At 40.2% G+C, this 64,915-nt stretch overlaps 3 protein-coding genes and 1 pseudogene across 6 annotated transcripts; all 4 read left to right on the top strand.

Moving 5' to 3' along the window:
• The first annotated feature begins 3,040 nt into the window (after positions 1–3,040).
• On the top strand, positions 3,041–9,131 carry LOC311296336 (sialoadhesin-like; annotated as a pseudogene). Its single transcript, XR_014630309.1, has 4 exons — positions 3,041–3,153; positions 4,674–5,054; positions 8,352–8,639; positions 8,737–9,131. The product of XR_014630309.1 is annotated as a sialoadhesin-like (transcript).
• On the top strand, positions 8,916–16,355 carry LOC311297057 (myeloid cell surface antigen CD33-like). Of its 2 annotated transcripts, XM_084419135.1 has the most exons (7): positions 8,916–9,030; positions 13,313–13,649; positions 13,756–14,052; positions 14,231–14,333; positions 15,647–15,715; positions 15,923–15,938; positions 16,065–16,341. In XM_084419135.1, exons 2-7 carry the CDS (start codon positions 13,403–13,405, stop codon positions 16,125–16,127), a joined length of 795 nt encoding a protein of 264 aa, XP_084275261.1. In that variant the 5' UTR covers positions 8,916–9,030; positions 13,313–13,402; the 3' UTR covers positions 16,128–16,341. The 2 variants fall into 2 exon arrangements, with proteins under 2 accessions (XP_084275261.1, XP_084275262.1); XM_084419136.1 differs by lacking the exons at positions 8,916–9,030; positions 15,923–15,938 and having other exon boundaries at positions 13,027–13,649; positions 15,647–15,720; positions 16,065–16,355.
• A 6,430-nt stretch (positions 16,356–22,785) lies between these two features.
• On the top strand, positions 22,786–32,071 carry LOC311296503 (uncharacterized protein). The gene is made up of 7 exons (XM_084418328.1): positions 22,786–22,973; positions 25,030–25,410; positions 27,590–27,877; positions 27,975–28,265; positions 28,972–29,083; positions 31,705–31,773; positions 31,876–32,071. Exons 1-7 carry the CDS (start codon positions 22,937–22,939, stop codon positions 31,964–31,966), a joined length of 1,269 nt encoding a protein of 422 aa, XP_084274454.1. The 5' UTR covers positions 22,786–22,936; the 3' UTR covers positions 31,967–32,071.
• Positions 32,072–36,769: 4,698 nt separating this feature from the next.
• Positions 36,770–59,173, top strand: LOC311297059 (sialic acid-binding Ig-like lectin 12). Of its 2 annotated transcripts, XM_084419139.1 has the most exons (9): positions 36,770–36,789; positions 36,969–37,009; positions 38,529–38,909; positions 42,155–42,442; positions 42,540–42,833; positions 43,175–43,324; positions 58,331–58,399; positions 58,500–58,518; positions 58,645–59,173. In XM_084419139.1, the coding sequence occupies exons 2-6, from the start codon at positions 36,973–36,975 to the stop codon at positions 43,321–43,323; spliced, it is 1,149 nt and encodes a 382-aa protein (XP_084275265.1). In that variant the 5' UTR covers positions 36,770–36,789; positions 36,969–36,972; the 3' UTR covers position 43,324; positions 58,331–58,399; positions 58,500–58,518; positions 58,645–59,173. The 2 variants fall into 2 exon arrangements, with proteins under 2 accessions (XP_084275265.1, XP_084275266.1); XM_084419140.1 differs by lacking the exon at positions 36,770–36,789 and having other exon boundaries at positions 36,791–37,009; positions 59,024–59,173.
• The last annotated feature ends 5,742 nt before the right edge of the window (positions 59,174–64,915 follow it).

Here is a 64,915-nt window from a genome sequence, read left to right on the forward strand (position 1 = left end):
AAACTGTTTTACATCATATTTGTCTCACCTCATCTTCTTCACCTGCCTGGACATGACACTCTGATGTATCATTATAAATTGTATATGTAATGATGCTGATTTAAAAAAAATTATTAAAAAAAATGTTTTTTACCTGACTATTAAATATGATTAAATCATAATTATTGTTACTTTCAGTTGACATACCATTTGTTGCTTTGGTTGTCTCTATTTTATTTGTGTCTTTTTTTCTAACCTTTCACCTCCTTGCTTGTAATGTGCTATTCACTGCAGAGCCAAATGCTGTCCTTGGCTGCATTTCTCAAAAGAATTGTGAGCAATGTTGATCATACTAGAGACCATACGTCTACTTACGATGCTAAATAATATACCAAATAATACCAAAGCAATACCAAAGCAAACAAGCATTCTATAAACTACTAAGCCTATATCATATATACTACATACTATAATTAAATACACAATCTACGCAAGCAGCAATCAAGCATCAATGGCCCCTCTGGATGATTAGCAATCTAATAGAAATTAATCTTTTGATGTTGGTTTTACAGCAAAGTCCTTCTTGAAACTATACTGGAAGTTAGAGTTTGATGAAACGGGTTACATCAACACATGGGTGTCAAAAGAAATCCCTCCCTCTCACTGTTAGATTAAATGAGGTCAAAAATACCCCTCTAAAAAGGTTTACTGTCATAAGGCATGTGATCAGTGGCGTGCACAGGGGGTGCGGGGGGCTCAAGCCCCTGCCCCTTTTGTCTCAAAATGTATTGTGCCCCCTCTCTGATAAATGTAAATAATTATTATTATTAAAATAAATATTATAATAAATAACAATGCACTTATACACCATTGCCACGAACAATAATAATACAAACAAATATTAAATATAATTTTTTTGGCGGAGGTGAAGTGGCAGTAGGCGGAGTTTTTTTTTTTTTTTTTTTTTTTAGCGATATGTACAGTACGCAGCAGCAGGAGTTCGCCGCGAGTCTTCAAACTGCACGGGCAGCAGATAACATTAAGCTAATACGGAAAAGTTACATTTATCCTACCATGCTACTGTAAAAGTTGCGGCAGCATGTGAGTTATGCTTAACAATCATAAAAGTATAACTCAATTTCAGCCGCATTCTGAGTCTGACAATGTCATTCGTTTTTGTCCAGGCCATAGCAAGTGTTATTAGCTTGGGGAAATACATCTAGTGAAAGGAAATTTAATGTCCAAGGAAAAGTCCATGTCCAGCTCTAAATTGTAAGGAATTTATATCTTTGATTTCATAGTACACTTTACAATAAGGTTCATTTGTTTATTATTCATATTAACTAACATTAACTAATCATGAGCAAAACAACTAAAAACATTACAGATCATGTACAAAGTAAAAAATCATCAATTGCCAGAAAGTATCCAAGGGTTGTTCACAGAAAGAGAATGCCAACATGACTTAAGGGGAACTTGTACAATTTAAAAAGAACATAGGACCAATGCAAAATACCATTGTATTTCAGTTAAAGGTGTAAATCTATGGAATAGCTGTCATGAGGAATTAAAAATATGTGGGACACTTAATAAGTTAAAGAAACTATTTAAAAATAATGCACTGAAACTATATGAAACCATTTAAAGAATGATAAATGAACAAGCTGCTTTTGTATTTGGATTGTGCAATGGTATTGCATAGGAAATACTAATGTTTTTGTATTCTGTTTCTGTTTATATTTGTTTGTCAACATAATGATGTAATTATTAAGACAATAATTATTATTATTTTTTTTTTATTAAAATATGAGATGTTTTAAAAAGGTAGGCATTATAAGCAAGAGCTTCAGCCTACACCTGTTTCAGACTGTGCTGTTGTTTGTTAGCTCAACTGTGTCTGAAACTAAACTAAACTAAACATTTGTTAGGCCACTGTATAGGCCTATTTGTCAATCTTAGTTAATAATAATACAACTTTTAATTGTTTGTTCATGTTATGTCACAGTCAGTGCATTAACTAATGTTAACAAATACAACTTTTGATTTTAATAATGTTTTAGTAAATGCTGAAATTAATATTAACTAAGATTAATAAATTGTGTAGAAGTGTAGTTCATTATTAGTTCATGTTAATAAATTTAACTAATGAAACCTTATTGTAAAGTGTTACTGATTTCATGATAGCTAACACTTTATTGAATACATAGGCCTACAATTTATAACATCAACATAACTAAACATGAATTCCTCATAATTACCGACTTGATTCTCTGTTTTGTTTGGTAAAGTAAATAATAATTAGTTATATTATCATCATTTCCGAGAGAGGCTCTCTGACCTACTGCTGCTCTCCATCGAGTGAGATATTCCAAATAATTGTGAGGAAGTCATTAAAATATATAAAACACAACAGACAGACGGATACTGCTTTAAATACAGGTGATTTATTTTAAAAATAAATGTTTTAAAAAAAAAGTGCCCTTTTTGGTCCTTCCACCCCTGCCCCGGGGGAGGTCTGTGCACGCCACTGCATTTGATCATAATATAGGCCTATGTGGGCCTATGGGCCTGAAGGGAGAGACCTTTGTGTACAAGAGGCCATTTAGAGGTCAAAGGTCAACTACAGTAATTCATTCAAATTGTAAGAACATTTTATTAGTAAACCAGTAAGTCTGTAGAATATGCAGTAGGTTCAGAATTAAAAACTAGCCGTGTAACACGTTTTGTACTTTGTATCTTGAAACAGACCCTCTTGTCAGTCACAAATGGTGATGTTTCTTGTCAGAAAATACTATATTTGACTGATGTCACTATATAACTGCATTGGTGTGACATTTGATAAGACCGAGGAAATATTTTTTCATCTTGGTGGGCATGAGCCTCACAGCAACAAATGTTCTGAGCTTTATGGAAACACCCTTTTCCTTTTCCTTTTCCTTTTTCTCTTCTTGCAAGTAGGTTATTTGCCCAATCCTCTACAGATAACTACTAAAAAGTATGTAGCATGTTAAAGTGCTTTAGAATACTATGAAAAACCTAAATATTTCAGTTTTAAACTAGAGTTGAACGATGCTGCACATAATAATGGAAATTCATTTATTTAACTTTGGATTTTGTCTTTATATTGACCAAGGAACATGAAAGCACAGCTGTTACTTCATTTACTTTTCCAAGGTATAGTGTCTGTTTTTCTCTTTTAGGCATGCTTTGGTTATGTTGTGTCACAATAAAAGTTTATATGAAATTAATAATATAATTGAACAGAAATGTGCATAAATTGAGGCTTTTTCCAGGTTAGTCTAATTAGTGGAATCAAGTAGCACATTCCCAAAATCTTACAAATAGAGGGAAAACTTTAACCTACACATAGCAGTCAAAACCGAATTATAAATTTCGTCTGATTCACACTCACAGGCGTATTCATGTTTTATTCAGGAATAAAATAATATAACGCTATAAAACAGACATTAATATCCTCAATTCAATCAACATTTGAAAGAAACAGTCAAACCCACAAACCAATGTGCAGAAACATTAGCTTCATGTAAATTGTAAAGACCATGTAAAGTCCATGTAGTGTTGTAAAATGTAAAATTGTAAAATGTAAAGACCATGTAAATTGTGTCTGTGTGGCATTTCGAGGGCGTTGTCGAGGGTAGGAAATACATGTGCCTTCAAGGTGGCGATATCAAAGAACTACAAACAAGATGAATGCTTCCTAAAAACTACAACACACAGATCACCTACTAGTATACAAATTCAGTATAATTGTCATGAAATAGCTGAAAACAATCTCTGTCTCCTCATAGACCTAAAAGTTTTTAGGCTTAGACTATAAATAGGCTTACACTATAAATGAAAAGAGTTATTTCTAATTGCAAACCTACTGCGGAAGAGTGAATAAATTTTTACTCTGACTAACTGAAGCTGAAGTAGTCAGAAGGAAACTACAACATTATCATCATGCTGTTGGAATGCTCTCCCCACCCTCATCCGGAATGCAGAATCCCTGACAACATTCAGACAACTGAAAACTCATTTCTTCCATGAGCACTTAACCTAAAAAAAAAAAAAAAAAAAAAAACCTTTCTTTACTTTTCCTTTAATCCTCCCTTATCGGGCTTATGCTACTCTGAACAATGCCTGAACTTCGTATTGTGAGCACTTCATGCATTGTTTTTGCCTCTTCACGATGACTTGCTTAATTTGGTCCTAAATTGTAAGTCGCTTTGTACAAAAGCATCTGCTAAATGACTAAATGTAAAATGTAAATTTAAATCATAGACACTCTCGTGACAGAACATGCAGTCAATTTCATTGCTCACCAACTCGAGGAAACAGTACGCCTGCAGGCTTACAGAGGGATTGAAACATGTTGGTATATGTCACAACTGACATCAGTTAAATGGTGATCAATGTGCTTTCTCAGGGAAATTTAGTCGAGATACCAAGAGAAGAACGTTTATGTTGAGATCAAAAGACAATTAACAAAAAAAATCCCAATAGTATGGCTTCTTATATGTTTTCCGTAGTCACAGAGAGATGAATATTCTGTCTCAAACTACTACGTTTCGTGTATAATGTCCGAAAAAGTGTACTAACAGAAAACAATAAGAGTGAAATGAAATTCTAAAAATGAACAGCTTCAATGAACAAACAGCCATTAATGACTCTTCTTGACTTTTGTCCCACAGGTGTTCTGCTGTTTGATACTTTAGCATGGGAAGTGAAAATGCCGAAAGACATTCATGGTCTCCAAGGTTCCTGTCTGGTTATACCATGTTCTTTCTCTTACACATCGTATCCACCCAAAGACCCACGTAGAGTTGTGTGGTATCAGTGGTATCTAGAGGTTTTCCTTTAGTTTATGATCCTTTGCATGCAGATGATGTCATTGAGAAGTTTAGAGGAAAAACTGATTTATATGTGAACTCAAGTAGGAATTGCAGTCTGCTGATCAAAAACCTGGAATATTCCTACCATGGAGAAAAAAATATATGTATGGATTGACCCAGAAAATGTTGGATGGCGCACCTTTGCATTTTATGATGTCACCTCTACAATCCTTGTTGACGGTATGTAAATTCCCAAATTATCGACGGTATGTAAATTCCCAAATGAACTTTCTTCTAATCAGTTTGTTAAAATAACATTTAAAAATAAAGGCCAGACAATTTGCCCCAATAAGTAAAGACATTTGTACATGTCTTTGTATGTTTAAAAAAAATAAAAAATTAATAAACAATATCAATCAAACACTTCATGAAATTAAGGCAACAGATATTTTGTTCAAAATAAAGAAAAAAGGTCTTGAACACTTCCTGGTTGTCTATGGAAGTACAGTTGGTTTTATGACTGTAAGTCATTCTCTTCAAATGCTATTGAAGTTAGAAACGTGTGTACCAATGTCGTATGCAACTTTAGAGACGGTCCCTAAATGTGCGAATATCCAGTGTCAAGCCAACTTTATGCCAGTATTTCAGTGGGAATCGCTTAGCGTGAAACTTTGCGTGTTACGTTCTTATTCTGAGTCCTCTTGCCTCTTCCAATCTAGTATAGCCTACATCCCCAATAAGGTGCGAGTTTGGTCTTTTATATCACTGCATTAGTCCATTAAGCATTAAGTGTCCTGACCGCAGGGGAATCCTGGAGAATGATGTATTGAGGGAATCTCCAGTTCTGCAGCACAGTGCATGATATAAAATTAAAGCTACACTGTGTAACTTTTTTAGTTGATTCTTAGCAAAAAACACTTAATTCTTTCAAAAATATATGTGCTCATTAATGTATATTTACTTCTTTCAAGTAATAAAGTATTCTCTTAAGTTTATAATCTGCCATTGAAAGTACATACGGGTGAGGGGTTCGAATGCCGGTCGCCATGTTGCCCCTCCATCTTGAAACTACATTAGCCAAAGAGGGACATAAATTCAAGCTTCGCCTTTTGCGTTTTTCACTCAGTGACACCGTGACGAATGCGAGGGGGAGATTACTCGCGAGCTCGCGAGTGCCGGCAGATTTGAAAGATAGTGTGGGGTGTGTGTGTGTGTGTGTGTGTGCGTGCGTGCGTACTCACATTTGAAAGAGAGAATTAAAACGTCAACACGACAGACAAATCAGCAAGACCATAGTCAATATTGGAGTAACTTTTCCCAGATGGAAAGAGCTCATGAGGAGAAAAGATTGTAAAACGGACGCCGAGGTTGCCTGCTTTCTTCTCGACAGGTAATTCAGCCTGTTGTAATTCATTTGTGTAAATTCTAAGTTTTATAGTTGCTTGTCTAACCATAGCATGGTTGTGCATAACGCCAGAACGACCTCTAGTATAACTTCATCCTTGCGTCAATGGTGAAAAAGTATTGTTTACCTTGTAACATAAATCTGTGCTGCGACGGATCACAGGTGATGAATAGTTTTAAAGGCGCAATTTTTTAAGCTATATAAAAAAAGGACACTGTAAATTTGAGTTATTTTTAATTGCTTTTACTTTGTACACATTGTAACGTTAGCCTAATCTGAATATGCTGGGATAGCCGATTCCAAGGGTGACGTTTACCTCCTGACATCTGTCCTGTAGTTTTATTCATTTTAGACGTATTGTTTATTATTGTCATGGACGAAGTCGATAACTGGAAGCCATGTTAATCTTGGAATAATACGGCCACCGTAGGAGTTAAAACGCCCTTGGAATTGAGAGGAACAGAAACTAATATTCACTGGGTAGTCATATACAATTTCACCGCTAGATGGGGGTAAAAATCACACAGTGTAGCTTTAAGAAAACGAAACAACAGAGAGAAATATATCTCTACTATGTCATATTTAACGTTTTATCTGTACATCAGCATCAGGGAATAACATTATAATCTCGTTCACGGTAGAGAAAGCTGCTTAGCCTACAAGAAAAGCTGCTTTGAGCAAAACTAACTGTTAAGACTTAAATGTAAACACATCTTTTGTGTCTTTATCAGCTTTTATATACAATAGGCCATATACAATATATATATATATATATTTTTTTTTATATATATATATATATATACTGGCCCTGATCATCAGAAATACTTACCACTTGCTCCATTTCTGTAAATGCGTCTTTATGAATGAATGACTCTCTCACCTGTTGCTCTAGTCTTTGTCAACACTCGCGTGCACCACCCGCTGGTGAGGAAGACTAACAGCTATGGAGATTCTCAATAGGCAATCTACTGATATTCCTGCCATTCCCGGATGTCGATTGTTGAAATTTCTGTCGAATTTGAACCACTGAATTTGTGTAAGCGAATTTGTAAAGCGAAATAAAATGGACCGAAAATTGCCTGTCGAATATTATTGCCACAGAGTCACCAGATCTGCACGCTCCACCCACTCGTTCACTCTCCCCGTAATTCTGATTCACTGCACCTGCACTTCATCATCAACACACTATAAAGAGACACTTCTCCTTCACTTCCTTGTCTGGTCTCGTCCTTATGTGAACCTACAGACTATATATGATGAACTACACTGGTGGTTAAGGGCTGCACAATAAATCATATTTTAGGCATAATTGACTGCATTATTTGCCTGCTGGTTATTTATTCAGAAAACTTTCATTTTCATTTGACAATTGCATTGTCTTGCATTGGTAAAATTACTCCAAGCTTTCATGTTTGCGGTTGCCAGATGTCAAGAGTTTAAATCCCCCAATCTGAGCTTTGGTTTTTAATGGATACATTTTCTGCCCAGTGTTTGACTTAATCCTCCCAACCACGGCGCACATACTCTTTCTGAACTGAGAAAAAAGTGCTATTGATCTGAAAGCACAGGCAAACATGTAAGTAGGAATTGGCAATTTCCACTGCGATATTTTTGCTCAAATGAAACTGTAACACAGCCAGTCTGTTTTCTTTCACACAAATATTTTTGCTGTTTGCCAGATGAGGTCAAATAAACCATGCCTCTCTTGATTTGTGCTGATGTGAAAGTCCAATAATATTCAAAGTTTCTGAAATGACAATAATTGTGATTAATAGTCATTATTATTTTTAGCAAAATAATTGTGCATATTATCATTTTGATCATTAGCTATCGTGCAGCCCTACTGTTGGTTATACTGCTGACATGACATGAGGAAGTGACTTCATACATCCTTAAAAAATGACCCAAGTTTGTTAAAAATAATTAAAAAGTGGCTCAAAAAAAGGTTACAAAGTTAGTAAAAAAAAAAAAAAAACACTCTAGTATCATTTGTTTGCAGAAGCCACTCTAATGCAATAAAATGCAGACATTTTAAGTGTCCAATTACATTTTGGAGCTACTGTATTACATATAGTATATAAATATATATATATAATGTAAAGTACTAAGTATAATGTGTCTGTGAATTATAGCAAGTCCACAGCAGCCGAGCATCAATATTTATGGAGGTGAAAGGACGGGTGACAACATTACAGTATTATGTTCGGCTTTCCACACGTGTCCATACAGCAAACCAGACATCATTCTGAGTGGTACTGAAGGAACTGACCAAATAAAGGAGGAGGAGATTAAAGATGGCCTGTGGAAAATCACTCTGACACGCACAAGTGTCGTAAAAGCAGAAAGCTTGACTATTAATTGTTCTGTAACATATTATGGTGGCAAAACAGTGACAGCTACAAAAGACAAAAGTGCTAAATGTGAGTAAACACACATATAAACTGCTTTGTGTGTTATTGATAAGTTCTATTTAAATGTCACATTTGAACCTATTTCAAGATCTCAATTTAATTTCAGGTGTTCATGATAAAATAACGATTGAGCCTGTAGTGGCAGATGTCACAGAGGGCGTCGCAAAGAACTTCACTTGTTCCGTCTATCACTCCTGCCAGAGAGAGACTCCAACCATCACATGGAACTATGAGAACATGCAGATCTCAACGAGGAGCAACACACTTTCTGGTTTAAATCGGGTTACCTATTCCACCATAACCTTTCTGGGTTCAAAAGACGACCATGGGAAGAAATTGATTTGCACTGCAACATTTTTTGGAGGAAACACTGAAACCTCTGTTGCTTTACGTGTACAACGTGAGTAATTTATCAGCATCATGTATGATGTATGTGATCTCTCCATGTCTCTTTATTATAGTGGTATCTTATCTGTTTTTTATTTAATAAACTTGATAACTAAAGACATTTCAAATTATGCCTTGTTGTAAAGTTTGCACAAACAGTGCTTGATCTGAGTTGAATGGTTCACAGAATTATGTGTATACAGCAATGAGAACACACTGTTTTTTAATCATAAGAAACAATTAGATAGTTCATGTCAGATTGTATTGCAGACTTGAAATATATTATTTAAATGTTAGTTTGTCAGGAAGGTTTTGAGATTTCTGTATTTCCTCATTTAAATAAATAGGGAGTTCTGTGGGAGAGGCTCTCCCCATGGGAGATTCCAACCAGGAGGGACCTTCTGTCCCAGGCTCGGGGGACAGTCTTTCACCCCCAACCAGAGATCCAGTTCATAGATTCTGGTCTGTTATTAATACCATCCTAAAGGCAAGGGCTCCCTCTACTAGAAAGCTGTATGCTCTTGAATGGTATCTTTTCTCATCATGCGTGAGCAATGCCATCTTAGCCTAGCTTGATTTCCCAGTTGGTTCAGAACTGGAGTTTCTTCAAGATTATCTCTCAGCTGACTCCCGCGACCCTTAAAGGAGAACTCCGGTCAATTTTAACATTGAGCTCATTTTTTTGTACATTTGGAGTGCTGTCAGTACAGATAACAACGACAAAAATCGGTGTTGCCTACACCGTGTTCTCCTCGTTTAAAAATTTGCACCCCGGTTTAGTACCTATGATCACGCGCGTGAACTCGACAATCGACTACTGTGGACTTCGACCGAAAACAGGATGTAAATACAGGTATGTGCGCTGGCTGAATAAACATCATTTTTATTCATATCTTTCACTTCTATTGCAGTCAGATTCACCCGCGTTCACTCCGAAGGAATCACTCACATGACCTGTGCACTTGTAATGACACATCAAGGATGTTAAGAGCCTAAAAGCAGGTTTAAAACTTGCCCCATTGAAGTCAACAGGGTGCAAATTTTAAAAAGAGGATAACACGTTGTAGGCAACACCGATTTTTGTCGTTGTTCTCTGTATTGACAGCACTCCAAATGTACAAAAAAATTAGCTCAATGTTAAAATTGACCGGAGTTCTCCTTTAAGGTTTATGTGGCCGTTATTTCATCTGGCCACAACCAAATTAAAGGGGTTTCAGTGGAGAAACATGTCCTGGTGTCCCGTTTCTTGTGTGGTGCTAGATGGCTGAGACCTGTCCGCAGACCATTGTATTGGACCACTGCAGAGCTATTGTATTGAAAGGGTTGTTAGATGCTCACTTTGAGCACTTAGAGTCAGCCTCTGTGAAGCTTCTTACCCTCAAGGTGGCTTTGCTGATTGCCATTACCCCATTAAAATGGCTAGGAGACCATGCAAGCCTTGTCCGTCACATTCTCCTGCCTGGATTTTGCCCCTGGACTGGTCAAGGAGATACTACATCCTAAGCCGGATAACGTCCCGGTGCCTTCTTCATCATTTCATCCAAGTCATGTCCAGTCAGGGCTGTTAGGGTTTACGTCCACTGCTCAGGCCAGTGATATAAATCTGATCAACCTTGTGTCTGCTTTTGGAGGGCGCAACCGGGGTTCCGCTGCTTCCAAACAGACCATATCTCACTGGGTTTCAGATGTGGTCACTTTGGCGTATAAGGCACAAGGGGTCGCTTCGCCTCTTGGAGTTAAGGCCCATACTACCCGAATTATTCCGGCTTCTAAGGCGCTATCAAGAGTTGTGTATTTACGCAACGTTTGTCCTGCGGCAGGATGGTCCCCCCTGCACACTTTCATCAGGTCTTATATTGTGAATGTGGAGTCAACCCCAGATCCTCTCGGGGTGACTCCTTCCTGTACTCTCAGTATGGCGGCTTGGGTATTGACGTTTCCATTGCGTCAACACCATGACGTGTCTCGTTCCCATTCTCAGGGAACCAGGTAATATACATAACCCAGAGACGTATTTTTTTATCCTTTCAGCGTACATCAGTTGTGCACTTGTGATTGTGGTGCATTGTGGGATTGAAAGAGTACACTCGATAATATCCACTATGGTTTCAGACACCACTACAAATGTCTGTCCACTCAAATAGTGCCGTATTTAAGGGTATAGTGGGCGATTTCGGACACACTTCTGGTTTAATAGCACAGTACCTTGAGTAATGAGGCTTGTTACTAAATTTAATACTAATATGTTTTTAGCCTAAGGCCTCATTCACACCGGACGCCGAAGCGGCGCGGAACGGAGGCCGCTTCCTTTCGGCGCCCATGTTGCGGCCGGCCCGCGCTGTGAAGCGCCAGTTTCGGCGTCTGGTCTATTTTTTGCGCGAGCCGCGAGTGATCCGTGTCCATTCCGGCAGGAAGTCACACCAGGAAACACGAGACATCCGGTCAATTGTCAAAATATAAGCAATTTTCAAATTAAAATACCGCAAGTATTAACTAAACACGTGTGTCTCGACAACGGATTAATAAAAGAAGTGTACAAACTTCTTGGTTACAGAAACATGGTGTATTCATTTTATGAGGTTATTTACTTACCCATGAAGTAAAAAATAGCTCTGAATAAACAACAACTGAGCAGAAGCGCTTGTCGACCGCCGCGGAGAATATGCGTCTGGTGTGAACAGGCAGGCGCTGGACCGCGCGTGATTTTCCGTTCCGCGTTGCTTCGGCGTCTGGTGTGAACCAGGCGTAAGGCTCAAATGTGACACTTCACTAACACCAAAACCAACCATAAATAAAGCAGCCTAAAATGTTTTTATTTATTGTTTTCTACTCATTCCTTTACAGAGTATCAGAAGTGTTCTCCACACAAAGCGTTTTTAGCCAAAACACCAGGCGCTCTTCTGAAATCACCTTGCTGCGGGCGCTTGAGAGCACTTCAGTGGTGCAGCGTATTATTCAGTTGAGACACTTTGGTGCTATGACCCAGAATGTTCACAGAAGTATTATCTGATTTAAATTATTTGAATTATTTGTTCCATTGTTTTGCTTGTTGTTGTCGTCTGTTGCCATTGAAAAAGCAAGATGCGATGGTTGGTCGTGTTGTATTTGTCCTGCCCTTCCTCCACTGAGATTGGATGGCTGGGTAAAAAGTGACAGTGATGAGCGCTGTGCTTTACCCAAAGTTGAAAATGTTTCAACTCTTGGCGCCCAGTGCAGAATTCAGTGACCCACAGAATTAAGTGACCCTAGAAGGTGCTGTAGTGATGGTAGGGTTAGGATTGGGATTAGGAGTAGGTGGGATGAGCTCAAATACAGTGCCTACTAAGGTCACTTATTCCAGTGGGTCACAGAATTTGGCACAACGGCAGAAAAAAACGGCAAGCGCTCAGCGTGAAATGGGGGATGTGCGCAACAAACTTTTGTATTCTGTAAAATAGATTGCATCATTGTTTTACTCAAGATACCTTCAAAGGAGTGAGCAAATATGAGCATAATGCAGATTGATAGCTAAAAAAATTTTTTCTTCTTCTCAATACCATTTCACGAGTTCACATCTACATATAATTATTACGGTAAAGGTTATGCGTATTTGGCGTGCTGTCCGGGTGGAGGGCTCCGAGCTCGGAATTTCTGCCCGAACCCAGAGTACTCCCCCTGTTGGTGAGAGTAGATGGAACTAGAAGTGAGGAGATGGAACTAAAGTGAGGAGATGGGGTGGAGGTGGGATGCTGAATAAACTGTCAAGGAACAGAGGTGGGTTCTGCTGTTATTTATATTGTCCTGAGTTGATTACTGATTGCTCTCCACTTGTGCTAATTGGGTTAATTATCTGCACCTGCTCCTCCCGAACCTTGTTAATAAAACATCATTTAAATATTTAAATCACATAAAAATTTTTTTTTAAAAAACAATCATAAAAAGAACTAGCTAGGTTAGCTGATTACCTTAAAAGTCTATTGATATCGCTCTCAGTTAGTATTGCTGTTAACACTTTTTCCAGCAAGGAGATGCTATGAGACCAGTTGTCCTGTTTGTTCATGTGTCATTCGGCATAAAGCCTATAGACGCTCAGCACCATGTCACACTGTTGGTATTTTTAAATATGCGGCGCTCCCATTTAAAACAATTGAAAAAATATGCTGGCTTTGGTGGATTCACGACCTTACACTACTCTCATATTTATACTATTGTTCTGCGCTCATAATTATTAATAAACAATAATACTTTCAGTTCTGTAATATCGATTAATCCCATTAATTAACTCATTAATTATATGGGATCATATGTCATTTTAGACCAAAATCATGCGGAGGTGATGCTCAAGATCACAGCGTTGACTCATTCCTGTGTGGTAATACCGTGCCGTTTCAAGATGGAAGAATAATATGTCACTCGACTTCGTGTTCTTTGGGTCACCAAAAAAGGGGGCTATATGTTCCACACTGACTCCTTACGATGTCTTAGACAACTTCAAAGGCCGCACAAGGCTCCTGGGAAACCCGGATGAACAGAACTGTACTGTGGAGATGGATAATGTGCAAACTCATGACAACGGGCCATTCTGCTTCAGAGCAGAAAAAGAAAACAAGAAATACAGTTTCAACAACAGCTGTGTGTTCATTATAATGCAGGGTGAGGATTTGTACTTATACTTGTGAAAAGTTGCATTTACACCAAGTGTAATTCATTCATCACCTCTCAGAACTAATATAACATCTTTGTGTTTCTTGTTAAAAAGCTTCTCCTGACAAACCTGTGATGTCATCCCTCCCTGAAGACATCGATCCCGGGACACGCGTCACCGTCAAATGCTCAGTCAACCACACATGCTCTTCTCACCCTCCCAAAATCAGCTGGAGCGTCCCAACAGCCCAAGAAACTATCAGCCACAATCACATGGGTGGAGGTGTCTGGGAAACAATGTCCGATGTGACCTTCATTCCAACTGGATATGAAGAGAAAGATGAAATTGTCTGCAGTGCCAACTTTTGGGGTGGTAAAACACAGAACCATACTGCCATCCTGAGTGTTAAGAGTGAGTATCGACTGATACAGTTACATTCAAGATATTTTGGCGGATCTTTACTTGAATTTGTGTTCATGAGATTTTCTTTTTGCATTGGTTTGATTATTATTATGACTGGTCTAAAAGAACCTGAAATGTATGATTTGTGAGAGATGTGACTATTAATTATTCAATAATATTATCATAGGGATTCAAGGGGTTGGATTTGGGCCTTATGTCATTGCTTCTTCACTTGTGTTCATCCTCGTTTGCTTACTTGCTGGAGTTTGCATATATAAAAGGCGACACAGGTTTGGATGTTTTTTTTTGTTTTTTCCTTCAGAATATCTGTATTTTGAGGTCTCTTTCTCAAACCGACTAGTGCCATCTGGAGCTCAAAATATCACTGTTTCTGCTTGCAAGTTAAATTTTCTCTTTTTCTTAAAGGGATAGTTCACCCAAAAATGAAAATTAGCCCTTGACTTACCCTCAAGTCATCCTAGGTGTATACGACATTCTTCTTTCAGACGAATACAATCAGAGTTATATTAAAACATGTCCTGGCTCTTCCAAGCTTTATGATGGCAGTGAATGGCTGTTTCTGTCCATAAAGGTGCATTTATCCATCAAAAACAAAATGCTCCACTCGGCTCTGGGGGGTTAATAAAGGTCTTCTGAAGCGATGCGTTTGTGTAAGAAAAATATCCATTTTTAAAACTTTACAAACTTATAAGCTGGAACACCAGTCTCTCGTGAACATGCGTACGACAGTTAGCGGAAGTTAGAGATTACAGTTTGTAAAGTTTTAAATGTGGATATTTTTTTACACAAACGCATCGATTCATTTCAGAAGGCTTTTATTAACCCCCCCCCCGAGCCGTGTGGAGCACTTTTATGATGGATAGATGGACTTTTATGGACATCAAAACAGAAACAGCCATTCACTGCTATTATAAAGCTTGGAAGAGCCAGGACAATTTTTATATAACTCTGATTTTATTCGTCTGAAAGGAGAAAGTCATATACACCAAGGATAACTTGAGGGAGAGTAAATCATGGGCGAATTTAAATTTTTTGGTGAACTATCCCTTTAACACTTGACTCATCCTAGAGCATTTATCAGATTATCCCCAAATTTGGGTTAGATAGTCCTGAGACAGTGCTGGTCAAATATTAATTTAATATTTCAGACTGTAACAGCAGGCATTGCAAACAGAAAATGAAGCATTATCTCACTTTTACATTATTCTTATTGACTGTAGACAGCCTTGTCAGGATATGCATGGGTCACAAACACAATCTGAACAAAGATGTGTATAAAATATTATGCTTAATTTATAAATTTTCACCTCTTGGTCTTTGTTTCCAGTACAACTAGTGCTAGGTACATTGGAAGTGAACAATGGCAGGTTGAAAGTCTAATTATAACTTTGCAAAAGTAAACTAAGCACAAACTAGTCATGTTTGTAATCCAACTATTTTATCGTCACATCTGTCAACGGACATAGCATTTGGACAATATTTTCTAAACAATTACATAGAAAAAAACATCTTCATAGAAATCACAGCCTCACACATTCTTGCTTCTACACATCACTCACTGATGACACTTCTCTCTTCACAGGCCACACAACACATATAACGTGTCAGAAAACAAGCCTTTCTCCAAACCTCATATGCCATCACCAAAGAGGTACAGTGCACTTGTGTCTTCCAAGGTCTAAACCACTAATATAACATGGTGCACAGCAAAATAATATTATTCTGTCTATGAGCAGACTGTCATAATAAAAGTTCCTGTGCCACTTCAGGATTCCTTTAACTCCAGTTGCCATGATAAATACAGATAGGCTATGAGTGATTTTGTTCTTCTTCTTTTCCTTTTCACCATGCACCTCAGTGAGCCAAAATCCTCAGTGAGTATATTATTTATTTCTACCATTTTTAAACTGTGGAAAATATATTCAAATTCTATGGTTTCTGCCCTGAAACAAGTTATCCACTGATCTCTGTGTCATTTCTTTCTTAATTATTCAATTTAGGGTTATGATTATGAGGCTGATTACGCCAACTTGGAAGATCTTAACGTGTATGGAAATGTCTGATGATAATGTACAAAACAAGGTTCAACACAGTGTTTTTTAAGCTCAAAATAAATTAAGCAGATTGTATACTTTTAGAAATATAATCACTGTCTGTTTTTGAGTCTATAGCATGTATTGACTTAATTGATTTTTTAATGCTGTTGTCTCTGCTCTACTCTGTCATTTATCAATGCTTTCCAGCACGTTTGTCTGAGAACATAACCATAAATAAATATAAAATGGATCAGCAAGTGTCATACAGCACCTATGATTTATTTGCTTAAATGAAAAGGGGGAGAAACATTCTCATTCTAGAGTACATAATTTGTGTAGACAAAAGTAGGCCTATATATAGTTCAGGATGAGTCATATAAGCATCACTTTCTCTATATAAATCATCAGCAATGTCATCTGATGTGTTCTCTAAGTAACTAATTTGCATTTGTTCCAGTATGTATATGCATGTAAAACATCACAAATGAGCTATCGCTCCACTACAGTATATAAGCCTGTTGTTTATGCCTCTTGTGGTGTGTAATGGTCGAAAGCCTGCCCTTTCCCATCATTGCTATCCACCATATTTTTCCCAAATATATTTTTGAAATATAATGTGTTAGATTTCCGGTAAGCCACTTCCGCTAATCGTAGTTATTGTGAACCTGTAGTTTTGCGTCGACTGTGTAGTTTTGACTGGCTAGCTACCTTTTAATATTGATTACAGAAAGACTGGCGTCCTTTGCGCAGTTAGGGTGTGCCATAATAGCTGGTTCAAATGTAAAAATACCTACAAGATATTTGTTTTGACCATAATCCACACACCAGAGCTGAATGTGGATGTGGGGCACCCTATGATCTGTTCATGCTGATGCTGATGCTGGCAATGCGAATTGCTTGTTATTTGTATGTTTTAGTCAAATAGTTAACAGTGTATCTGTTGCATTAACCATTCAATCACTATTTTGCACACACATGCTTAACATGTGATGCGATACAGTACACGATTTTTTACTTGTTTAGTGTGATGTTGGGCCATCAAGGCTGTGCATGTTTGTGGTGTGCTGCTAACGTTCAGGCAAGCTTTAATGCATTGTGTTTGCAATGTTATGGGAAGTTTGGTTGGATTTAACTTGCAATGCGTTTTAGTGTGGCCTGCCTTTAGGGCTTCCAGGTTGGAGCACCAGCTGTTGCTGATTTATCAACTAAAGGATCTACCATATGACTTGTGTGTGTGTTAGACACATAAGACTGTGTGTGTGGTTGTGTGTGTGCTCGTCGTTATCACACTATAAGGTGAGTACATTGCTTTCTCCCTTCCTTTTGCTGTAGAATTTCGTATGTCTTGTGAACTGAGTTCACACTTACAGATAATCAGATCTAAGTAGTATGCGTATTTGGCCTGATGTCCGAGGGGAGGGCTCCGTGCTCGGAATTTGGCCCAGGCAAGTGTGAGGAGACAGGGTGGTGAAGGGATGCTGAAAACTGTTGAGGAACATAGGTGGTCAAATGTGTGTAAATATAGGCCTCAACTCATTTTGCTGATTGGCTGGCTGTTGATTACTGATTGTTGACAGCTGGTTGGAATGACAAGATAATTGGAATGACGTGATGATTGGATAGATAATTTGAACTTGTTCCTCCCGAACTCTGTTAATAAAACATATAATTTGTCTGTAGGAGTCCTCGTTCCCCGTGTTAAGGCGAGGCTGAGTGAGAACAGCCACCCTGACACAGCTTTGTCATTAATGCAGAGTTCACACTTAACTATTTTAGGCCCGATTTTCGATCGCTGACAGGTTTTGTGAGATTGCCAACAATCGGTGCTCGTACACGTGAGTGACAATCACGCAGTGTGAATTATCAAAGATGCGATCTGAGAGAATCGCTGATGAGTCGCTGACGTCCGTGAGATATAAATATCTGGATCTGTCGGCAATTCACAATCCTGCTGTGTGAATGTGTTCTGACTGAAAACTACATCGTCGATGACCTAAAGCCCAATGAGAGAGCAAGATACAGGGCAGCGGGATGTTCAGGGAGGAGTTATTGACCAGAATATTTAAGTATTTGAATAGATATAGGCCTATTTACAATTATATCAAACAGAAAGTAAGCACACACATGCTTGACCAGCTGCAGCACATTGCAAAAGGATTTATTTACCCCAACTCTCTTTGCAGAACACACAATCCTTGCTCTCGTCTCCCCAACCATTTCCTCCTGCATAATCTTTTTTTTTTTTTTTTTTCGCTGCAAATCTGCGCACAGACAATTTGCAATCTTCTTGCAGGCTGTCATTTTTAATAACAATTTCAGCCTTGCGCGAGAACTCCGGTCTCACGCACGCATGATCTTGCGTTATTTCCCTATCACTTCTCGCGTGTGTTTGGTTGTGAAACGTAGTTTGCGAACCAGACAGAATTTATCAGCGACTCTTTCTTTTGTAAAATTATGCAGTGTGAAACCTCCTGTCGCCGATCCATCGTTCAGTGTGCACACAGCACAGCAGATAATCGCGCAATGTGAAAAGAACAGTGACCCGAGTACTTTGAAAATCGTGCAGTGTGAATTCGGCATAACCCCAGTAGCGCGGGAAGGGGGGTGCTGCGGGGGCTGCAGCCCCCTCGTCATAGCATCAGCACCCCCAAGTGGGGGGCTGTGGACAGTGGACTAATATAATATTGTACTTTAAAAACGTGAAATAAAAATAAATAAATGGACAGCTTTAACTCTCGTATGCCTAATTAAGTGAGTGTTCAAGCTATGGAGAAAATAAAATAAAGTTTGAATTTGTCATGCTTTGTTCCGATCAGAGCACGTGAGTGGAGAGCGCATTTCTGAATATTCCGCTCCCTCGCTCATTCCGCTCAGGGTCGCTCGCTCAACCCAGAATAGCCTGCTGGTACCAAAATATGTGGAATAAGGGCTGCCTCCGACTAAAGTTTTTTTAGAAGTTGTTCATTTAAGCCATCAGTGGACAAATCACCCCTTTATATTAATTTTATTACTTAAATAGGCTATATACAGGATAATGAGCGTGTACATAATATAGCCGCGCACGGCCGCACGCATTAAGCTTGCCACAAAGAACCGGCAAAAGTATGAATGTGTCCAAAATAGCAAGGAGACATTTAATTGTTTATTAATAAACTGGTGTTTTCTGTGTCGCTGCAAAGATGGAGTTGGCGATGTGGACTCGCCATGAACGCCAGAGAGAAATGCATGTGAAATACACATTTCATATGATATAATCAGAGAGTAGCCCATTTCTTTTCGTTTTGAATAGTTTCGTTTAAAAGTAGACTTTTCAAGCTTTCTATAATAGATAGCCTATAGCATATTTCTCAAATCTGTGATGCACAAGCTGAGTTTCGGCGCCCTCCAGTTCACGTGCAATGCAAGTGATCATGCCGGTGCCTTATTACATTGTCTGCTATATATTTGCATCTTATTTATTAAATAGGCTACAGGCAATTGGTTAATAAAACATTGATCAAAATTAAGATACAATTTATACAAAACGAAAATCTTCTAAAAATTGTCTTTCTACAAAACAAAACTCAATGAAGTGGTAAAAATCATGTCTTACCCACTCCATGTCTCCAGTCATATTGCATCTCATGTATCTTTATCTTTCTCATGCTACATATGCTCACTTTCATAATCAACATCGATTAAATTAAAAAAATAACATTAGCCTATAATATTTAAACATAAATATAAAACTAAATGTTTTCTTTAATGGCTACAACACATACAGTACAGATAAATTTCATGTCTTGTCGTTGGCCACAACATAATGACGTCACATATTTTCCAACCCAGCCCCCAGCCCCCCCTCCATGAAACAGCTTCCAGCGCGCCTGCATAACCCTCGCTCTTTGAGCCACGCTGTTGCTTTGGGGGTCCGGTGTTGTGCCGAATTTCGAACCCCTGACAAATTATTACCCTCCTCGTTGAAGTCAGTAACTGATTGCCTAATCCTAACCCCTCCCCTACAACTAATCCTACCAATGCTAGGGGGGGGGGGGTAATAATTTGGCACAACACCTGTTACCATCTTGTCTATTGCTCAAGTGGGCATGAAGTTCCTCCTTTTTGTTTGTTTTACTTTCATTATCTGTTTTGTGGATGTTCTTGTTTCTCTTTTTTTTTCTTTTTCTTTTGAGTACTGTGGGTTGTTTTTCTTGGTTTTGTTTGGTATATTTGTTTATTTAGTAAATTTATTTTGAATGTGTTTTTTTATTATTATTACTTTGCCTATACTGTAGCATTGTTTGGTTTATTTCCTTTCTAATGTGTTTCATTTTGTTTTCTTTGTATTTTGCAGGAGCTGAGCATTCCCTTGAAGCAGGCTGGTTTGGTGCTGCACAGGCTTCACTATAACATGGGTTATTATTGCAGTGTCTCTATTTCTGTCTATGTGCTGGGTGCAGCCATACTAGCCTGCTCTTCACAGAGGAAGCCTCAGTCCCTGCAGCGACGTGAAATATATGTATGTTTTTTTTTTTGTTTCTTTACTTTGTTTCTTTTGACCAATACAAGTTTGGTGATAAACTTATTGACTGTCTGTTTAAACGGAAACTCACGCCTGTTGCCTCTTCTGCTTGATTCTTTGGTTATTTCCCCGTTATTTCAGGGTGGCGTAGTCTCTACTGAGCGAGCCATGTTTTGCTACACAGTCATTAATAGACCAAAGATCATGGTTGGTTTTTATGGTGTCAATTCTTTTCAAAGCTGCTAAATGCCGTTGCAGACAGAGACAGTCCTCTACACAAACCAACACTGCTTGCTTGCACAAAAAATTGGGTGAATAAATGTGCAACTTTTTCTTTTTTTTTTAAGTCACATTCATCACATTTCCTAAAAGTATCACCATCTAAATTATGTTTGAAAAAAGATAACCAAAGTGTGTCTGTAAGTATTCAGGATTGCAACACAGGCTCATTAGAAAAAACATACAAGTGGCAACATTTTAGCAAAACGCAAAATACATACCAAGACGAACACTGCAGTTCCCAGTAAAACAGCAAGCACTTTTAATCGTTTTCTCACACAATTATGATTACAGGGGCAGATTATGGATTAATAAAGACTTGTTTTCACGTGGCACCTTGCACAATTATGTTATTACCTTAAAACACTTTTTACCATAGTGATTTATAAACTAATATATTTTGGAGTTTGCATCATTAACCTGCTCCATATGTTCGGTTTTACTGACATATCAAGCTTTCTCGGTAGCTCAGCTGGTACAGTATACTTGTGATGCGGAGAGCTTGGGTACGAATTCCATGAAAGACGAGTCACGATAGAAGAGCTCGAAGACAAGAATTCAAAAACAAGCTAAAATGCCGCGGTTACGATTGCGTTTTATTTCACGTTTGCTTTTGTTAACACTATTGGGTTTAGTCTTTAGTGTAGGTGTACGCTATTTAGAAATTGGGCATTAAGATTTTGCCACCACTCACCGGACATTTCAGTTCAGAACTGCGGTGAACAAACTTAATAAATTAAAAGTGAAAATATTCATGTTCATCTGTTCCGGGAAAACGAAACACGCTTTTAGCTAACTCACTTGACATTTTACTTTGAAACTGTCGTGAAATGTGTATGACTGAACGCCACAGGTATAGGCTACGTTTTTCTAATGAGCCTGAGCTGCAGAATAGAGCAGGATAGGCTACTATAGACTGAAGGGAGAGGATCCAGTCAATGCCTTTGTGTACAAGAGGCCAATCAGAGGTCAAAGGTCATCTACATTAATTCATTCAAACTGTAAGAGCATTTTATTAGGAAACTGGTATGTAGAATATGCAGAATATGACATAAATGGGAATGCTACCTTATAGCTCTTTCCAGGTATTTCCAGATTTTATTGTTTTGGTTATCTTTTTTAGAGCGACAGAGAAAGTATATCTCTTCTCACAAACACAGTTCAGAGAGCTATTTTTAACTGACAGCAAAACACTTGCTCTCTAAACTGGAAGTGGTATGTGACCATTACCATCACACTGACATAAAGCCACACAAGTCAACCACCAAAGTGCATCAGTAAACTCACACACAATGTTCCATCCACTTGACCATTCACAAGGTCCAAGCAAACGTCTGTAAACAGGTGTATTATGAGGAAGACTTGTAGACCTACTGTCTTGGCCCGGCACTGATAGCCTGTGTGTGTAAAGACAGAGATACCCATACGAAAAATAAGTTTATCCAAGTGTGCTATTAGTATACTTCTTTTAAACTAAAAATAAGAAAGCATACCTTTCAGTCTACTTTTTATTTACTTCTCAGAAATATACTTAAAATTGCACTTAAGTATACTTGACTTGTAATTAAACTGTAATTCAACACTGATTGTGATTAAGCCAAATGCTCCCATAATAATTTTTGTAACAATGATTGTGAAAGAAAACATAATCCTTATCTGACACATTATCAGGTTCAGAACGCGGTTTGTACTCTTTTGTCAGTCACAAATGGTGTTTCATATATGGTTCAGGAAATCCTATATTTGACTGATGTCACTATATCAGTGCATTGGTGTGATGAGCTCTGACATGACCAAGGAGATTTTTTTTTTTTCATCTTGGTGGGCGTGAGCCTCACAGCAACAAATGAGCTTCTCTTATTGGAAGTAGGTTCATTTTCCAATCCGCTACAAAGAAGGTAAGAAATGAAAAGAATTGAAAGAATGTTACATGTTAAAATGCTTTAGAAGAAGACTGAAGATAGAGGAAAAATTATAAATATCTTTAAGAGAACTGAAATATAATATAATTATTAACATTTAACTTTGGATTTTGTCTTTGTGTTGACCAAGGAACATGAAAGCACAGCTGTTACTTCATTTCCTTTTCCAAGGTACATATTTTTAATTATTCTGAATTACTATAATTACCGTTTTTCTCTTTTAAAGATGTTTAGGTTATGTTCTGTCACAATAAATGTTTGATTTAAACTAAAAGGTATAGATCCGTGCATATTATAATATTTATATAATTTTTTAAGGACTTGTATCGAAGTTAGAAATTTCAGTATTGTGACAACACTAATTCATATACTTCATCAATAAGGCAAAAAAGTATCTATTTTATACGTGGATCTCTGATTTTATTCAATAGTTATTCATAATTCATTAAAACCCCTCAGGTGCTCTTTGGTCATTTCTGACCGGAAAATTTTCTGTTTTGAATTTAAAAAAACTTCATCTGAATGTTATGAAACTTGGTGACTTTTATGGCATTAGATATGTGAAAACAAAAACAAAACTGAGGTCATGATCGGAGCATGCTAAGTGGTCGTAAAAAAAATAGAATAGTGCCTTTTGTGCTCTTCGGTCAAAAATGACCAACCGAAATGAATGGGAAATTGACAAAACCACAAAAATTCTCTACAAATCGGACACGATGCAGAAAAAAAAGTGCTCAGCAATGAAGGGGTGAAACTCTAAAACATCAATAGTGAAAAACATAACAATTAGCCTAATAATTAAAAAAAAAATTAAATAATAATTTATATAATGTTTTAAAATAATAGTAATAATATAAATAATAATAAGCTGTGATAAAGCATTGTTTATTTTATTTTTATTTTATTTTTTATTGTAATGTATTTATCACATCAAATGTATTTACATTTTTTTTTATAAACCTTGGCAAAAAGTATTATTTGAGAATTTCAAAAAAAATAATTCAAATCCACATCTTAAAAGTAAGTAAGTTGGTCCAAAAACAACTAGAGAATTCACAAGCCTCTCCATAGAGAGCAATACAGGCATCTGGTGGTAAAACCATGCAATAACATGTAATATTAAAAAAATGTATCAACAGATGGCGATAATCTGACTTCAAAAAAATTGATTTAAAAGGCCTAGTCTATATTAATCAGAAATACTGCAATAATTGAAGAAATATTTGTAAAAATTTGAATTTCTTTTTTTATTATTAATTTCAATGGCAAAAATGGACCATAAATATTGCATAAATATTAATAAGTAACATCACATTTTCTCTAAATACAAAATTAAAAAGAAAAAAATATATTATAGAACAAAAATAAATTGTATTGGTTTTACTGGGATGGAGGAAGTTTCATTTTTAGGTGTCCGTCACTTCTGACCGGGAAGATAACCAGTTGTGCACCCAAATGAAGAGCACCTGAGGGTTAAATATCACAGGCTAAAAAGTAACTAGCACTCACTAACACACACTAGTTTTTGAGAAGATTACTTTTTTAACACCAGTACGTTTAGCTGTAATTGAGTATTATCTTAGCAATGTAACAGTACTTGTACTCTTTCCACCACTGTCACTTTAGAATTTTGTATTAATTAATTTATTAATTTTACATTTGTATCATTAGATATTTGAGTAAGCTGAAACCCAATACTTACGTTTAAAAGTGTAATTTGGCAATTTCTGTCGTCACTGGCTCGCAATGAATTCTGGGGTAGGCAAGGCCATGAAGGCACACCGGTGCTAGGGTGGAGCTTATAGTGTCATTAAGTGTAGGTTGATTGGTTGGTTGGGGTCCGAATTCGTTAAGGTTAAGCTTATATAATGAGGCGTAGGGTTAGTCTTTGGGGCGGGTTACGCTGTTGTCGTCAGACTGTTGTGATGTGTGGTTCTGCCTAAGGACTGAACAATGAGGGACGGGGAGGGGTAGCACATATTTTTGGCCATTTTTCTCTTTTGGCCAAAAATCAAAAATGCCATTTTCAGCAAAAAATGTATGGCGGTGCATCCCTACTAAATGTGTAGTTGCAAAGAGCTGAATCGATTGACACTTATTCAAACTACTAAGTTCAGTATACTACAATGTCCTATACTAAAATAAACAATATGAGTGAAATGAAATGCTAAAAACGCCAGCTTAAATAAACACACAGCCATAAATGACTCCATCTTTTGTCCCACAGCTGTTCTTCTCTATGATACTTTAGCATGGGAAGTGAAAATGCCAAAAGACATTCATGGTCTCCAAGGTTCCTGTCTGGTTATACCATGTTCTTTCTCTTACACATCGTATCCACCCAAAGACCCACGTAGAGTTGTGTGGTATCAGTGGGTCTCTCAAGGTTATCCTTTAGTTTATGATCCTTTGCATGCAGATGATGTCATTGAGAAGTTTAGAGGAAAAACTGATTTATATGTGAACTCAAGTAGGGATTGCAGTCTGCTGATCAAAAACCTGGAATATTCCCACCATGGAGAAAAAATATATGTATGGATTGACCCTGAAAATGTTGGATGGCGCACCTTTGCATTTTATGATGTCACCTCTACAATCCTTGTCGACGGTATGTAAATTCCCAAATTAACTTTCTTCTAATCAGTTTGTTAAAATAACATTTAAAAATAAAGGCCAGACAATTTGCCCCAATAAGTAAAGACATTTGTACATGTCTTTGTATGTTAAAAAAAAAAAAAAAAAAAAAAAAAAACCAATATCAATCAAACACTTCATGAAATTAAGGCAACAGAAAAAAGGTCTTGAACACTTCCTGGTTGTCTATGGAAGTACAGTTGGTTTTATGACTGTAAGTCATTCTCTTCAAATGCTATTGAAGTTAGAAACTTGTGTACCAATGTCGTATGCAACTTTAGAGACGGTCCCTAAATGTGCGAATATCCAGTGTCAAGCCAACTTTAAGCCAGTATTTCAGTGGGAATTGCTTAGCATGAAACTTTGCGTGTTACGTTCTTATTCTGAGTCCGCTTGCCTGTTCCTATCTAGTATAGCCTACATCCCCAATAAGGTGCGAGTTTGGTCTTTTATATCACTGCATTAGTCCATTAAGCATTAAGTGTCCTGACCGCAGGGGAATTCTGGAGAATGATGTATTGAGGGAATCTCCAGTTCTGCAGCACAGCGCGTGATATAAAATTAAGAAAACGAAACAACAGAGAGAAATATATCTCTACTATGTCATATTTAACGTTTTATCTGTACATCAGCATCGGGGAATAACATTATAATCTCGTTCACAGTAGAGAAAGCTGCTTAGCCTACAAGAAAAGCTGCTTTGAGCAAAACTAACTGTTAAGACTTAAATGTAAACACATCTTTTGTGTCTTTATCAGCTTTTATATACAATAGGCCATATACAATATATATATATATATATATATATATATATATACTGGCCCTAATCATCAGAAATACTTACCACTTGCTCCATTTCTGTAAATCCGTTTTTATGAATGAATGACTCTCTCACCTGTTGCTCTAGTCTTTGTCAACACTCGCGTGCACCACCTGCTGGTGTGGAAGACTAACAGCTATGGAGATTCTCAATAGGCAATCTACTGATATTCCTGCCATTCCCGGATGTCAATTGTTGAAATTTCTGTCGAATTTGAACCACTGAATTTGTGTAAGCGAATTTGTAAAGCGAAATAAAATGGACCGAAAATTGCCTGTCGAATATTATTGCCACAGAGTCACCAGATCAGCACGCTCCACCCACTCGTTCACTCTCCCCGTAATTCTGATTCACCGCACCTGCACTTCATCATCAACACACTATAAAGAGACACTTCTCCTTCACTTCCTTGTTTGGTCTCGTCCTTATGTGAACCTACAGACTATATATGATGAACTACACTGGTGGTTAAGGGCTGCACAATAAATCATATTTTAGGCATAATTGACTGCATTATTTGCCTGCTGGTTATTTATTCTGAAAACTTTCATTTTCATTTGACACTTGCATTTTCTTGCATTGGTAAAATTACTCCAAGCTTTCATGTTTGCGGTTGCCAGATGTCAAGAGTTTAAATCCCCCAATCTGAGCTTTGGTTTTTAATGGATACATTTTCTGCCCAGTGTTTGACTTAATCCTCCCAACCACGGCGCACATACTCTTTCTGAACTGAGAAAAAAGTGCTATTGATCTGAAAGCACAGGCAAACATGTAAGTAGGAATTGGCAATTTCCACTGCGATATTTTACTCAAATGAAACTGTAACACAGCCAGTCTGTTTTCTTTCACACAAATATTTTTGCTGTTTGCCAGATGAGGTCAAATAAACCATGCCTCTCTTGATTTGTGCTGATGTGAAAGTCCAATAATATTCAAAGTTTCTGAAATGACAATAATTGTGATTAATAGTCATTATTATTTTTAGCAAAATAATTGTGCATATCATTTTGATCATTAGCTATCGTGCAGCCCTACTGTTGGTTATACTGCTGACATGACATGAGGAACTGACTTCATACATCCTTAAAAAATGACCCAAGTTTGTTAAAAATAATTAAAAAGTGGCTCAAAAAAAGGTTACAAAGTTAGTTAAAAAAAAAAAAAAACACTCTAGTATCATTTGTATGCAGAAGCCACTCTGTTGTTATCTAATGCAATGAAATTCAGACATTTTAAGTGTCCAATTACATTTTGGAGCTACTGTATTACATATAGTATATAAAAAAATATATATAATGTAAAGTACTAAGTATAATGTGTCTGTGAATTATAGCAAGTCCACAGCAGCCGAGCGTCAATATTAATGGAGGTGAAAGGACGGGTGACAACATTACAGTATTATGTTCGGCTTTCCACACGTGTCCATACAGCAAACCAGACATCATTCTGAGTGGTACTGAAGGAACTGACCAAATAAAGGAGGAGGAGATTAAAGACGGCCTGTGGAAAATCACCCTGACACGCACAAGTGTCGTAAAAGCAGAAAGCTTGACTATTAATTGTTCTGTAACATATTATGGTGGCAAAACAGTGAAGGCTACAAAAGACAAAAGTGCTAAATGTGAGTAAACACACATATAAACTGCTTTGTGTGTTATTGATAAGTTCTATTTAAATGTCACATTTGAACCTATTTCAAGATCTCAATTTAATTTCAGGTGTTCATGATAAATTAACGATTGACCCTGAACTGGCAGAAGTCACAGAGGGCGTCGCAAAGAACTTCACTTGTTCCGTCTATCACTCCTGCCAGAGAGAGACTCCAACCATCACATGGAACTATGAGAACATGACGGTCTCAAATGACAGCAAAACACTCTCTGGTTTAAATCGGTCGGTCACCTATTCCAACATAACCTTTCTGGGTTCAAAATATGATCACGGGAAGAAATTGATTTGTACTGCAAACATTTCTGGAAAATACATTATGGCATCTGTTGTCTTACAATGTGAGTGATTTTTTAGCAACTCGTATGATGCGAGATCTATTCATGTCTCATCATTCATTTTGTTTTACTTACACCCTGTCTACATCAGACATGAGCAATGTGACGAAAGGCAATAGAAACCATTATAATCAGTGATCCTGTCTGCAATGGATGCGGCATGATGTGACACAACAAATCCCAAAAAGTAAACTGATGCCTGTTCTATTTCGGACGTCATCCAAGCGGTCTCGCTACATGATGTTTTATTAAAGTTAGGGAGGAGCACGTTCAAATGATCTACCCAATCAGTATAATTGGAGGCCTATTCATATAGCTGACTCACCTTTGTTCCTCGACAGTCTTTTCTGCTTCCCTCCACCACCCCTCCTCACTCTCGGCTAATTTTTACTCTCCTCAGACAGCACGCCAAATATGCATTCTCTTTTACTGTATCTAATTATTTGTTAATGTGAACTTGTGAATTCTGACATGGAAGGATAAATGGATCTGGAACATTCGCTTTATTGCATCCAGTTTAGACAGCCCTTAAGCTGTTGCATCGCTGTTGTAGACATGGTGTTACACATTAAAACTTGTACATCCAATCAAGAATGGAAGCAAGTGCTTTGTTCTGTTTTGTTTTGTTTTATTTTGTTTACTTACATCATTGCCTTGTCTTTCAGTTGTGAGCTTATAATAATTATCAATTATTTTATCCCCTATGCAGACCCAATGCTTATTGAACTGAAGACCATTGGTCTGAACATCCTGGCACCTTCACTTGTGTTCCTCCTTTTTTGCATGATTGCTGGAGTCCTCATATACAAGAGGCGACAAAGGTAACTCTTTGTGTACATTACTTTAGGCCAGAGGTTCCCAAACCTTTTTGTCAGCCGAACCCCTTAAGGCGGGCATACACTGTGCGATGTCTGTGCGATTTCAGCAAGGTTACCTACTCACACTGAACTCACTACTCACACTGGAGTAGATCGCATGCAATGTAAAGCCAAAGCTCGCGTTTTATGTGCTCACACTACACGGTCCAATCATCGAGCTGCGACTTAACTGCTCACACTATACATGTGAAATATGTGCGATAAACCCCAGTGCCGGGTTGCGCCAATAGACCATGATATCGTGTATCCAGAGATATAGTCAAAACAAGCATCAGCTATCAATATCAAGATTATTTAGCATTTCCAATGTATGTATTAAATTATTATTAGTATTATTGTATTATTAGTATTATTAGTGAAGGCCTATATTTTATTATTACATTTATAGGCTATTATTATTAATTTGCCACGCAATAAGTTTATAGCGCATCCCCGCATAAACGACATGCTGCGAAGATTAGATATAAGCTTACTCCTCCTCATTGAAAATTGTCTAAAAACATTTAGGTCGATTACAATGAATAATAGGCCTATAATTAAAATTATTAACAGTCTATGTCCGAACACTGCAATAATCAATCATCAATGAAAATTTAAAACAGCTTTATTTAAAAAATAGCTTGAGATCTTTTTAATGGAACACGAACTGGAGGTAAGCAACAGTATATTTCTAGCTATATTGCAACAGAACTTAAAGATCTCCCTCTTTTTGTTTTCTCTCTTGCTGCATTAAAGATGAAATGGTTAAACTTGTTTTCGCGCAGTGACGGAAAAAAGACTGAGATTAGGGCAATCGGTTCACTAGCTCTGCTTCAACTGTGCGATTTCACAAGGAGTGACCAAAATTTCTTCCAGAAATTCATCCGACCATCAGATTGCCGGTCGTGAGAGGTTTAACGCCTCTCTTTTCCCCCTGTACACTGCACGAACACTGCACGACAAAGAGTAAAGAGTCGTAATACTCTTAAATATAATTGCTATTATAATAGCACATTGCACTAAGCTATAGCAATTTCAGTTTTAATTTGATTAATTGTGCAGCCCCATTTATTTATTCTAATTTCACATTAGATTAAATTATTAGCTTTCAAGAGCACCACGGCACATGCGTGTTGTGTTGATGTGAGAGCAGACGTTGTTGCGTGAATTTGCTTTTTTGCACAAACAAAGCATTTGCGTTAGTTTATAAAACTGAGGTTAAACCACTAGAGTCACTAATTAATAGTTAAAACTTTAATGATTTTAAAGGAGCCTTTACTATATTTCTGGGGCTTGAAAATTGTGTAGGCTGTTAATGGAGGGACAGAAAGCTCTCAGATTTCATTAAAATATCTTAATTTGTCTTCTGAAGATGAACTAAAGTCTTACAGGTTTGGAACAACGGGATGATGAGTAATAGATTTTTTGGTGAACAAACCCCTTGGGCCCTATTTTAACCATCTAAGCACATGGTCTGATGCGTACGGGGCAAGTGCACTTAGGGTGTGTCAGAATCTTAATGAGTAATGGGTGTGTTTTGGGTGTAACATGCAAAAAAAACAATCAGAGTGTAATTTACCATTCCCTTTAAAAAGCTTTAAACCCAGTTGCGCTCGCGCCAAGGCGGATTTGCTATTTACATGGTAGAATTTGCAAGCTAAACGGTAAAAAAAAAAAAACACTGAACGCTTCTCCCGAGAGCAAACAGATCTGCTCGTGTGTGAGGAAAGCGCGGGAAACCATCTACCGGGACAAGCCGGATTCCACCATACCTTTATGTACACAATATTAATATTTTACATTGTAATCCTTTTATTTTTAATATTTGGCTAGTTTGTGTGCTGCTGCACGTCCCTGTGTGTGTAATAAGCAGAGTGTACACGCGTTGTGGACCCGCCAGGGTCACATTACTAACGCATTCTTTAAATAACAAAAATAAATAAATAACAATGCGCCAACAATGCGCCTGAACACAACTCGTTTTCAGACCAGCACGCCCATGGGCGCAAACTAGCAAATAACACTCGTGTTGCGCCTCGCGCCGCATTGCACCGGGTGTATGATGGGTTCTAAAAGTCACATATAAAAATGTTAACATTTCATTTCATTAGATCAAGATAAGTAGCATTTTCAAATAAACATAATAGAGCTTTTTTTTTTTTTTTTTTGAGCAAACTTGTGACACCTTTTCAATTATTTTTTACTATCTGTTAATTTTTCACGCCAGAACTAGTGTAGTTCATTATATGAACTATAAATATGTCCCACAATGTTTAACAACCAGAAAGTGTCCAAGGCTTTTTGTCTCCATTTTGAAGAATATATTTAGGTTTCAGTTTTGGACTACATACAGCAAGCAGTGCTTATCTATACAATATAATGTTTATGTATTTACTCTCTTGCTCTTTTGCTACTTGATTAGATGGTCTTTAATCATCTTATTTTCTATACCTTCTTTTAAAATATATATTATGTAATAGTTCTAGATCATTTTGTGGTGTTTATCACTTTTCTTCAACATGCAACAATTAGGGTATAAAAAAGTTCATGAACATTTTTTTTTCATCTGAAACATCTGTCCCCAGGTCAAAAGATGCATGTGCAGTGTCAGGAAACAAGCCTTTCTCCAAACCTCGTATGCCATCACCAAAGAGGTACAGTGCATTTGAACCCGTCTCTAAAGGCCTAACTTAAATACATTGTTGATATGTAGATGTTTCAGCTTTTGCTTTTTGTCCCCCCCCCCCCAACATCAGTGACCCAAAATCCTACAATGTGAGTATATTATTTTCACAGTGTTACACTATGGAGAACATACTCCGATCATATGACAAATGCGTACTGTAATATGATATTGATTGATGTCTGGCTCTCTGTTTTCTCTTGAAATATTCCATTAAGAATTATGATTGTGAAGCTGAGTGTATCAACATGGAGGAACTCAACATGTATGGAAATATCTGATGAAAATTCTATACATCATACAACTAAAATGGGCTCAATACTGTTTTTAAAAAGGCTGACAATATCAGACTCCATTAATAGTAAAACATTTTTCATGCATATTAAAGGGGTCATGAACTGCATTATTTTATTATTTTATAATGTTTTTGTCACTGTTCTGTTAGTTTGGACTTTTTGTGTCTTGCCACCTTCTGTCTGCGTTAGTCCTTTGTTGTCTTGGTCACTAACTATCTGTCACTATCATTATCTCCAATTATCATGTTTACTGAAGTTCTGTTCTGTTTGTGTTTCATTGTCTCGTCTGTGAATAGATGTGGTGTACTCTCCTGCCTTCTTCGTTGTGTATCTAATGAATTATCAAGTAAAGAGACTGAACTGAATTAGCCTTATTCGTGTTTGTACACCGCCAGTTTGTGACAGTTTCCTGGGGTGCACTTCTAATTCTGCTTAAAAATTGTCATAATAAAAGAAAAAAGAAAAAAAAGTCCTTCCCTGATTTTAGCCCTTTGATTTGAACGCTCTTTTTGAAGGGGTGTGTCTGCTGTAAGACTTCAGTGTAAACACCCACTCGTTTGATTGGCTAACAATTTTGCTTATGAAATAGGTAAATATTACATGTGGAACTCTCCAAAACTTTTAGCACTTTTTACTTATTATAGCATTATATTTAGATTGTGGCATGAAAGGATGTAGTGTTGAGCATTGTAGCTGATCACAGACATGTTGGACGCGTGAATGCAGTGATCTCGTCATTGTAACTTGATTTCTGCACTCTCACGAATGCTTTCATCATAACTAACAGTGCAAACACGATGTAAATAAGAGATTTGTTGATTATAACGTGAGTTTTGGCAAGAGTCCATAACTCAGTCACTGATAAACTTGCGCTGTTTGAATGACAGCTCCAGCGACTGTAAAGGGTCTTTGTTCGCTTTCTATGTAATTTAATCAGTTTAAATAACAGATTTTTTTTCATTCTACTTAGAGAAACAGTGTGAACTTGACTGTTTAGTCACTGGTTTGATTTACTGACAATAAACAATTTAGAGACAAAGAACAGAACATCTGACTATACATGAATCTTTACATATCAGAAATCACTAGTCACTGGTGATTTTGGTTAGACACTTACACATCAGTACATATCATACGATCTGTAACAAGTGACAGAGTAAAATCTTTTTTTTTACTCACATAAGTGTGTTGTACTCACATCACCGTTCCTGTCAGATCCAATACAGAAGGCACAGCATAGTTTTTTAATTTGTCTTTCTTCAAATCCAGCATCAGAAATCTATGCTGCGACTGTGTTTTTCCACAACCTGTTGCACTCTTCAAAGGCACATTTATTGTTTAATTGCTCGATCCAGTTTTAGGGTCACGTATGCTATTTACCTACTACTTGTCATGCGCAAATCAGTGGGCGGGGCTAAAGTGGATTCGATGTAGAAGTATGCATTGATCCTCCTCTGCAGAGACGGTCTTTTATCTATCTATGACGTCATAAATAGGTGAATTCCACAACGAGTCGTTCTGGCTTGGTATCAATGAAAGCTGAGTTTTCAGTTCTGAAACTTACAGGATATTCTTATAGTATGATGACCTCTTATATGTCAAAATTTTGTAGAAAATTTGCAAAAATTTGATTTCTCAATTCATGTCCCATTTAAGTAGCATCAAGATAGTATGACCTCAAACAATAATTATTTTACAGACTTAACTTATCTTTATACTAGGGATGTGGGCATCGACTAATTTTACTGTCGTTTAAACAGAAGTTTTGTAAGCGACTACTTGACTAGTCAAAATGTAAGAAACCCTCTAAAGACTTGTGTATATATGATCCATTTGACCACTTAATGTATGAATCAAACCCCATAATAAATGCCGCTAAACTAAACGCTAAAGCTCATTCTTATTCTGATTCTGAAGCTAAGGTTTTTTTTCAGAGTTGAAGTGAATTTGCGATGGGCAAATGCTTGCTTCGGCTACATGCGTTTCCTGAATATGATTATGCATGGCTCTAGTGGAATTATGCCTGTTTGAAATGGCACAGCTTACATAAAACTTTTCCGTTTTATTTCTATTTCAAAATACTCCCGCACCTTTTTTGTCTTTTGAGCGGTCATTTCTGTGCTCTCCATAACTGACACAAAGAAAACACATCTGAGGTAAAAAAAAAAAAAAAGATTACCCGCTACCTCTTAAGGTATTATTTTTCCAAGTGTTTTATTTTAATGTGATATTTGCAATGATTTTAAATATAAATGTATCAAAATTCAAGGCACAGGGAAGAAGGGGGAACAAGTGAATGGTAAACGAAAGTTTTATAATAAATGAATGAAAGTAAACGGCAGGTGTTTCATAGCCAACTGTCGGCCATATATAGACAAAATGGAGCATAAAAGTCCCAGGCCTGGTCTTCTCTCGTCTTCCTCTCTCGTCACTCTTCCTCTTATCCTTTGTGTAATTGACTATTGCTTTCAGTGTTGACTAGTAGCAGCTGTACCGTTTAGACGACTAGTCTTGCACATCCCTACTTTACGATATACATCTCTCTATGGAATTCAAGTTCTGTTGGGCAGGTTAGATAAGAAAATAACTGCTCTGTGTCACATTCTGTTGTCTTAGTTTCATGTTCAAGGACTTTTAGTTTGTCTTCATTATTTCCTGTGTTTCCTTTGTTATTAAGTATGTTTTCTTTTGTTTGTCATTGTGATTCATTGATTCATTGATTATCTCATACCTGTTATATATGCAGGTCATTATTTCAGTTATTCTAGTGTTGAATGTGCATTAGCACTAGCCTGGGAAAACCCAGACAACTTCCGGCAAATTTAGATTTGCTCTGCAAGCAGTCTGGCAAAGAGCTCATTCAAGCCCATTTCTAATCCGTCGAAATCGCGGCACCAATCAGAAACGTTGTGGCGGGCTTTACACAATGACGATCGCTCTGATTGGTTTTAGGTCTATCCAATTGTGAAGCGCACCAACTTTTAAATGCATTATTATATTCAAATTGCAAACACATGAGGACAGTCTCCATGAAAGACCCACTGGCAGATGAACGTGCTACTACATTTCTCTCCGAAAAGGTAGGAAATTAAATTAGATTTAATAGAGGATTTTAACTGTGACAAGATGATTGACAGGGTGACAGGATGCACGCGACAGATCCGTCCGATAAAGATGACGAAGTAGTATGTCCCAAAGCTTGCCTACTTTTTGCTACACATTCAAAAGTAAATACATTTTCTTCACAAAAAGAGTACATACTTTTATGGCGTAGTGTAACTTAGGCGAATTGGGACGCAGCATATGGCTTTACACGATGGCGATCGCTCTGATTGGTTTTAGGTCTATCCAATTGCACCCAGAGGCATTTGAGTGACGTCCGTTGGTGACGCCCCTTTGGAAATGAGTTATTAATGAAGCTTTGCCAGACCATAACTCAGTTACTACTGAGAATGGTCTGGTTTTAACCAGGCTACATTAGCACACTTTTTCCCTTCTTTATCATTATTGGATATCACTCTTTTGTTTTATTTAATAAATGTTTAAACTGTTTTACATCATATTTGTCTCACCTCATCTTCTTCACCTGCCTGGACATGACACTCTGATGTATCATTATAAATTGTATATGTAATGATGCTGATTTAAAAAAAAATATTAAAAAAAAAATGTTTTTTACCTGACTATTAAATATGATTAAATCATAATTATTGTTACTTTCAGTTGACATACCATTTGTTGCTTTGGTTGTCTTTATTTTATTTGTGTCTTTTTTTCTAACTTTTCACCTCCTTGCTTGTAATGTGCCGCTCACTGCAGAGCCAAATGCTGTCCTTGGCTGCATTTCTCAAAAGAATTGTGAGCAATGTTGATCATACTAGAGACCATCGGCTCTACGTCTACTTACGATGCTAAATAATATACTAAATAATACCAAAGCAATACCAAAGCAAACAAGCATTCTATAAACTACAGTATATTACTAAGCCTATATCATATATACTACATACTATAATTAAATACACAATATAGATGCAAGCAGCAATCATTGGGTTACAAGCATCAATGACCCCTCTGGATGATTAGCAATCTAGTAGAAATTAATCTTTTGATGTTGGTTTTACAGCAAAGTCCTTCTTGAAACTATACTGGAAGTTAGAGTTTGATGAAATGGGTTACAGTAACACATGGGTGTCAAAAGAAATCACTCCCTCTTACTGTTAGATTAAATGAGGTCAAAAATACCCCTCTAAAAAGGTTTACTGTTGTAAGGCATGTGATCATAATATAGGCCTATGTGGGCCTATGGGCCTGAAGGGAGAGACCTTTGTGTACAAGAGGCCATTTAGAGGTCAAAGGTCAACTACAGTAATTCATTAAAACTGTAAGAACATTTTATTAGTAAACCAGTAAGTCTGTAGAATATGCAGTAGGTTCAGAATTAAAAACTAGCCGTGTAACACGTTTTGTACTTTGTATCTTGAAACAGACCCTCTTGTCAGTCCCAAATGGTGATGTTTCTTGTCAGAAAATACTATATTTGACTGATGTCACTATATAACTGCATTGGTGTGACATTTGATAAGACCAAGGAAATATTTTTTCATCTTGGTGGGCGTGAGCCTCACAGCAACAAATGTTCTGAGCTTTATGGAAACACCCTTTTCCTTTTCCTTTTTCTCTTCTTGCAAGTAGGTTATTTTCCCAATCCTCTACAGATAACTACTAAAAAGTATGTAGCATGTTAAAGTGCTTTAGAATACTATGAAAAACTGAAATATTTCAGTTTTAAACTAGAGTTGAACGATGCTGCACATAATTATGGAAATTCATTTATTTAACTTTGGATTTTGTCTTTATATTGACCAAGGAACATGAAAGCACAGCTGTTACTTCATTTACTTTTCCAAGGTATAGTGTCTGTTTTTCTCTTTTAGGCATGCTTTGGTTATGTTGTGTCACAATAAAAGTTTATATGAAATTAATAATATAATTGAACAGAAATGTGCATAAATTGAGGCTTTTTCCAGGTTAGTCTAATTAGTGGAATCAAATAGCACATTCCCAAAATCTTACAAATAGAGGGAAAACTTTAACCTACACATAGCAGTCAAAACCGAATTATAAATTTCGTCTGATTCACACTCACAGGCGTATTCATGTTTTATTCAGGAATAAAATAATATAACGCTATAAAACAGACATTAATATCCTCAATTCAATCAACATTTGAAAGAAACAGTCAAACCCACAAACCAATGTGCAGAAGCATTAGCTTCATGTAAATTGTAAAGACCATGTAAAGTCCATGTAGTGTTGTAAAATGTAAAATTGTAAAATGTAAAGACCATGTAAATTGTGTCTGTGTGGCATTTCGAGGGCGTTGTTGAGGGTAGGAAATACATGTGCCTTCAAGGTGGCGATATCAAAGAACTACAAACAAGATGAATGCTTCCTAAAAACTACAACACACAGATCACCTACTAGTATACAAATTCAGTATAATTGTCATGAAATAGCTGAAAACAATCTCTGTCTCCTCATAGACCTAAAAGTTTTTAGGCTTAGACTATAAATAGGCTTAGACTATAAATGAAAAGAGTTATTTCTAATTGCAAACCTACTGCGGAAGAGTGAATACATTTTTACTCTGACTCACTGAAGCTGAAGTAGTCAGAAGGAAACTACAACATTATCATCATGCTGTTGGAATGCTCTCCCCACCCTCATCCGGAATGCAGAATCCCTGACAACATTCAGACAACTGAAAACTCATTTCTTCCATGAGCACTTAACCTAAAAAAAAAAACTAAAAAAAAACATTTCTTTACTTTTCCTTTAATCCTCCCTTATCGGGCTTATTCTACTCTGAACAATGCCTGAACTTCGTATTTTGAGCACTTCTTGCATTGTTTTTGCCTCTTCACGATGACTTGCTTAATTTAGTCCTAAATTGTAAGTCGCTTTGTACAAAAGCATCTGCTAAATGACTAAATGTAAAATGTAAATTTAAATCATAGACACTCTCGTGACAGAACATGCAGTCAATTTCATTGCTCACCAACTCGAGGAAACAGTACGCCTGCAGGCTTATAGAGGGATTGACACATGTTGGTATATGTCACGACTGACATCAGTTAAATGGTGATCATTGTGCTTTCTCAAGGAAATTTAGTCGAGATACCAAGAGAAGAACGTTTATGTTGAGATCAAAAGACAATTAACAAAAAAAATCCCAATAGTATGGCTTCTTATATGTTTTCCGTAGTCACGGAGAGATGAATATTCTGTCTCAAACTACTACGTTTCGTGTATAATGTCCGAAAAAGTGTACTAACAGAAAACAATAAGAGTAAAATGAAATTCTAAAAATGAACAGCTTCAATGAACAAACAGCCATTAATGACTCTTCTTGACTTTTGTCCCACAGGTATTCTGCTGTTTGATACTTTAGCATGGGAAGTGAAAATGCCGAAAGACATTCACGGTCTCCAAGGTTCCTGTCTGGTTATACCATGTTCTTTCTCTTACACATCATATCCACCCAAAGACCCACGTAGAGTAGTGTGGTATCAGTGGGTCTCTCAAGGTTATCCTTTAGTTTATGATCCTTTGCATGCAGATGATGTAATTGAGAAGTTCAGATGGAAAACTTCTTTATATGGAAAATCAAGTTGGGATTGCAGTCTGCTGATCAAAAACCTGGAATATTCCCACCATGGAGAAAAAATATATGTATGGATTGACCCTGAAAATGTTGGATGGCGCACCTTTGCATTTTATGATGTCACCTCTACAATCCTTGTTGACGGTATGTAAATTCCCAAATTATCGACGGTATGTAAATTCCCAAATTAACTTTCTTCTAATCAGTTTGTTAAAATAACATTTAAAAATAAAGGCCAGACAATTTGCCCCAATAAGTAAAGACATTTGTACATGTCTTTGTATGTTAAAAAAAAGAAAGAAAAATTAATAAACAATATCAATCAAACACTTCATGAAATTAAGGCAACAGAAAAAAGGTCTTGAACACTTCCTGGTTGTCTATGGAAGTACAGTTGGTTTTATGACTGTAAGTCATTCTCTTCAAATGCTACTGAAGTTAGAAACGTGTGTACCAATGTCGTATGCAACTTTAGAGACGGTCCCTAAATGTGCGAATATCCAGTGTCAAGCCAACTTTACGCCAGTATTCCAGTGGGAATCGCTTAGCGTGAAACTTTGCGTGTTACGTTCTTATTCTGAGTCCTCTTGCCTCTTCCAATCTAGTATAGCCTACATCCCCAATAAGGTGCGAGTTTGGTCTTTTATATCACTGCATTAGTCCATTAAGCATTAAGTGTCCTGACCGCAGAGGAATCCTGGAGAATGATGTACTGAGGGAATCTCCAGTTCTGCAGCACAGCGCGTGATATAAAATTAAGAAAACGAAACAACAGAGAGAAATATATCTCTACTATGTCATATTTAACGTTTTATCTGTACATCAGCATCGGGGAATAACATTATAATCTCGTTCACGGTAGAGAAAGCTGCTTAGCCTACAAGAAAAGCTGCTTTGAGCAAAACTAACTGTTAAGACTTAAATGTAAACACATCTTTTGTGTCTTTATCAGCTTTTATATACAATAGGCCATATATATATATATATATATATATATATATATATATATATATATATATATATATATATATATATATATATATATATAGGGTAGAGTGGGGGAAAACGCCCCCCTTAAGGAAAATGTGACATTACAGTGAAACAAAACATAAATGTGATTTGTGATTTGCCATCCCGGTTTTGAGTGACTATGGCAGGAGTTATTCACCAAATATTAAAATTGCTCAGCCTTCATAATTAATTAGTATTTTCACTGAAAATATTTTTGTACAAAGGGGGCGTTTTGCCCCAGCGGTGGGGTAAAACGCCCCCCAAGGTGGGGTAAAATGCCCCCTTTCTTACCAACCAGTTTGCTTCATAGATCAACAGCAAAATTAACAGACAATAGTTTTTAATCTCTAAAGGTAAAAGGCAAGTAATGTATCAACATGTATATATATTAATATTTATTTCAGCAATGTTCAAAATAGGCAAAATTAACTACCTTCTATCAGTGAGCTAACTGTGCTAGCAAGCTAGCTAGTTAATGCTCACTTGAGGTAATTTTTTCATGTTTTGTTCAAATATTTTGATTTTACCACCTAGTTATACTGCATTAAGTGTAAAACAAAGGATTTGATAGACAGAAATATTTTATTATTGTAATTATGATAGAGAAACTATGCCCCCAGGGGGGGCGTTTTACCCATCAGCGTAGGGGGCGTTTTACCCCACAAGCTATGAGTTTTTAAAAAAAAATTAAATTTTTAAAATATAATTATATTCCTTATAAATAATATATGATCTCAAACTACAGACTTCACTATTCATCTATCATACATCACTGCGATATCCTGCAGAACAATATTCTCTTAAACACTTATTTACTAATATCTGAAAATTATAGCATTTACCATGTAATCCTCTTCTCTTCAAATGTGTCGCTGGTGTCAGCTTCTCCATAGAGATTTGTATATCCCCGTTATCAACGTAGTGCATAGCAACAGTAAAAATGTATCTTGAATACTTTTAGTGGTTATTTTGGGAAAAACAGGTGGAGGGCGTTTTACCCCAGGGGGGCGTTTTCCCCCACTCTACCCTATATACTGGCCCTAATCATCAGAAATACTATACCACTTGCTCCATTTCTGTAAATGCGTCTTTATGAATGAATGACTCTCTCACCTGTTGCTCTAGTCTTTGTCAACACTCGCGTGCACCACCTGCTGGTGAGGAAGACTAACAGCTATGGAGATTCTCAATAGGCAATCTACTGATATTCCTGCCATTCCCGGATGTCAATTGTTGAAATTTCTGGCGAATTTGAACCACTGAATTTGTGTAAGCGAATTTGTAAAGCGAAATAAAATGGACCGAAAATTGCCTGTCGAATATTATTGTCACAGAGTCACCAGATCTGCACGCTCCGCCCACTCGTTCACTCTCCCCGGAATTCTGATTCACCGCACCTGCACTTCATCATCAACACACTATAAAGAGACACTTCTTCTTCACTTCCTTGTCTGGTCTCATCCTTATGTGAACCTACAGACTATATATGATGAACTACACTGGTGGTTAAGGGCTGTACAATAAATCATATTTTAGGCATAATTGACTGCATTATTTGCCTGCTGGTTATTTATTCTGAAAACTTTCATTTTCATTTGACACTTGCATTTTCTTGCATTGGTAAAATTACTCCAAGCTTTCATGTTTGCGGTTGCCAGATGTCAAGAGTTTAAATCCCCCAATCTGAGCTTTGGTTTTTAATGGATACATTTTCTGCTCAGTGTTTGACTTAATCCTCCCAACCACGGCGCACATACTCTTTCTGAACTGAGAAAAAAGTGCAATTGATCTGAATTAAAGCACAGGCAAACATGTAAGTAGGAATTGGCAATTTCCACTGCGATATTTTTGCTCAAATGAAACTAACACAGCCAGTCTGTTTTCTTTCACACAAATATTTTTGCTGTTTGCCAGATGAGGTCAAATAAACCATGCCTCTCTTGATTTGTGCTGATGTTAAAGTCCAATAATATTCAAAGTTTCTGAAATGACAATAATTGTGATTAATAGTCATTATTATTTTTAGCAAAATAATTGTGCATATTATCATTTTGATCATTAGCTATCGTGCAGCCCTACTGTTGGTTATACTGCTGACATGACATGAGGAACTGACTTCATACATCCTTAAAAAATGACCCAAGTTTGTTAAAAATAATGAAAAAGTGGCTCAAAAAAAGGTTACAAAGTTAGTTAAAAAAAAAAAAACACTCTAGTATAATTTGTTTGCAGAAGCCACTCTGTTTTTATCTAATGCAATGAAATTCAGACATTTTAAGTGTCCAATTACATTTTGGAGCTACTGTATTACATATAGTATATAAAAAATATATATATATAATGTAAAGTACTAAGTATAATGTGTCTGTGAATTATAGCAAGTCCACAGCAGCCGAGCATCAATATTTATGGAGGTGAAAGGACGGGTGACAACATTACAGTATTATGTTCGGCTTTCCACACGTGTCCATACAGCAAACCAGACATCATTCTGAGTGGTACTGAAGGAACTGACCAAATAAAGGAGGAGGAGATTAAAGATGGCCTGTGGAAAATCACTCTGACACGCACAAGTGTCGTAAAAGCAGAAAGCTTGACTATTAATTGTTCTGTAACATATTATGGTGGCAAAACAGTGAAGGCTACAAAAGACAAAAGTGCTAAATGTGAGTAAACACACATATAAACTACTTTGTGTGTTATTGATAAGTTCTATTTAAATGTCACATTTGAACCTATTTCAAGATCTCAATTTAATTGCAGGTGTTCATGATAAAATAACGATTGAGCCTGAACTGGCAGAAGTCACAGAGGGCGTCGCAAAGAACTTCACTTGTTCCGTCTATCACTCCTGCCAGAGAGAGACTCCAACCATCACATGGAACTATGAGAACATGCAGATCTCAACGAGGAGCAACACACTTTCTGGTTTAAATCGGGTCACCTATTCCACCATAACCTTTCTGGGTTCAAAAGACGACCATGGGAAGAAATTGATTTGCACTGCAACATTTTCTGGAGGAAACACTGAAACCTCTGTTGCTTTACGTGTACAACGTGAGTAAATTATCAGCATCATGTATGATGTATGTGATCTCTCCATGTCTCTTTATTATAGTGGTATCTTATCTGTTTTTTATTTAATAAACTTGATAACTAAAGACATTTCAAATTATGCCTTGTTGTAAAGTTTGCACAAACAGTGCTTGATCTGAGTTGAATGGTTCACAGAATTATGTGTATACAGCAATGAGAACACACTGTTTTTTTAATCATAAGAAACAACATTTATTAGATAGTTCATGTCAGATTGTATTGCAGACTTGAAATATATTATTTAAATGTTAGTTTGTCAGGAAGGTTTTGAGATTTCTGTATTTCCTCATTTAAATAAATAGGGAGTTCTGTGGGAGAGGCTCTCCCCATGGGAGATTCCAAGCAGGAGGGACCTTCTGTCCCAGGCTCGGGGGACAGTCTTTCACCCCCAACCAGAGATCCAGTTCATAGATTCTGGATTGTGTGTGTGCTCGTCGTTATCCAACTATAAGGTGAGTACATTGCTTTCTCCCTTCCTTTTGCTGTAAGATTTCATATGTCTTGTGAACCGAGTTCACACTTACAGATAATCAGATCTAAGTAGCATGCGTATTTGGCGTGATGTCCGAGGGGAGGGCTCCGTGCTCGGAATTTGGCCCAGGCAAGTGTGAGGAGACAGGGTGGTGAAGGGATGCTGAAAACTGTTGAGGAACATAGGTGGTCAAATGTGTGTAAATATAGGCCTCAACTCATTTTGCTGATTGGCTAGACATGTTGATTACTGATTGTTGACAGCTGGTTGGAATGACAAGATAATTGGAATGATGTGATGATTGGATAGATAATTTGAAATCTTTACTCCTGAACTCTGTTAATAAAACATATCATTTGTCTGTAGGAGTCCTCGTTCCCCGTGTTAAGGCGAGGCTGAGTGAGAACAGACACCCTGACACAGCTTTGTCATTAATGCAGAGTTCATGCTTAACTATTTTAGGCCCGATTTTCGATCGCTGACAGGTTTTGTGAGATTGCCAACAAATGCCCGAAATTATGGGCAAATCGGTTCTCGTACACGTGAGTGACAATCACGCAGTGTCAATTATCAAATATGCGATCTGAGAGAATCGCTGATGAGTCGCTGACGCCCGTGAGATATAAATATCTGGATCTGTCGGCAATTCACAATCCTGCTGTGTGAATGTGTTCTGACTGAAAACTACATCGTCGATGACCTAAAGGCCAATGAGAGAGCAAGATACAGGGCAGCGGGATGTTCAGGGAGGAGTTATTGACCAGAATATTTAAGTTTTTGAATAGATATAGGCCTATTTACAATTATATCAAACAGAAAGTAAGCACACACATGCTTGACCAGCTGCAGCACATTGCAAAAGGATTTATTTACCCCAACTCTCTTTGCAGAACACACAATCCTTGCTCTCGTCTCCCCAACCATTTCCTCCTTCATAATCGTTTTTTTTTTTTTTTTCGCTGCAAATCTGCGCACAGACAATTTGCAATCTTCTTGCAGGCTATCATTTTTAATAACAATTTCAGCCTTGCGCGAGAACTCCGGTCTCACGCACGCATGATCTTGCGTTATTTCCCTATCACTTCTCGCGTGTGTTTGGTTGTGAAACGTAGTTTGCGAACCAGACAGAATTTATCAGCGACTCTTTCTTTTGTAAAATCATGCAGTGTGAAACCTCCTGTCGCCGATCCATCGTTCAGTGTGCACACAGCACAGCAGATAATCACGCAATGTGAAAAGAACAGTGACCCGAGTACTTTGAAAATCGTGCAGTGTGAATTCGGCATAACCCTCGCTCTTTGAGCCACGCTGTTGCTTTGGGGTCCGGTGTTGTGCCGAATTTCGAACCCCTGACAAATTATTACCCTCCTCGTTGAAGTCAGTAACTGATTGCCTAATCCTAACCCCTCCCCCACAACTAATCCTACCAATGCTAGGGGGGGTAATAATTTGGCACAACACCTGTTACCATCTTGTCTATTGCTCAAGTGGGCATGAAGTTCCTCCTTTTTGTTTGTTTTACTTTCATTATCTGTTTTGTGGATGTTCTTTTTTCTCCTTTTTTTTTCTTTTTCTTTTGAGTACTGTGGGTTATTTTTCTTGGTTTTGTTTGGTATATTTGTTTATTTAGTAAATTTATTTTGAATGTGTTTTTTTATTATTATTACTTTGCCTATACTGTAGCATTGTTTGGTTTATTTCCTTTCTAATGTGTTTCATTTTGTTTTCTTTGTATCTTGCAGGAGCTGAGCATTCCCTTGAAGCAGGCTGGTTTGGTGCTGCACAGGCTTCACTATAACATGGGTTATTATTGCAGTGTCTCTATTTCTGTCTATGTGCTGGGTGCAGCCATACTAGCCTGCTCTTCACAGAGGAAGCCTCAGTCCCTGCAGCGACGTGAAATATATATATATATATATATATATATATATATATTTTTTTTTTTTTTTGTTGTTTGTTTCTTTACTTTGTTTCTTTTGACCAATACAAGTTTGGTGATAAACTTATTGCTGGTCAATCATTTTATCTCTAATAAAAGACTGTCTGTTTAAACGGAAACTCACACCTGTTGCCTCTTCTGCTTGATTCTTTGGTTATTTCCCCGTTATTTCAGGGTGGCGTAGTCTCTACTGAGCGAGCCATGTTTTGCTACACAGTCATTAATAGACCAAAGATCATGGTTGGTTTTTATGGTGTCAATTATTTTCATAGCTGCTAAATGCCGTTGCAGACTGAGACAGTCCTCTACACAAACCAACACTGCTTGCTTGCACAAAAAATTGGGTGAATAAATGTGCAACTTTTTTTTTTTTTTAAGTCACATTCATCACATTTCCTAAAAGTATCACCATCTAAATTATGTTTGAAAAAAGATAACCAAAGTGTGTCAGTAAGTATTCAGGATTGCAACACAGGCTCATTGGAAAACCATACAAGTGGCAACATTTTAGCAAAACGCAAAATACATACCAAGACGTACACTGCAGTTCCCAGTAAAAAAGCAAGCACTTGTAATCGTTTTCTCACACAATTATGATTACAGGGGCAGATTATGGATTAATAAAGACTTGTTTTCACGTGGCACCTTGCACAATTATGTTATTACCTTAAAACACTTTTTACCATAGTGATTTATAAACTAATATATTTTGGAGTTTGCATCATTAACCTGCTCCATATGTTCGGTTTTACTGACATATCAAGCTTTCTCGGTAGCTCGGCTGGTACAGTATACTTGTGATGCGGAGAGCTTGGGTACGAATTCCATGAAAGACGAGTCAAGATAGAAGAGCTCGAAGACAAGAATTCAAAAACAAGCTAAAATTGTGTTTTATTTCACATTTGCTTTTGTTAACACTGTTGGGTTTAGTCTTTAGTGTAGGTGTACGCTATTTAGAAATTGGGCATTAAGATTTTGCCACCACTCACCGGACATTTCAGTTCAGAACTGCGGTGAAAATATTCATGTTCATCTGTTCCGGGAAACCGAAACACGCTTTTAGCTAACTCACTTGACATTTTACTTTGAAACTGTTGTGAAATGTGTATGACTGAACGCCACAGGTATAGGCTACGTTTTTCTAATGAGCCTGAGCTGCAGAATAGGGCAGGATAGGCTACTATAGACTGAAGGGAGAGGGTCCAGTCAATGCCTTTGTGTACAAGAGGCCAATCAGAGGTCAAAGGTCATCTACATTCATTCATTCATTCAAACTGTAAGAGCATTTTATTAGGAAACTGGTATGTAGAATATGCAGAATATGACATAAATGGGAATGCTACCTTATAGCTCTTTCCAGGTATTTCCAGATTTTATTCTTTTGGTTATCTTTTTTAGAGCGACAGAGAAAGTATATCTCTTCTCACAAACACAGTTCAGAGAGCTATTTTTAACTGACAGCAAAACACTTGCTCTCCAAACTGGAAGTGGTATGTGACCATTACCATCACACTGACATAAAGCCACACAAGTCGACCACCAAAGTGCATCAGTAAACTCACACACAATGTTCCATCCACTTGACCATTCACAAGGTCCAAGCAAACGTCTGTAAACAGGTGTATTATGAGGAAGACTTGTAGACCTACTGTCTTGGCCCGGCACTGATAGCCTGTGTGTGTAAAGACAGAGATACCCATACGAAAAATAAGTTTATCCAAGTGTATTAGTATACTTCTTTTAAACTAAAAATAAGAAAGTAGCCTATACCTTTCAGTCTACTTTTTATTTACTTCTCAGAAATATACTTAAAATTGCACTTAAGTATGCTTGACTTGTAATTAAACTGTAATTCAACACTGATTGTGATTAAGCCAAATGCTCCCATAATAATTTTTGTAACAATGATTGTGAAAGAAAACATAATCCTTATCTGACACAATATCAGGTTCAGAACGCGGTTTGTACTCTTTTGTCAGTCACAAATGGTGTTTCATATATGGTTCAGGAAATCCTATATTTGACTGATGTCACTATATCAGTGCATTGGTGTGATGAGCTCCGACATGACCAAGGAGATTTTTTTTTTTTTTCATCTTGGTGGGCGTGAGCCTCACAGCAACAAATGAGCTTCTCTTATTGGAAGTAGGTTCATTTTCCAATCCGCTACAAAGAAGGTAAGAAATGAATTTTTTTTTAAAGAATGTTACATGTTAAAATGCTTTAGAAGAAGACTGAAGATAGAGGAAAAATTATAAATATCTTTAAGAGAACTGAAATATAATACAATTATTAACATTTAACTTTGGATTTTGTCTTTGTGTTGACCAAGGAACATGAAAGCACAGCTGTTACTTCATTTCCTTTTCAAAGGTACATATTTTTAATTATTCTGAATTACTATAATTACCGTTTTTCTCTTTTAAAGAAGTTTAGGTTATGTTCTGTCACAATAAATGTTTGAATTTAATATAATGTACAAATATAATGAAATGTACATAATTTGAAAACAACTTTACAGTCAAAACCAAATTATAGCCTACGTTTGATTTAAACTAAAAGGTATAGATCCGTGCATATTATAATATTTATATAATTTTTCAAGGACTTGTATCGAAGTTAGAAATTTCAGTATTGTGACAACACTAATTCATATACTTCATCAATAAGGCAAAAAAGTATCTATTTTATACGTGGATCTCTGATTTTATTCAATAGTTATTCATAATTCATTAAAAACCCTCAGGTGCTCTTTGGTCATTTCTGACCGGAAAACTTTCTGTTTTGAATTTAAAAAAACTTAATCTGAATGTTTATGAAACTTGGTGACTTTTATGGCATTAGATATGTGAAAACAAAAACAAAATTGAGGTGCTATCAGAGCATGCTAAGTGGTCGTAAAAAAAATAGAATAGTGCCTTTTGTGCTCTTCGGTCAAAAATGACCAACCGAAATAAATGGGAAATTGACAAAACCACAAAAATTCTCTACAAATGCAGAAAAAAAAGTGCTCAGCAATGAAGGGGTGAAACTATAAAACATCAATAGCGAAAAACATAACAATTAGCCTAATAATTAAAAAAAAAAATAATAATAATAATTTATATAATGTTTTAAAATAATAGTAATAATATAAATAATACTAAGCTGTGATAAAGCATTAATGTTTTTTTTATTTTTTTTTATTTTTTTTTAAAATTGTAATGTATTTATCACATCAAATGTATTTCATTTTTTTTTATATAAACCTTGGAAAAAAGTATTATTTGAGAATTTCTAAAAAATAAATTCAAATCCACATCTTAAAAGTAAGTTGGTCCAAAAACAACTAGAGAATTCACAAGCCTCTCCATAGAGAGCAATACAGGCATCTGGTGGTAAAGCCATGCAATAACATGTTATATTTAATTTTTTTATCAACAGATGGCACTAATCTGACATAAAAAAAAATTGATTTAAAAGGCCTAGTCTATATTAATCAGAAATACTGCAATAATTGAAGAAATATTTGTAAAAATTAGAATTTCTTTTTTTATTATTAATTTCAATGGCAAAAATGGACCATAAATATTGCATAAATATTAATAAGTAACATCAAATTTTCTCAAAATACAAAATTAAAAAGAAAAAAAATATTATAGAACAAAAATAAATTGTATTGGTTTTACTGGGATGGAGGAAGTTTCATTTTTAGGTGTCCGTCACTTCTGACCGGGAAGATAACCAGTTGTGCACCCAAATGAAGAGCACCTGAGGGTTAAATATCACAGGCTAAAAAGTAACTAGCACTCACTAACACACACTAGTTTTTGAGAAGATTACTTTTTTAACACCAGTACGTTTAGCTGTAATTGAGTATTATCTTAGCAATGCAGTACTTGTACTCTTTCCACCACTATCGCTTTAGAAATTTTAATTAATTAATTAATTAATTTTACATTTGTATCATTAGATATTTGAGTAAGCTGAAACCCAATACTTACGTTTAAAAGTGTAATTTGGCAATTTCTGTCGTCACTGGCTCGCAATGAATTCTGGGGTAGGCAAGGCCATGAAGGCACACCGGTGCTAGGGTGGAGCTTATAGTGTCATTAAGTGTAGGTTGATTGGTTGGTTGGGGTCCGAATTCGTTAAGGTTAAGCTTATATAATGAGGCGTAGGGTTAGTCTTTGGGGCGGGTTACGCTGTTGTCCTCAGACTGTTGTGATGTGTGGTTCTGCCTAAGGACTGAACAATGAGTGACTGGGAGGGGTAGCACATATTTTTGGCCATTTTTCTCTTTTGGCCAAAAATCAAAAATGCCATTTTCAGCAAAAAATGTATGGCGGTGCATCCCTACTAAATGTGTAGTTGCAAAGAGCTGAATCGATTGACACTTATTCAAACTACTAAGTTCAGTATACTACAATGTCCTATACTAAAATAAACAATATGAGTGAAATGAAATGCTAAAAACGCCAGCTTAAATAAACACACAGCCATAAATGACTCCATCTTTTGTCCCACAGCTGTTCTTCTCTATGATACTTTAGCATGGGAAGTGAAAATGCCAAAAGACATTCATGGTCTCCAAGGTTCCTGTCTGGTTATACCATGTTCTTTCTCTTACACATCAAACCCACCCAAAGACCCACGTAGAGTTGTGTGGTATCAGTGGGTCTCTAGAGGTTATCCTTTAGTTTATGATCAATGGAATCCAAACAAAGTCATTGAAAAGTTCAGAGGAAAAACTGATTTATATGTGAACTCAAGTAGGGATTGCAGTCTGCTGATCAAAATCCTGGAAAAGTCCCACAATGGAGAGAAATTATATGCATGGATTGACCCTGAAACTGTTGGTTCTAGCACCTACAAATTTTATGATGTCACCTCTAAAATTGTAGTTGATGGTATGTAAATACTTTGTTCTTCAAATTTGTCTGACTCTTGATTTGGTGTGTGTTAACTAATTATGACATTTCTACTATTTGAAGCAAGTCCACTGCAGCCCAGCATCAGTATTTATGGAGGTGAAAGGACAGGTGACACCATCACAGTAATATGTTCGACTTTCCACACGTGTCCATACAGCAAACCAGACATCATTCTGAACGGTACTGAAGGAACTGATCAATTAGACAATGAGCATCTTAAAGACGGCCTGTGGAAAATCACTCTGACACGCACAGGTGTCGTAAAAGCAGAACGCTCCACTATTAGGTGTTATGTAACATATCATGGTGGCAAAACAGTGACAGCTACAAAAGACAAAAGTGCTTATTGTGAGTAAACACAAATATGAACTGCTTTGTGTGATATTAGCTATAAGTTCACTTTTAAATTTCACAGTTGGACCTATAAAGTTAGGGAGGAGCACGTTCAAATGATCTACCCAATCAGTATAATTGGAGGCCTATTCATATAGCCGACTCACCTTTGTTCCTCGACAGTCTTTTCTGCTTCCCTCCACCACCCCTCCTCACTCTCGGCTAATTTTTACTCTCCTCAGACAGCACGCCAAATATGCATTCTCTTTTACTGTATCTAATTATTGTATCTAATTATTTGTTAATGTGAACTTGTGAATTCTGACATGGAAGGATAAATGGATCTGGATCATTCACTTTATTGCATCCAGTTTAGACAGCCCTTAAGCTGTTGCATCGCTGTTGTAGACATGGTGTTACACATTAAAACTTGTACATCCAATCAAGAATGGAAGCAAGTGCTTTGTTCTGTTTTGTTTTGTTTTGTTTTGTTTACTTACATCATTGCCTTGTCTTTCAGTTGTGAGCTTATAATAATTATCAATTATTTTATCCCCTATGCAGACCCAATGCTTATTGAACTGAAGACCATTGGTCTGAACATCCTGGCACCTTCACTTGTGTTCCTCCTTTTTTGCATGATTGCTGGAGTCATCATATACAAGAGGCGACAAAGGTAACGTCTCGGAGTAGGGAACGGAGACGTTACGTCGGATGACGACGAATGGGGTTTCGCTTAGAAATCCTATCATCTTCGAGTATATAAAACGAGCCAATGGCAAGGAAATGCCATGGGTCTGCGGAATTTGCATAGCGTAACTCCGCCCCACCCTGGGAGTATATAAGGAAGTACGCTGGCAACATGCAAATATATGTCTTCGCTGAGGAGCCGAGACTGAACTCAGGCGTTTCCAGCGGTACAGCGGAAGTGGCAGGGAGACGTAATGTCTCCGTTCCCTACTCAGGGAACGAGGGTTACATACGTAACCGAGACGTTCCCTTTCGTTGTCACTCCGAGTTACGTCGGATGACGACGAATGGGGTTCCCAGTGTAATCACGCCACCTCTCGACTGTCTTCCAGTGCCCTGCGTAAGTCTGAGCTCCCTGTCGTGAGACTAGCACGGACGAAAGAGTCCTACTTAACACAGGAATACCAAGGTACACTGTGAAGCATATCTCAGTGGAAATATGCAATCATGCCCAACCCGAAGGGGGGGACTTGGAATACACATATGACCCCGAAGGGCTGCATACGGAATAACACTGGGGTGTCCAGCCGCAGGTGGAATATTTCAACCCCAGGGGTGGCAAGGTGGCTTGCCAAGGGAAAGACACATGCTCAAAGAGGCTTACAGTGGAATACACATGTGGGGGTCACCCGGAGGGGGAACCATGCACATGGAGGCACCTGGCCAAGCGCGAAAGCTGCCGGTGGCATAACTCTGGCGTTGACGTCGTCAGTGCTGGAGGAGACTCAGGGCTTATTAGGCTCACCTGAGGAGAATATCGCACGTATCCCGTCCGTGGAGAGGAATGGCGAGCAAGCGAAGACACCTGAGCAGAATCTATTACCGGCTAGTTGAAGCGAGTACATGAGAAGAAACTGGCTCCACTCGGAGATTGTAGAATCTCGCGAATGTGTTAGGTGTCGCCCAGCCTGCAGCTCTGCAGATGTCTGTTAGCGAGGCGCCATGCGCTAGAGCCCAAGAGGATGCCACACTCCGAGTGGAGTGGGCCGTCACACCAAGGGGGCATGGTCGACCTTGCTGCTGGTATGCCAAAGCAATGGCGTCCACTATCCAGTGAGACAACCTTTGCTTGGAGAGAGCCTTTCCCTTCAGCTTCCCACCATGACAGACAAAGAGCTGGTCTGAGGTCCTGAAAAACTGCGTTCTGTCGACGTAGGCACGGAGTGCACGTACTGGACAGAGCAGTGGCAAGGCTGGGTCTGCCTCCTCCGAGGGCAGCGCTTGCAGGTTCACCACCTGGTCTCGAAAGGGAGTGGTGGGAACCTTGGGCACATATCCAGGCGGGGGTCTCAGGATCACGTGAGAGTTAGCCGGCCCGAAGTTAAAACCACTGAACCACTGGTCCCAAGAGGGTACGAGGGGAGGACGAGGAGGATTCAGTCTCCTGGCTCCCCTCAGGAACCTGACGATCAGGTCGTGCTTTCCCAAGGACTTACCATCAACTGCGTCGTGATGTGCGGCAATGGCGGCAACATACACTTTCAGGGTGGAGGGAGACAGCCTTCGCTCCAACCCTTCTTGCAGGAAGGAAAGCACGACACTGATGGGGCATTTCGTGGGTTCTAGATTTTTAGAAGAACACCAGTTGACGAAGAGGTTCCACTTCAACGCATAGGCATGTCTCGTGGACGATGCTCTAGCGGAAGTGATGGTAGCCACCACCGCTGGTGGTAGGGTACTCAAACCTGCCTCGTCCCATCCAGGAGCCACACGTGGAGGTTCCAAAGATCAGGACGAGGGTGCCATAAGGTGCCCCGTCCCTGAGAAAGCAGGTCCTTCCTCAGAGGAATTGGCCAGGGAGGTGCTGTCGCGAGGAGTACTAGTTCTGAGAACCAGGTGCGGTTGGGCCAATACGGGGCAACCAAAATTACCTGCTCCTCGTCCTCCCTGATCTTGTGCAAAGTCTGCGCAAGAAGGCTCACTGGGGGAAACGCATATTTGCGGAGGCCCTGCGGCCAGCTGTGCGCCAGTGCATCCGTGCCGAGCGTGCCCTCGGTCAGGGAATAAAACAGGCGGCAGTGGGACGAGTCGTGGGAGGCAAACAGGTCCACCTGTGCGTCCCCGAACTGATCCCAAATCAGCTGAACCGTCTGGGGATGGAGTCGCCAATCTCCAGCAAGAGGCCGAAGCCGAGACAGCTCGTCGGCCGCCTGGTTCAGGTCTCCCGGGATATAAATGGCTCGAAGCGACCTCAGATGCTTCTGACTCCATATAAGGAGGTGGCGGGCGAGTTGTGACATACGGCGGGCATACGGCTCTCAGCGAGAGCAAATTGTGCTGAGCCCATATTAGGAGGCGTTTCGCCAGCCTGTACAGAGATGTGGATCTCAGACCGCCCTGGCGATTTATATAGGACACCACGGCCGTGTTGTCCGAATGGACTACGACGTGTTGGTCCTTGATTTGGGGACAAAAACGCGTCAGCGCGTTGTGCACTGCCAGCATTTCCAGGCAGTTGATGTGTTGGAGCTTTTCTCGTTCCGACCAGAGGCCGAAGAACGGTCTGCCCTCGAGCAGCGCTCCCCATCCCGAGGTGGATGCGTCTGTCGACACCATCCTCACTCCCGAGGAAGTCCCCAGGCTTACACCTGATCGGTACCAGTCGTCCGCCAAACAAGGTAACAGGGCTGTCACACAGCTCTGATTGACATTGAGACGTAACCGGCCGGACACCCACGCTCCGCGCGGTACTCGCGCTTTCAACCAAAACTGCAGAGGGTGCATGCGGAGCAAGCCCAGCTGAAGAACTGGTGATGCTGAGGCCATGAGACCTAGCATCCTTTGAAACATCCTGAGCGGGGTAGTCGCGCCGCAGCGGAAGGATCTCGCCGCGCGCTGAATGTGCAGCACGCGCTGTGGCGACAGCCACGCTGTCATAGACTGTGAGTCCAGAATGGTACCCAGAAACGAAATCGTTTGACTGGGGTTCAGTGAACTCTTCGGCCAATTGACCGTGATACCAAGATTCTCGAGGTGATCGAGTAAAATGGTTCTGTGCTCCACGAGCTGTGATCGTGATTGAGCTAGGATCAGCCAGTCGTCCAAATAGTTCAGCACTCGCATGCCTCTGAGTCTGAGAGGGGCGAGCGCTGCGTCCATGCATTTCGTAAATGTACGAAGTGCCAGGGACAAGCCGAACGGCAGGACTGTATACTGGTATGTCTGACCCTCGAAGGCGAATCTCAAGTATCGCCTGTGATGTGACGCTATCTGTATTTGAAAATACGCGTCCTTCAGATCTATTGACATAAACCAGTCTCCTCGGCGAACATGCGCAAGGATTTTCCTGGTCGTGAGCATTTTGAAACTGCGTTTCACTAATGCTTTGTTCAGCCGTCTTAGATCCAGTATGGGTCTGATACCACCGTCCTTTTTGGGGACTAGAAAGTATCTGCTGTATAGCCCCCCTTCGCTTTGAGCTTGGGGTACATGCTCTATCGCCCCTTTGCTTATCAGTTTTGATATTTCGGCGCGAAGTAGGTGTGCTACTTCTAAAATCACCGTAGTTTCGACTCGCGCTGTTAAGCAGGGAGGGCGTCGACAAAACTGTAGCGAGAAGCCTCTCTTTATAATGCCTAGCACCCAGTCCGAAACCCCTGGAAGCGCTGCCCATGCTTCTGCATGGCTGGCTAAGGGCTGGATGCGAAGCGCGCTCTGTTCGCCTTGCGACAGAGGTGCTTCGGGGCGCAATAACATAGGCGTTATGCCTGTGGCATTCGAGGCGGGGGGCGCGCTTATTACAGCGGGCAGAGCGCTCGTCCTCGACCTTACTACAGTGCTTAACTGAGTGAGGGAGGGCTGAGAGAGTCTCGCGGGACTCATGTCTGCGAGTAAATGTGGGCGGGAAGCGGGCACATTTACTGCTTTGGACGCGCTGCCTGCCTGAGCAGAGCGAGCGCGCACAGGTCTCGTTTTTACAGAGAGCCTGTGGTCTGTGAGACATAGTGTTTGTGGGCACTGGGAAGTGGGCACTTTCACTATATTGGAAGCGCAATCGACCTGAGTCAATTTTATGTGTGCGAGCCCTAAGTGTAGGGCTGTGCTTGTGTGTAGGGATGGGCACTGAAGAGTGGGCATCGACACTACATTTATAGCACCATCGGCCGTGGCCGGGACACCAGAAAATACACTCTTTTCGGGATATATCTGGGTAGCCGTGAAAACGGCTTTTGTGTGCAGGCAAGCGGGCAACTGTGCGGGCTTGCGTCTTGCAGAAAACGCTGGAACAGTCGCAAGTCTTGGGACTGAAACAGCGGTGCGCTTGGGTGAGAGACCGGCCGCAACGGGACTCACACACCTGCGCTTTCCTAGGCGTGCTAGGACTTCTTCGGGGCTTCCGGCTTTACCACAATCCTTGGCCGCGGCCCGCGCTGAGCGGGGCGTCGGTTGGTAGAGCGAGAGTGGGACCTAGAGCTGTGCTGCTGTCGCTGCTGTGAAGATGCGGCCGAAGGCGGGGGCTGAGGCTGAGAGCTCCGCGGAGTCTGTTTTTCACGACTCGCTGCAGAACCAGAGTGCTTCGGGAGGAAGTGCTTGAAGGCTTGAGACGCTTTCTGGGCTTCGGTAAATCTCTCCACGAACTCGGAGAGAGAAGAACCGAAAAGGCCAGCGGAAGACAGCGGGGCGTCGAGAAACGCGGTGCGTTCGGAATCAGCCATCTCCGTGAGCGTCAGCCATAGATGCCTCTCAGCAACAGTAGCGGAAGCCATACACCTTCCCATGGCTTGTGCAGCAGACTTGGTAGCGCGGAGTGTTAGATCTGAAGCGCTCCTTAAATCCGCGATGCAGATAGCGTCAGGTCCCATCTCGTCCAACTTACGGAGGAGATCACCCTGGAATATCTGCAGCGTAGCCATGGTGTGTAGTGCTGACGCGGCCTGCCCAGCGGCGGAGAAAATTTGCGCGAGCAGCGTCGACGTCATGCGGCAGGCTTTTGAAGGCAACACCGGTTTAGTCCGCCGTCCAGCAGAGGGCGGGCAAAGGTGGGTCGCTATCGCCTGTTCCACCGGCGGAAGTGAAAGGTAGCCTCGGTCTTTCGCATTATCCACATTATTATAGAAAATGCTGGCGACACAGACGAGCGCGTTCGCGCAGAGTAGGGCGCATTCCAAGCCTTCGCAACTTCTTCATGAAGCTCAGGAAGAAAAGGAGCGGGCTTAGATTCCGGAGAAGTGCGCTCACCAGGGAGGAAGCTACCATCCAGCCGGGTGCGAGAGGGGAGTTCCGGTGCAGACCACTCGAGGCCGAGGCTCGCCGCGGCCAGCGCGAGTACTCGCATGAGCTCCTTCTCGATGTTAGCTCTCGTAGTGGGCTTGCGGGCAGGAGGCGCAAGATCCTCGGAGCTCGCCCAGTCCTCGCTGCCTGAAGCTAGCAGAGAGCAGGAATCCTTCTCCCCCGACGCGGCCTCGGAAACGACTTCCTCTGATGAAGCGGTGGCAGACTGCGGGCGCTGAGCATCAGGAAGTGATTCAGGAGAAGCCGGTGAAGCAGGCGGGCGAACCGGCGAGCTTGGTCGGGCTGGAGCGGGTTCCGGGACCCGCTGCGAGCGGCGCTTCTTACGGCGCGGCAGCGCGGCGGGGAATGCAGGCTCTGAGAAGGATGCCAGGCGAGTCCGCAGAGTCACCATCGGCAAAAGCTCGCAGTGAGGGCAGCCGCCGTCAGCGAGCGCGAGCGCTGCATGGTCCTCACCCAAACAGGAGACGCAGATGACATGGCGGTCTCCCTCTGTGAGTGGGGCTCGGCACGAGCCGCATGAAGGCATCTTTAAAAAGACGCAGCTCTTTTAGGGGGTGAGTGTCGCGGGGCGAACACACACACACAAGAACGGTAGAATAATAGAAAGGATATGGCGTCGGAAAGCGCAGCAGGTACGGCTGTAGAAGGCGGCGTTGGCCAGCTGCTTCGAGGGCTCGTCCCGCTGAAGTGCTTGCCTCAGACGACGCTTGCTTCCATGGGCCCCATGGGCCCTATTTTAACCATCTAAGCACATGGTCTGAAGCGCACGGCTCAAGTGCACTTAGGGTGTGTCAGAATCTTAATGAGTAATGGGTGTGTTTTGGGTGTAACATGCAAAAAAAAAAAACAATCAGAGTGTAATTTACCATTCCCTTTAAAAAGCTTTAAACCCAGTTGCGCTCGCGCCAAGGCGGATTTGCTATTTACATGGTAGAATTTGCAAGCTAAACGGTAAAAAAAAAAAAAAAAGACTGAACGCTTCTCCCGAGAGCAAACAGATCTGCTCGTGTGTGAGGAAAGCGAGGGAAACCATCTACCGGGACAAGCCGGATTCCACCATACCTTTATGTACACAATATTAATATTTTACATTGTAATCCTTTTATTTTTAATATTTGGCTAGTTTGTGTGCTGCTGCGCGTCCCTGTGTGTGTAATAAGCAGAGTGTACACGTTTTGTGGACCCGCCAGGGTCACATTACTAACGCATTCTTTAAATAACAAAAAAAATAAATAACAATGTGCCAACAATGCGCCTGAACACAACTCATGGGCGCAAACTAGCAAATAACACTCATGTTGCACCGGGTGTATGATGGGTCGTAAGTCACATATAAAAATGTCAACATTTCATTTCATTAGATCAAGATAAGTAGCATTTTCAAATAAACATTATAGAGCTTTTTTTTTTTTTGAGCAAACTTGTGACACCTTTTCAATTATTTTTAACTATCTGGTCATTTTTTCACGCCAGAACTAGTGTAGTTCATTATATGAACTATAAATATGTCCCACAATGTTTAACAACCAGAAAGTGTCCAAGGCTTTTTGTCTCCATTTTGAAGAATATATTTAGGACTACATACAGCAAGCAGTGCTTATCTATACAATATAATGTTTATGTATTTACTCTCTTGCTCTTTTGCTGCTTGATTAGATGGTCTTTAATCATCTTATTTTCTATACCTTCTTTTAAAATATATATTATGTAATAGTTCTAGATCATTTTGTGGTGTTTATCACTTTTCTTCAACATGCAACAATTAGGGTATAAAAAAGTTCATGAACATTTTTTTTTCATCTGAAACATCTGTCCCCAGGTCAAAAGATGCATGTGCAGTGTCAGGAAACAAGCCTTTCTCCAAACCTCGTATGCCATCACCAAAGAGGTACAGTACACTTGAACCCGTCTCTAAAGGCCTAACTTAAATATATTGTTGATAAGTAGATGTTTCAGCTTTTGCTTTTTGTCCCCCCCCCCAACATCAGTGACCCAAAATCCTACAATGTGAGTATATTATTTTCACAGTGTTACACTATGGAGAACATACTTCGATCATATGACAAATGCGTACTGTAATATGATATTGATTGATGTCTGGCTCTCTGTTTTCTCTTGAAATATTCCATTAAGAATTATGATTGTGAAGCTGAGTATATCAACATGGAGGAACTCAACATGTATGAAAATATTTGATGAAAATTCTATACATCATACAACTAAAATGGGCTCAATACTGTTTTTAAAAAGGCTGACAATATCAGACTCCATTAATAGTAAAACATTTTTCATGCATATTAAAGGGGTCATGAACTGCATTATTTTATTATTTTATAATGTTTCTGTCACTGTTTTGTTAGTTTGGACTTTTTGTGTCTTACCACCTTCTGTCTGAGTTAGTCCTTTGTTGTCTTGGCCACTCATTATATTCAGTTGTGCTCTCATTATCTCCAATTATCATGTTTACTGAAGTTCTGTTCTGTTTGTGTTTCATTGTCTCGTCTGTGAATAGATGTGGTGTACTCTCCTGCCTTCTTCATTGTGTATCTAATGAATTATCAAGTAAAGAGACTGAACTGAATTAGCCTTATTCGTGTATGTACACCGCCAGTTTGTGACAGTTTCCTGGGGTGCACTTCTAATTCTGCTTAAACATTGTCATAATAAAAGAAAAAAGAAAAAAAGTCCTTCCCTGATATTAGCCCTTTGATTTGAACGCTCTTTTTGAAGGGGTGTGTCTGCTGTAAGACTTCAGTGTAAACACCCACTCGTTTGATTGGCTAACAATTTTGCATATGAAATAGGTAAATATTACATGTGGAACTCTCTAAAACTTTTAGCACTTTTTACTTATTATAGCATTATATTTAGATTGTGGCATGAAAGGATGTAGTGTTGAGCATTGTAGCTGATCACAGACATGTTGAACGCGTGAATGCAGTGCTCTCGTCATTGTAACTTGATTTCTGCACTCTCACGAATGCTTTCATCATAACTAACAGTGCAAACACGATGTAAATAAGAGATTTGTTGATTATAACGTGAGTTATATATTTATTTATATATTATATATTTATATACATCATAAATAGGTGAATTCCACAACGAGTCGTTCTGGCTTGGTATCAATGAAAGCTGAGTTCCCTTTCAGTCGCTCACGTTCGACGTAACGTCGACGTGACGACGTAATTGGGATCACTTCAGGGAGCCCTATCAACTTCGAGTGTCTACAGAACGAGCCAATGAACGTTGGCGTGCGTGAATCGCGTCACGCGCCCCCGCCCCGCAGCGCGGGTATAAACAGGAAGCGGGCGCACGCACACATTGTCTTTCACTTCGGAGCCGAGCTTTTGCTTTCACTTCCGAACTCTACAGGAAAAGACTGCCTTTGAGAACGAGAAGAGGACTCTCCTTGTGTTGGTGTGACGGCGCGATCAGCGGTGGCCGCGAGCATTGCAGCTCACAACTGCTGTTTTCACAGCACTATTGTTCTGTGTCTGTGTGTGTGTCGGTTCGGTGGGCGTTTCCTGTGTGTTCAATTACACCGCGGCTACTCCTGGGTGCCTCAGCACTGAGAGAGTTATTTTTCAATTTTTTTTGTTTTCACTAAAAGAGCAACACAAGCGTGACCCTGCGTCTTTTTCAAGATGTCATTCCGCTTGTGCGTTTCTGGATGCCGTCGTAACCTGGCGCCAGCAGATGGCCACAACAGTTGCATCTCGTGTTTGGGCATTCAACACGCTGAGGCAGCTTTTGTGGATAGTTCATGTTCCCATTGCGGGAATATGACTATCTCAGCGCTTAGATCGCAGCAACCATCTAGGCCTCAGCGTGGAGCAAGCCGTAGGAAGCCGACCCCGCCCGTCCAGGCCGCTGCCAAACCAGGAGGCAAGCGACGGTGCAAACGACCCTGAGACGGGCGGCCCGGAGGTGGATCAAGTTGCTCTTCAGGAGATGGCGAAGGCGCCACTCCTTCCCCCGGTGGAGGGTCACGGGTCAGTGGTACCCACATTTAAAAAAAAAAAGCAATTTCTGAAACCTCTGGGCCCCAAGAGGGTGCGCTTGGCAGTCGACGACGCCGCCATGCCTTGTCACTCTCGAGCTCCTCTTTCATCGCCAGCGAGCAGCAGTGGCTGTGTTCTGGACGTACTGACGCCTCCGCACACTCACTCTGCCCTTCGACGGAAGCAGGTATGTGCTGCACCACACACTCAGACCCCACTTCGGGCCGCTGTGCTGTCCGAGTCGGGTCCCTGCATTCCGCCGCGCTGCTCCACCCCGGGTACGTCTGTGGTACCGTTGGTCCCGCTTGCTCGGTCTCTGGGAGCCTGGTTAATGCTTCCCAACCCGTCTCGCTGGCTCATCCGTACCATCAGACTCGGCTATGCGATTCAGTTCGCCCGGCGTCCCCCTGCTTTCAAGGGCATTCTGTTCACCCGTGTTCTGGCGGACAATGCCCCTGTGCTCAGGGCAGAGATCGCAGTCCTACTGGCGAAGGACGCGATCGAGCCGGTCCCTCCAGCCGATATGAAGACAGGCTTCTACAGCCCGTACTTCATTGTACCCAAGAAAGGTGGTGGGTTACGACCTATCTTGGACCTGCGCGTCCTGAACCGGTCCCTTCACAGGCTACCGTTCAAGATGCTTACGCAGAAACGCATTTTCAAATGCATCTGTCCCCAAGATAGGTTTGCAGCGATCGACCTGAAGGACGCGTACTTTCATGTCTCGATTCTCCCTCGACACAGACCGTTTCTTCGCTTTGCGTTCGAGGGGCGGGCATATCAGTACAAGGTCTTACCCTTCGGGCTGGCCCTGTCGCCCCGCGTCTTCACGAAAGTCGCGGAGGTGGCCATTGCTCCCATGTGCGAGCGTGGTGTTCGCATCCTCAACTACCTCGACGACTGGCTTATTCTAGCTCAGTCGAGAGAGCAGTTGTGCGAACACAGGGACATGGTGCTCAGTCACCTCAGCCACCTAGGGCTTCGGGTCAACTGGGAAAAGAGCAAACTCCGGGCAGAGGATCTCTTTTCTTGGTATGGAGTTGGACTCGATCAACATGACAGCGTGCCTCACCGAGGCCCGTGTCCAGTCAGTGTTGAACTGCGTGAGCACGCTCAGACGCAGAACAGCGGCACCACTGAAACTTTTTCAGAGGCTCCTGGGGCATATGGCATCTGCAGCCGCGGTTACGCCGCTCGGATTGCTTCATATGAGGCCGCTCCAACACTGACTCCACGATTGAGTCCCGAGATGGGCGTGGCAGAGCGGCTCGTGCCGGGTCCAAGTGACTCTCAGCTTGTGGTCGGACCCTTCGTTCCTGCGGGCAGGTGTTCCCCTGGAACAAGTGTCCAGGCACTCTGTGGTCTCCTCGGATGCCTCTGCCACCGGCTGGGGGGCCACGTACAACGGGCATGCAGCTTCAGGTCTGTGGACGGGGCCTCAACTGCATTGGCTTGGCACATCAACTGCCTCGAGTTGTTAGCAGTACGTCTTGCACTGAGCCGTTTCAAAACACTGCTACTAGGCAAGCACGTACTGGTCCGTACGGACAGCACTGCGACCGTTGCGTACATCAACCGCCAGGGTGGTCTACGCTCCCGCCGCATGTCACAACTCGCCCGCCATCTCCTCCTCTGGAGTCAGAAGCATCTGAGGTCGCTTCGTGCCGTTTACATTCCGGGCCTGCTCAACCGTGCAGCCGACGAGCTCTCACGGCAGCAGGTGCTACCGGGAGAATGACGACTCCATCCCCAGGTGGTCCAGCTGATTTTCAGGCGCTTCGGGACCGCACAGGTAGATCTGTTTGCCGCCCCGGACACGTCTCACTGCCAGTTGTTCTATTCCCTAACCGAGGGGACCCTCGGCACGGATGCTCTGGCACACAGCTGGCCCCGGGGCCTTCGCAAGTATGCGTTTCCCCCAGTGAGCCTTCTCGCACAGACCTTGTGCAAAGTCAGGGAGGATGAGGAGCAGGTCTTGTTAGTTGCGCCGTATTGGCCCAACCGGACCTGGTTCCCGGAACTAGTGCTCCTCGCGACAGCCCCTCCCTGGCCCATCCCTCTGAGAGAGGACCTGCTCTCTCAGAGACGGGGCACCCTGTGGCACCCGCGTCCAGACCTCTGGAAACTCCATGTCTGGTCCCTGGACGGGACGCGGAGCTAGAGCCCCCTCTACGAGGCACCTCTATGCATTGAAGTGGAACCTGTTTGTTGACTGGTGCTCCTCTCACGAGGAGAACCCCCGATCTTGCTCGATCAGAGTCGTGCTTTCCTTCCTGCAAGAAGGGCTGGAGCGAAGGCTGTCTCCCTCCACCCTTAAAGTGTATGTTGCCGCTATTGCCGCATATCACGATGCTGTTGATGGTAAGTCTTTGGGAAAGCACGACCTGATCGTCAGGTTCCTGAGGCGAGCGAGGAGACTGAATCCTCCTCGCCCACTCTCTATACCCTCTTGGGATTTGTCTCTGGTCCTTTCGGCTCTTCAGAGACCACCCTTTGAGCCTCTGCAATCAGCTGAGTTGAAAATCCTGTCCTGTAAAACAGAACTCCTGGTTGCATTGGCCTCTATCAAGAGGGTAGGGGACCTGCATGCATTTTCGGTCGACGAATCGTGCCTAGAATTCGGCCCGGATGACTCTCACGTGATCCTGAGACCCCGGCCCGGATACGTGCCCAAGGTTCCTACCACTCCCTTCCGGGACCAGGTAGTGAACCTGCAAGCGCTGCCTTCAGAGGAGGCAGACCCAGCCCTGGCTTTTCTCTGTCCCGTTCGCGCTCTGCATCTGTACGTGGACAGAACACAAAGCCTCAGGACCTCAGATCAGCTCTTCGACTGTTACGGAGGCCAGCAGAAGGGAAAGGCTGTCTCCAAGCAGAGGATGGCCCACTGGATAGTGGATGCCATCGCCTTGGCTTACGAAGCCCAAGGTGTGCCCTGCCCGCCCGGGTTGAAAGCCCACTCCACTAGGGGTGTCGCTTCTTCCTGGGCGCTGGTACACGGCGCCTCGCTGACAGACATCTGTAGAGCTGTGGGCTGGGCAACACCTAACACGTTCGCTAGGTTTTATAGCCTACGTGTTGAGCCGGTTTCTTCCTGTGTGCTCGCTTCATCAAGCCGGTAACACCGAAGTTCCCGCTCTAGTGTCGGCTTGCTGCGCCACTCCCTTCCTAGGAATGGATACGTGCGCTTTTTGCTCCAGTCGAGTTCCCCAATTGGCTAACCCTGCGAGTTCCTCCGCACCCCTTCGGCAGTCGGACGTTGCGGAGTGTCCGACGCCAGGCCTAATGCTCGTATGTTGTTTAACTTGTGCTAGGCTGGGTTCCATATGTGGTGATCCCCGCGGCGATCCCATATGTGTATTCTTCCACGACCAGCTCCCTGCGGTGAGCCTGTGTCTTTTCCTCACTGTCGGTGTAGTCTCCCCCTTCGGGTGGAGCCACCCCAGTGACATTCCATATGTCGCACTGCCCCTTCGGCCAGTCCATATATGTATTCTCCACATGTATGTGGCTCCGCAGCGTCCTTTCCCCTGGAAAGGTACGTTTTCCCAGTGTTATCCAAGAGTTCCACTGTGTGGGGTATAATGGAACAGCAGTTGAACTCCCTCTACGCAGGTCTTCCGCCCCAGCCGTTGGGGGTCTGAGAGTCTTGCCTAGGGCGCTGGATGTGGCAGCATCCGTGGCGTTTTCTATGGGATCCCAATTACATCGTTACGTCGAACGTGAGCGACTGAAAGGGAACGTCTCGGTTACTAATGTAACCCTCGTTCCCTGAAGGAGGGAACGGGAGACGTAACGTCCCGTCGCCACCGTTGCTGACCATCGCTGCATGGCCGTCACAAATCTCGGCTCCTCAGCGAAAAACAATGTGTGCGTGCGCCCGCTTCCTGTTTATACCCGCGCTGCGGGGCGGGGGCGCGTGACGCCATTCACGCACACCAACGTTCATTGGCTCGTTTTGTAGACACTCGAAGTTGATAGGGCTCCCTGAAGTGATCCCAATTACGTCGTCACGTCGACGTTACGTCTCCTGTTCCCTCCTTCAGGGAACGAGGGTTACATTAGTAACCGAGACGTTTTCAGTTCTGAAACTTACAGGATATTCTTATAGTATGATGACCTCTTATATGTCAAAAGAGGTAACAAAAATTAGAAAATTAGCAAAAATTTGATTTCTCAATTCATGTCCCATTTAAGTAGCATCAAGATAGTATGACTTCAAACAATAATTATTTTACAGACTTAACTTATCTTTATACTAGGGATGTGGGCATCGACTAATTTTACTGTCGTTTAAACAGAAGTTTTGTAAGCGACTACTTGACTAGTCAAAATGTAAGAAACCCTCTAAAGACTTGTGTATATATGATCCATTTGACCACTTAATGTATGAATCAAACCCC

This window comes from Rutilus rutilus (assembly GCF_951802725.1).
Source record: "Rutilus rutilus genome assembly, chromosome: 9".
Taxonomy (NCBI): domain Eukaryota; kingdom Metazoa; phylum Chordata; class Actinopteri; order Cypriniformes; family Leuciscidae; genus Rutilus; species Rutilus rutilus.

Coding starts and splice junctions, on each gene's coding strand:
- LOC311297057 (XM_084419135.1), top strand. CDS start 13,403: ATGTCACTCGACTTCGTGTTCTTTGGGTCACCAAAAAAGGGGGCTATA. Junction 13,650..13,755: donor TGTGTTCATTATAATGCAGG/GTGAGGATTTGT, acceptor CTTGTTAAAAAG/CTTCTCCTGACAAACCTGTG. Junction 14,334..15,646: donor ATATATAAAAGGCGACACAG/GTTTGGATGTTT, acceptor CTCTCTTCACAG/GCCACACAACACATATAACG.
- LOC311296503 (XM_084418328.1), top strand. CDS start 22,937: ATGAAAGCACAGCTGTTACTTCATTTCCTTTTCCAAG. Junction 22,974..25,029: donor ACTTCATTTCCTTTTCCAAG/GTACATATTTTT, acceptor TTTGTCCCACAG/CTGTTCTTCTCTATGATACT. Junction 29,084..31,704: donor ATATACAAGAGGCGACAAAG/GTAACTCTTTGT, acceptor ATCTGTCCCCAG/GTCAAAAGATGCATGTGCAG.
- LOC311297059 (XM_084419139.1), top strand. CDS start 36,973: ATGAAAGCACAGCTGTTACTTCATTTACTTTTCCAAG. Junction 42,443..42,539: donor AAAAGACAAAAGTGCTAAAT/GTGAGTAAACAC, acceptor ATTTAATTGCAG/GTGTTCATGATAAAATAACG. Junction 42,834..43,174: donor TGTTGCTTTACGTGTACAAC/GTGAGTAAATTA, acceptor TTAAATAAATAG/GGAGTTCTGTGGGAGAGGCT.